Raw genomic sequence first — 70,029 nt, forward strand, 5'->3', positions numbered from 1 at the left:
TCCCCACCACCAGCCTAACTCAGTTACGGGGAAGCTGTAGAATAGGGGAATGCAGATATCTCTGGCTTTGCTGAAGGGAGCCAGGGCTCCAATGGAGCCTCTGGCAATGCATGGCCAGGTGTCAGAAGACAGTCCAGGTTCTGCTGCAAGAACCATGATGGGCCTTTGCGATGCACTACCTTCCAACACCCCTGTGTGCCTGCAGTGATTCTGGGGAAAAGGGCGGCGTGTGATGGAAGGAAACTCTGAACCACATCCTCCCAGCAGAAACACCAGTGGGCAACCCGATTTTATGCCCTCGGTGCGGAATTCGCCACAGTGGTTCTCCAGGATCTCAGGCTGAAGTCTTTCATGTCATAGGCTGCCTGGTCCTTTATAACTGGAGATGCCAGGGATTGAACCTGGACCCCTCTGCATGCAAAGCAGAAGCTCCTCCACTAAGCCACAGTCCCTGGTATATTTTCCAGTACCCATAAGGGCAGTATCGCAGTGCTGGGGTACCTGTCAAAATGCAGTATCTATACTAGAATCTTACTATAATCGTTGCAGGTTTGATTTGTTTAAAGTTAGGTGCACCAGGGCTGCCCAGCCAATCAAAGGGGGGTTGAAATTTCACCTGAAATATCTTCTCTCAAATAACAACTGGGAATCTGACCTTACCATTTGAAGAAATGCAAGTCCCCCTGATTCCAACAGAAGGGGTGGGGCTTCCATCCTCCCCCCACTCATTCTGCAAAGACATCAGATCCTCGTTTCCCTCGGAGGACCAATGCTTGGAAATCACCCTGCTGGGGCTCTTGGCTAGTTGTTCATTTTGGTGTTCAAAGACCTTTGAGAATTCGGTGCTAAGCTCACCAAAGCCATGACTTTCATTACCACTAGGAGAGTCTGATGTAAGATGCTTCTCCTCCAGACTCTTGGCAGTGGAAATAGCCAAATCTGCTCCTTTCTTAGATGCAGGAGACAGAAGTAAATGGCACCCTGAAATCTGGTAATAAGAAAGGAGAATTCTGACACATTACACACATTTGAACGTTTTCCCAAGGACTGCCTTACCGCTGATATTTTTCAAAGGGAGGCTCCCTGAAGGTTGGCCATGGAAATTCGTACAACACAAAAGTGGTAAGGCCGGCTATTAGGTGGTCTCCTCTCCGGAAGAAATTCAAGGGTTCAGGCTCATCCATGGTCCCAGTGAATGGGCATTTGGCACTCACCACCCTGCAGGCTGGAAGAAGCATCAAGAAAAGCCGAAGCAAGACCATTCTTGCCTCTGTGCACCTTTCCCCCTTCCCAGAGATGGCTGTCTGAGACTGACAGGAGTTGACCCTGGTATAACAACAGCTGCTGTCACTGGAGCCGACCTTCTCTGACTTGATCAGATTGAAAGGGATCACAAGCCTCACACTGACATAGTGTCCTCTCCTGCCAGACAACCCCTGAACATACTGGGAGAAAAGTCTTTTATGCCCCAGACTTTCCTGCCTCTTGCAAGACATTACATTACCCTGCTGTTTCTCATGTTTACATTTCTACTTTCAGAGTGAACTTTCGAGAAATCCCTGGAGCTTAGCTGGTCTACAGAATAAATCACCATGATATAGATAATTATAAGGGAAAGAATCTGCCCTGGCCTGGACTCTGTGTTTGACCACCTGTGCAGAGAGGGAGAAAACATGTTTCCAAGAAGAGGCAATTGAGTTAGGCCTAACTTTCAGGGTGAAACAACTTTCAGAAGAGATCGGCATGGAAGAAGCTCTGACCAGGGGAATGGGAGGCTAGGTTAAGACCCAGGTGGTCTTTTGCTTTCCCACTGGCTGCCACGATAACCACACCAGGAAACAGTAGAGTCATGACCCCAGAACCAGAGTTCACCTTGAGCATCCATCAGCCAGAGGAGCTTAGTGCTGCTGGGGAAAGGAGGATCCGTTTAATCACAAGGTCCCACCAGGGATGAGAAGCAGATAAGGCAGATCCAAAGTCCCATCAGACTTAAGTAAAAAGTGTTCCTTAAAGTCATGACGATCATGCTTTCTTTTCTTCCTACAACCCCCTCAATAGTTTATGCATCCAGTCTCAACTGGATTCCTATTGAATTCTATATGTTCTCAAGTTTTCTTTAAGAGATTCAACTTTATTCATTTCTCAACTTTCTTTCCATTGAGATACCCCTGAAACATTCTTCAGGCTTCGAGAAACCCCAAAAGTGGAGCAATCATGCAGAATATGGTTGGGAAGCAGAAATGTCGACATGCCCACCCAGGGCCTCTCTCCCCTCTCACTCCAGGCCTATCATTAGTCATTGGGGGTCATCAATGTTCAATCAATTTTTAAAATATCTTAAAATTTATGTATTTGGGAAACCCTTCCAGTGTCCTCTAGAAACCCAGTGTCCTCTAGAAACCCCTGCTTGAAAAAGCCAGATTCAAACCGATCATCTTTTCGAACCTCTTCAATTTGTCACTCAGTTTCCATTTTCTACTAAACAGCAAACCCTGCTGACTTCATTGAACAGCCCTGTGATTTGTAGCATTTGTCTTGTAGCGGAGTACATCAGTGACTTGCATACCCTCTTTGTAGGTGAGGGCCCTCAATGATGACTCTAAGGTGCAAGCTTTTAAAAGGGGCTGAGATCCAATTATCATGGATGGGATCTACACCTCGGGCCTCCCTTGGAGCAGGACTTGGATGCTTTGTTCCAGAGAGCCGGTCAAGTGGAGGCAGAGCAACTGGATTACAAACTCTGGAAGCAGCAGCAGAGGCTGAGTCCTGCTTCCCAGAGTGAGCACCCAGTCAGTGTCCCATCTTGAAAGGTTTTGAAGCACATTCCTTCAGTGGAGCTGTGATTGGCACCAACTAAGACTCCTTGGAAAGTGGAGGGCATGGCCACTTTGTGGCAGCGTTCCCCAAAAGAGACTAGCTTGAAGTCCACGACTAGGGTGGCTAGTTGCTTGTCCCCCGGCATAGTTCAGCAACCCAAACCAGCCCCTTGCAAGATCCCCATGGGACCCAAGCAATGGGCAATGCTGGCTCTGGTTTGCATGGAAGGCAAGACCAAAAACGTGAGGATGGGGAGGAGCAGACTTTGCCCCCGGAACTGGAAAACTTCTATGACTCGCAAAGCGAGGCACCCTTTGGTGGGTCAGATTAAGAGGGACACCGGCACCACCACAAAGGATTCTTCCCCCCCATCCTGCTACTGGCCCATTAATCAATGAAAAGATGGGTGAGAACTGGACGTTCAAATGTGTGTAGACTATCGTTGCTCCACCACACTGATAAAGCGGGAACTCGTATGCGGGTTGGAGCTTGACTGTTGAACAGGATAAACCCAAGGGACCAAGCCCTATGAAGATAGGTTGAGGGAAGGTTCAACCTGGAGAAAAGGAGGTTGATAGGTTGTCACTTGGAGGAGGGCAGGATGCTGTTTCCGTTGGCTGCAGAGGAGTGGACATGCAGTAATTGGTTTAAACTACAAGTACAACGATATAGGCTAGAGATCAGGGGAAAATTCACAGTCAGAGTAGTTCAGCAGTGGAATAGGCTGCCTAAGGAGGTGGTGAACTCCCCCTCACTGGCAGTCTTCAAGCAGAGGTTGGATACACACTTTTCTTGGATGCTTTAGGATGCTTAGGGCTGATCCTGCGTTGAGCAGGAGGTTGGACTAGATGGCTATGGCCCCTTCCAACTCTATGATTCTATGATTCTATTGTGATGAGGCAAGTAAATTGGGCTTTGATGGGAGGGCAACTAAGCTCCCAGGCAACAACCCCCCTAGTCATGACCTTTGGGGCCCATTGTGGTAGGATCTCCATGGCTATAACCCCATTGCAGGATTCTCAATCCTGCTTGGAACATACTGATTGAACCCCCACAGGCTAGAGATAGACTGGGATGAGAAAATGGTATCGTTCAACCACAGCAACTGCCACCCCCACTTCTGGTTTAACCAAACCACAGACTGTTGTGAGGGGGGTGGCAGTGGGAGAAGGTTGTCACCCAGCCCACCTGAACCCCTGGCTGCAGGCCCTAAGTTTATACTCAAAGCCCCGGGAGTCCCCCCCCCCTCCATATCGAGACTTGGCCAGAGCGTTTTCTAAGGAAGAATGTGAACAACTCCCTTCTTATAGGGCAACCGACTACACCACAGAACTCATCCCTGGGGCTCCCCTCCCAATGGCTAAACTGTATAACACGACCCGGGCCGAACTAGAAGAATTGCGCAAATTTATTGACAAAAACTTGGCATGTGCTTCATTCAGCTGGTGATTTCGCCAAAGCAGCCCCAGTGTTGTTTGCAAAGAAGAAAGATGGCACTTTCCAACTATCATACCATAAACACCATACTGAGGAGAAAAAAACAGCCCCTCCCCCTCATTAAAGACTTGCTGAGAAGTTGGGTAGTGGAAAGATCATTACCAAACTGGATTTGAGGGAGGCGTATTACCAAGTTTGGATTGTGGGAACGGATGAATGGAATACCGTTTTCAACACACCCATAGGAGAATTTGAGTACTTAGTGATGCCGTTTGGGTTATGTGGCTCTCCGGGAATATTCCTTAATGACATTAATGTTGCATGACCTTTTGTACAAGGGGGTTCTGGATGATGTGTTAATATATAGCAAAGTGGAGCGAGAACATGTTCAATTTGTCTGTAAAGTACTGAGGAGGCTTAGGGATCACAAATTGTACGCCAAATTATCCAAATGTGAATTTCACAAGTCGAAAATAGATTATCAGGGATACTGGGTGTCCACTGTGGGGATCCAAATGGATCCTGCTAAAGTGAAAGCTGTGATGTACTGCCAAGCCCTGAACATGCCACCAACTGTAATCCTTCTTAGGATTCACAAACTTCTATCTAGGTTTTTTACCCAAATTCTCAGAGTTAGCCCTCCCCCTCAATGACGTTGAAAATTAAAGGGAAGGGGCAGAAGGCCAAGAAACTGGGGGGGGGGGTGGTATTGGTCTGATGAGTGCTCATGGGCTTTCAAGGAATTGAAGTGAATGTTTATAACCGAACCCATCCTAGCCCATGCAGACATGAACCGCCCCTTTATTGTGCCTCAAATTTAGAGGTGGGGAATAGTTGCTCCATCAGGAGGAAGGGGGTGAGCTGTGGCCATGTCTGTATTTGTCCCGTAATTTCACCCTGGCTGAACGCAATTGTTACATTTGGGGCAAGGAGGTGCCTGTAGTGAAAAACGCCCTTACAGCAGGGAGGCTCTTCCTAGAAGGCTCCAAGGAACATTTTTAAGTCTGCACAACAATTTAGAAGTTCTCCAGAAACCCCAGAAACTAAACAGCAAACAGATCCAGTGGGCAGTTTTTCTACTGATTCAACTTAACCACATTCCGGGGAGATGGCATTTTCTGGCTGATGCTCTTTCCAGGTTGCCACAGCATGAATGTGAAAAAAGGTCAGGATTGACACAGTTTTCAGCCCCCACCATTTTGGACTTGCGGTACAAACTAGAAGCCAGATGCGCGTGGCTAGCCCTGCCTCCACCCCAGACTTGAAAGGGAGCGCTCCAGATGAATTCCACAAGGACTTAGCATCCAACTCTGGGACGATATGAGTTTCATTGGTGGAGCTCGGTGGTCTATGATATCATAAGGATAAGGTATATGTTCCTTCCTCTCTCAGAAAAGAATCTTGGAAGTGTCTCATGATAGTAAAGTGGCAAAGCTTTTTGGGTTCACAAAAAAATTCTTGCTGATGCATAGGCAGTTCTGGTGGCCACGGTTCCATCAGGATGTGGACGATTACATCAAGGGGTGTCCAGTTTAAACAAAAAATGAGTAATGGGAAAGCCGCCGGAGCTTCTAAACTCCCCACCAGCCCTGGGAAGTCATTTCCAAGGACTTTATTATGGACCTCCCCCCCTCCCCCCAGCTTTGGGAGAATGATAATTTGGGTAGTGGTGGACCTGCTCTCATTTTGAACTATGGAAAGTACTCGAGTCCAGTTTCCAGAGAAAGTGCCTACACTACCTAGTTCCGTGGGAATGGTTCCCGGACTCTGCTAACGAATGGGTGGACGGAGAGTATGTTGCAGTACCAGTTCTCGTAAGGAAGTTCCACGAAACATACCCTGACAAACCTCAGTCAGGTTCAAAGGGTGGAAGGTGGCCTTTATGGTGGAAAAATGTCATATGACATACTTTTCGTTCTCCCGAGTTGCCCAGGAGACTTGACTTCAGGGCCAGGTGCCCATTCTCGCTATGCTCAATCGTCTCCCTGCATTTGCATTCTTTTGTCAATTACAATCAGTCGGCTCTCCAACTACCTCCGCTGCACCTCACTGCAGGGAGCTCTGCTTTATCTGCATATGGCCTTGGTTCCCATGGGAACTGTTTGAGGGCCAGCAGGATACTTCATGGCATGTGGGATAGATCAGTCCGGATGTCTCCAGGTTTCATGCCTAAATAGTGCTGTTGATGTGAACCCCTTTTTCCCGCCTGTACTTCCAGCACTATAAAAGGCTATCCTTACTCTGTGTCTCAGTCAATGTTTCATCCTGGTATGCTTTGGGATTTCTATCATACTTTGTGAATACCTTCAACAAAGACTTTCTTCTTTCACCTGGTCTTTGGAGTCATGTGGATGACTAAGGGATGTCTAAGGGATGGTCTTGCCAATGCTACTGAAATCAAAGTCCCTGACTATAACCATCTTCAAATGCATGAGAGGCTGTCAATTAGAAGATGGAGCAGAGTTGTTTACTGTTGCCCCAGAGGGTCGGACCAGAACCAATGGGTTAAAATTAATTTAAAACAATTTTTGGCTAAACATCTGGAAGAACTTCTTGACAGCTATATTATTTCTTCAGTGGAACAGGCTTCCCCGGGAGGTAGTGAGAGCTCCTTGGGAAGTTTTTAAGCTGAGGCTGGATAGTCAGAAATCTGACAGAAATCCTGATTTTTATGAACTTAGGTAGACTGTGAGTGGGTGGGCAGGTAGTTGTGAGTTCCTGCATTGTGCAGCGGATGGGACAAGATGACCCTGGAGGTCCCTCCCAACTTGAGGATTCTCAGATAAGAGGCCGAGTTTTTGAGCTTGGCTGGATTGGAAGAAGCCTTTTTAAAAACTCCTTTAAGTTGCTTCGCCAGCAATAATGCTGGGTCCCATATAACATGAAACTAGAGCCAGTTTTGTGTAGTGGTTAGGAGTGCGGACTTCTAATCTGGCATGCCAGGTTCCATTCTGTGCTCCCTCACATGCAACCAGCTGGGTGACCTTCTGCTTGTCACAGCACTGATAAAACTGTTCTGACCAGGCAGTGATATCAGTGCTCTTTCAGCCTCACCCACTCCACAGGGTGTCTGCTGTGGGGAGAGGAAAGGGAAGGCGACTGTAAGCCGCTTTGAGCCTCCTTTGGGTAAGGAAAAAGCGGCATATAAGAACCAACTCTTCTTCTTGGCTATGAAAGCAATAAAAAGAAGTTGATTTGTCACCCCCAATGCATCCACTAGCTTGCAGCATGTTCAATGAGTCAGATTTGTTAAATAGTTAAGGTTTCTCACTGAAAAAGCAAGCATAAGATTATTTTATTTCTATTTCATCTTCTAGACAACCACTCTCAAGTGGCTCATGGCGGTTTACAAGAATCACCTGCACCACAAACCCCCGTAAAAGAACAATTCAACCCCAATGACATTCATTAAAACCCCAGTACAAACCACCCCATGACAGCAACCACTCTCTCCTGCCGCCTGGGCTCAACAGAGCTTCTGATACCAATGCCTCAGTGGGACCATCTGAACAGGAGCCTGATCACACACAACACAGGTTTAAAATGCAAAATGAACAGTTATGATATCTCCATGTTCATGGCTTTGAGGAACCCGAGCAAGTGGAAAAGTCTTAATAAACCTGTTCTAAATAAACAAATCAATGAGACAGCAGGTAATCTTTCCCTCTATTGATGCAAAAACTCATATTAGACAAGATGTTCTACAGTATTGAATAAGTATAGAGGAACACAAGTTAACTGGGAACCAGGTTGAGCTCAAAAACCATTATTACAGAAATTAGGTGTTTCCATAACTGTATTGTAAAATATTTGAGGTCATGATTTGTGATTCTCAAGTTGGATGTAAAGAAAATTTCCATCAGTAATATACCAGAGAGTTAATTTGAAGAGTCCATTTTATGGACAACACTGGTTTAAAATGAAAAATATCAGCAGAGATTCAACTTCCATCTGGAACTTTCCTCCTGAGATGTTCCTTGATATTCAGACCAGACCTCATTACAATGATGTAACATTTTGGGATGAAGATGCAGCCCAACAGTCCAGCACTGGAGGCCAAAATGGAGAAGACCTGCACGGCGACCATGTATTTCCCCTTGGTGCTCAGGTAGGTGGGCACAAAGGATACCCAAACACTGCAGAAGACCAGCATGCTGAACGTGATCAGCTTGGCTTCATTGAAGGCCCCAGGAAGCTTCCTAGCTAGGAAAGCAACTATGAAGGAGATGGCAGCCAGCAAGCCCATGTAGCCCAGGGCACCATAAAACATGGCCACAGAACCTTCATTGCATTGCAATATGATCTGTCCATGCTGGGAGTGCATGTCAGACTCTGGGAAAGGGGGAGAGATGCCCAGCCAGAGGGCACAGAAGCCAATTTGAACAGTGGAACAAGAAAGGACAATGGACTTTGCCAGAGTCTTCCCCACCCATTTCCTCATCCTGTTCCCTGGTTGGGTGACCATGAATGCTACCACCACAGTGATTGTTTTAGCCAACACAGAAGAGACAGCGACTGAGAAGATGGTGCTGAAAGCTGTTTGTCGGAGAAGGCAGGTCACCCTCCTTGGCTGACCAATGAATAGAAGGCAGGACAGAAAGGAAAGCAGGAGTGAGATGAGAAGAATGAAGGTGAGGTCTCGGTTGTTGGCTTTGACTATCGGCGTGTTCATATTTCTAATGAAGACTCTTAGAATTAGAAGTGTGGCTATGGACAAGAACAGGACCAAAGTGATGAAGGTAACCCCCAAAGGCTCCTCATAAGAAAGGAAAGTCACCTCTTTGGGAATGCACTGAGTGTGGTCAGGGTTGGGATATCGATCTTCTGGGCATTTGGTGCAAAGATTTGCATCTGGAAGGGAAAAAAGAGACTTCAGCATCATATTTATCTAATTCATGTCCACCTCAAAATGGATTCCTTTCATTCCAGAGAGCCAAATTCCATCAGGGTGAGATTGTTTTATTTATTTATTTATATTTAATATAATTTTATAGTACTAACTGTTGGCTCTGTCTTTGGGTTTCGTTATCAATGGGGTGGAATGTCACCAAGAGGACTTGAAGGATCAACTGGGAGGTGGTCCCTATGTCACTCACCCAATCAGGATCATCATTTAGGATGGCCAACGTTTTTTTGGCTTCAGACAGACTTCTGTTCAAAAGTCACCGAAATCAAAAAGAGGACTGAGTGAAAGAACCAGTTACGCAGGAGAAAAACAGGTGCTCATGGGGAGATGGACATCTTTGCAAGGCAGCATTGCTGGTTCAACCTGGATATCCCCACCACAAGGGGTTCCTGGGGGATCAAAACAAACCTCCCTCAGATTGGGAGAACTGCTGACAACTCCTGTTACCTTGATAGGCCTCAGCTTTGATATAGGGCTGAGAGCTCTAGTAGAAACAAATAGCTGAAATTATGCCAATGAGAAAACCATGACTTGAGGATTGTGTGTGGAGGGTCCCTTTCAGTGAGAAATATATGGAATTCTCCCACTATATCCTCACACTAAACCAGTAAATGCACAGGTGGCCCAAAATCATTCAGCTACCATCTTGATGATATCAACGGGTCGAAGGATCCAAGGAGACATATAACAATGCTTACAGTTGTGTCCTCAAACTCCAATGAAGCTGGATTTGACTGACAGAACTGACCCTGCAGGTGACGGACCGCCGTGTACAGCTTTGCACTAACAAAATCACCCATCTATCACTTGTGTGACATCAACAGATTGCAGGATCCAATGAGACTACAGAACATTTGAGGGATACGTGACATTGCTTATAGTTGTGTCCTCTAAGACTCCAATGAAGCCTGATTTGCCTGACAGAACTGACCCTGCAGATGAAGGACCACCATGTGTGGCATTGCACCAACAACTGTACGCTACTCCCCTATCCTTTCCTCTTCACCTCTTTGATAATTGGGGGAGGGATGGGATTTTTAGCCGTCATGTTAGTAGATTGATGTTTTAATGGGAATTTTAATGGGATAAGTTGTTGTGACCCGCCTCGAGCCTGTTGGGAGAGGCGGGAAATAAATCTAATAATAATAATAATAATAATAACAACAACAACAACAACAACAACAACTGGGAATACCACTGAAAACAACAAGATCTGATGGACCTGACCTCGTCACACTCGCCAGGAATTACCCAGAAAACCCTCCCCAGGAGATCTTTCCCTTGAAAACTGGAAAAGAACGATTCATCCACAAAATTCTAGAACAATGCTGAGATTCTTTCCTCCATAGCCAGGAGGACGTCCTTTTGTCCCGTCACCCACCTTCCTGATAGGAGATGGTTCCTTCCCCACACAGAGAACAGTCAAAGCAGCAAATGGGCTTCCCTTCCAGGGCCACCTTCACATATCCAGGGAGGCAGCTTTTGGTACACCTGGAATCAGGCAGCGTCTGCAGACAGAGACAAGGAGTGTTATCCGGGGAAAGGAGGACTGGTTCACTGGAAAATCAGAGTCCAGAAGCACCTTTAAGACCAACAAAGATTAATTCCAGGCGTGAGCTTTCGAGTGCAGGCACTATTCCTCGGACTATGAACTACCATCATGATAGTGGGAATATAAAGCAAAAGTTAATTCTGTTAAATTACTCACAGTGTCACAACACTTTGATAACTATTGCTTAAAATGAAAGGCTCAGAAGTCTCCCAAGGAGGTCTTATGGATGACACTATATCGATTTTGGTTATTGGTTATACAACCAATCTCCCCACCTGCTTGTACCAGGGGGGCCACACAATAGCTCCCTGATCCAGGATCAACTTCACCTCCCCCGAGGCTTGTTTTTCGATGCTCCCAACTTTGATGCTCCGGAAGGAAAGGTTGGTCAACATGATCATGTTCACAATGTCCAAGTTGGCTTCCAGGGCCCCGTTTTCACCCACATCGATTCCACCCACAGAAGAGTTTTGAAACTGGTAGCGCCTCAGGAAAGGATGAAGCTGGAATTACAGGAAAATGCAATGTTGACAAGACAGAAGACTCTTGTACAAACTCATTGCAACTGTGCTTTTCTTCCTACTCGTCAGTTTGATACATTTGGAGCTTCATAGTAAGCTTTCCTCTGCATAAGCAACGTGGAAGATATCTAGTAGAATATGAACCGGCTTTGCCAGTTGTGAAGATCTTTTCTGTAAAGAGGTGGGAATGCGAGGTCCCAAATGTGATTGTGGTGCAGCCTGCCACACTATTTTCCTTCTTTCAAAGGAAAATATCATGCTTTTCAGGGCGATAAAATCATAGAATCATAGAGTTGGAAGGGACCTCCTGGGTCATCTAGACCGACCCTGTGCACTGTGCAGGACACTCACAACCCTATCGCTCATCCACTGTAACCTGCCACCCCTTGAATCTTCACAGAATAAGCCTCTCTGTCAGATGACTATCCAGCCTCTGTTTAAAAATGTCCAAATATGGAGAACCCACCACCTCCCGAGGAAGCCAGTTCCACTGAGAAACTGTTCTAACTGTCAGGAACTTCTTCCGGGTGCTTAGGCGGAATTTCTTTCCAATTAATTTCATGCCATTTGTTCTGATCCATCCCTCTGGGGCAAAAGAGAACAACTCTGCTCCATCCTCTACATGGCAGCCTTTTAAATACTTGAAGATCAGATCACCTCTCAGTCATTTCCTCTCTAGGCTAAACAGACCAAGCTCCCCCAACCTTTCCTCATTCATCTTGGTCTCCAAACCCCTCACCATCTTTGTTGCCCTCCCCAGGACATGTTCCAGTTGGGCTACATCCTTCTTCAACTGTGGTGGCCAAAGCTGAACACAGGACCCCAAGTGAGGCCGAATCAGAGCAGCGTAAAGCGGACGTGACGGAGTTTTTGTACTATCCCCAGGTGCTATGGAGTAGATATTAGTATTTAGGAGGGCCCAATCTGTGTGTATGAGCCTCTTGTGGCGCAGAGTGGTAAGGCAGCTGTCTGAAAGCTTTGCTAATAAGGCTGGGAGTTCAATCCCAGCAGCCGGCTCAAGGTTGACTCAGCCTTCCATCCTTCCGAGGTCGGTAAAATGAGTACCCAGCTTGCTGGGGGGTAAACGGTAACGACTGGGGAAGGCACTGGCAAACCACCCCGTATTGAGTCTGCCATGAAAACGCTAGAGGGCGTCACCCCAAGGGTCAGACATGACTCGGTGCTTGCACAGGGGATACCTTTACCTTTTTAATCAGTGTGTATAACCATCCTGCCTACCTGACTACATATATTGCAGTATTACATACTTCCTGTGTGTAATCTTGGTATATGAGAAATACGGGAAATAAAGAATAACAAAAAATGATTAACAGGAGCACATCTCCACCTAACAACAACTGAAGCACATTCAGTTCAGAGGGAATAAGTAGCTGAAGGCTCCATGGTAGACTAAGGGCCCAAATGTGCATCTCCCCAGTCCCAGGCGAATATACGAACCACTCAGCTGTGTTGGCCCTCCATGAAATGTTGCACAGCCAGGCCTCACCCTCAGATCTAGAGGGACATCCCTGCACATCGTGGATCATAATTTATGCTGGTTAATATAAAAAATCAACCACCAGAGACCCTGGACCACCCAAGAATTTCTCCAATCATGATGTCTATTCCGAATTCCTCACTATTTGGGCAAAATAATTAAACTGAGCATAAATGTGTTTTTGAAAAAATTGTGTTGTGAGTTTCCTGCGTTGTGCAGGGGCTTGAACTAGATGACCCTGAAGAAGAAGAGTTGGTTCTTATATTCCACTTTTCTCAACGCGAAGGAGTCTCAAAGCAGCTTACAGTCACCTTCCCTTTCCTCTCCCCACAACAGACACCCTGTGAGGGAGGTAGGCTAATAGAATCTTGATATTCCTGGTTGGTCAGGATAGATTTATCAGTGCTGTGGCGAGCCCAAGGTCACCCAGCTGGTTGCACACGGAGAAGTGCGGAATCAGACCTAGCACACCAGATTAGAAGTCCGCACTCCTAACCACTACACCAAACTGGCTCTCTGGAGATCCCTTCCAGCTGTATGATTCTATAATTGTCTTTATGATCATTTAATTTGTGCACCACCATTCTCATTTGGAGTCGCGATGGTTCATAGAAATAAAACCACATAAACAGTCAAATACAATAACATAATAAGAATACAATAAAATATAGTACTAAAGCGCAGTGAAAGGAATGGATGGTGTAGTGGGTAATACAAGATGGCAAACTCTCAATATGGCAAACTGCGGATACTATGATTCTATGAGGGTATTCCCCAAGAGAGTCAGATGCTAGACGTGCCTCAGACAACCATCTTAGACTAGATGCACAATAATCCTTTCAAAGAGAAACTGCTGATTGGTATTCTTCATTCACAGGGTAATGGATACCTGCCAAGGCTGGATTCGCTCATGTTCTCCTGTTCTTCTTCCAGCCCTCATTGTCCTCTCAGACCTGGAGGAGTAGGCAGCATGTAAGGCACGTGCCACTGCCTGGATGGAGGAGTAAATATTGTACGCCCTGGGAGGAAGGAGTTCTTTGAGGACCTTCCAGGCACTGTCTTGCAGCCCCTCTTGCTCCCTGTATCTCACGTGGCTTCTCCTAGAAATAATGGGCTTTGAGTAGACACGATCAAATCCTCTATCCAGAAAATCTATCAAAAGGGGGTGACATGCCTGTGAATAGAGAGACATCCCTCTTTTCTTTGCCTGGATCTTGATGGAGAGAGATCCATGCATAGGGAACTTAAAAAGGAAGGAGTCACACAGCAAGCTGAACAGGTTGTCCAGCAAAAGTGTTGTGATCCAAATTTTACTTTCTCTGACTAGCATGGCATCGTCAGTAAGAGATGAAATCTTCAAGATATATTATAGAGATATATGTTCCATAAAACACGTACACGTTGACTTGGTTGTGACTGAGGAATGACCTCAAGCGCTGCCTTCTTTCTGTTGACCAAGTATGGGCATAAAAGCCCTCAATGGATACCCTCTCTTCAAAGGCAATGCAGATCCCGCTCTTGAGCATGAGAGGGGTCAAGGTGCTCTTGAACTTCTCCCCACTGTCATTGTCTGAAGCAAGGAGACCAACCCACGTCCATCGGAAATGCAGGAGCAACCTGACAATTCCCCGGTATTGGACTTCTTCCGGTGGAACCAGTTGGTAGAAAAAAGGAAACTGACTTTTATCCTTAAAAACAAGCAGATCTGAGTCATGACTGACCTAGTGGGGAAAAGGACACATTCGGATTTCATCACATTCAATAAGTGTCAGTGAAAAGCAAAGTACCTCATACAGTTCTATGATGATGATCCCAAAAAGAACCCCTCAAAGGCAGGGATCTGTTTCAGCCCAGACCTTTTCTAAGAGAGATTTCACCCTCTGTTGGGGGCCATTTCATTGGGGGTGAGGGTCTGACATTGCAGCATCCCAAGTGGAGGGGGGGATTGTGTCCTATGATTGAACTCATCCCCTAACAACCCAAGACCTGTAACCACCACTAGATAATTGGTTAAGAATCCCTGGAAACAACATTGAAGTTTTAATTCGGAAAAAAACGCTAATGTAAACTTAGACTCAAACTAAAGCACATTGATATGTGTATTGATATATGCTTTAGGATGCTTAGGGCTGATCCTGCGTTGAGCAGGGGGTTGGACTAGATGGCCTGTATGGCCCCTTCCAACTCTATGATTCTATGATATACAAATTTCTTCTTCACAAAATATCTTTTGTTCCAAAGGGTTCTTCTGAAGACTGTCCATTTTTGTAGAGATAGTTTATTTTTTCTCTCCCTGCTGCTCCCCAAGTCCACAAAGTCTGTTGTAAAATCTTGTAAAATCATCTACAGAGGGATGCAGATGACCACAAGATGACCTGAATCCTCTCTCAATTCCCTCTCAACTCTCCTGAAAGCTAGTTCTATACCAGAAACTTTTTGATGTCCACCCAGGTATCTTTAGAGATATGGCCCCATCCTAGATTCCTACCTGAGGGATTTTGTAGGTGCTCAGGAGTGTTGGAATGTGAGTGGAGGAGACAGAATAAGACGCTTCAAGAACAGCCAACAGATTATTCTGTCTGCCACATTGGTAGTTTGGAACAGTCTCCTCGGCAGAGGATAGCAGGTCTATCAAAGCACCATATGTCAGCCTGGGATGGACCATGTTCTCGTAGGTGGTGTATCCCAGGGTGATATTTTTCGGTAACAGCCTGGGATTCTGGTTGACCTCTTGAATGGCTAATGAGAAGGCAAGGAGGTGCCATTTTGTCGAGAATTCCCTGCCAAAAAACACATATCCAAATCTACACATTGTCTAGGGATGCCATAAACGTGGGCCTTACTGAGGCCTTACCTAGTATGGGCAGAATCTGTTGTGATGGTTTGCAGTGATGATCACACAAAGTGGGTTAATTGACGGCAGCTAAGAGAGGGAGTATATATGAGCAGAGTTGACGCTATCCTTTAGTGAACCAGACCTCTGCTGTATCAAAGTCAGGACTGTCTACAAGTATTGACAGGCGGATTCCGCACGGAGACAATACCCCGACTCATCAACCGTTCCTGCCACTCCCAATGCTGGAGTACCTGTACAAATGCAGTATCCTCTTTCTAAAGTTTGAGTAACTTTGATTTGTTTAAAGTCAGGCACGCCAGGGACACCCAGCCAGTTAAAGGGGGGGGGGTTGAAATTTCACCTGAAACATCTTCTCTCAAATAACAACTCGCAATCTGACCTTGCGCTTTGAAGTCCCTCTGATTCCAACAGAAGGGATGTGGCTTTCCTCCTCCCCCACTCACTCCTCAAGGACAGTCATCAGGTCCTCGGTTTGTCTTGGAAGAACAATGCTTACAATTCATCCTGATGGGGCTCTTGGCTGGTTGTTCATTTTGGTGTTCAAAGACCTATGACAATTCGGTACTGAGCTCACCAAAGCCATGGCTTTCATTGGAGAGGCCCATGTAGGATGCTTCATCCCCAGACTGTTGACAGTGGAAAACAGCCAAATTTGCCTACTTCATAGATGCAGGACAAAGAGGCAAACAGCATACTGAAATCTGGTATTAAGAAAGAACCCAGAATTCTGTCCCATCACATACATTTGGAAGTTTCCCCAAGGACTGACTTACCATGTCTTACTTAGAAAGGGAGGTTCCCTGAAGGTTGTTGATTCAAGTTTCGTATTCACAAAAGTGAGAAGCCCGGCAATGACGTGGTCTCCTGTCCGGAAGACATTAAAGGGATCAATCTCATCCATGGTCCCATTGAATGGGCATTCGGGACTCACCACCCTGGAGGCTGGAAGAAGGAGCAAGAAAAGCCAAAGCAAGACCATTCTCTGCCCGTGTGCACCTTTCCCCTTTTCCCTCCCAGGAGCCGGCTCTCAGAGACTGCCAGAAGAGGCTTCCCCTGGCTTGATCAGACTGGAAGGGAAGGATAACTAGCATCACACGGACACATTGTCCTCTCTCCCCAGACTACCCCTGAACACCTTGGGATAAAAGTCTTTTATGCACCAGACTTTCCTGCCTGTTGCAAGATATTACATCACCCTGCAGTTGGTCCTCCTGTTTACATTACTGGTTTCAGAGTGAACTTTCGAGAAATCCCAGGAGATTGCTGATCTACAGAATAAATCACCATGATATTGATAATTATAAGGGAAAGAATCTGCCCTGCCCTGGACTCTGTGATTGACCACATGTGCATCCAGAGAGAAAAGATGTTTCCAAGAAGAGACAATTGAATTAGGCCAAACTTTCCAGGAAAACAACTTTCAGAAGAGGTCGGCATGGAAGAAGCTCTGACCAGGGGGATGGGAGGCTGGGTTAAGACCCAGGGGTCATTTGCTTTCCCACTGGCTGCCATGAGAACCACACCAGGCAACAGTAGAGTCATGACCCCAGAACCAGAGTTCACCTTGAGCATCCATCAGCAAGAGGAGCTTAGTTCTGCTGGGAGAAGGGAGGTCCTTTTATCCACAAGGTTCCACCAGGAATGGCCAGTTGCCACCTTGAGGAGCAGATGAGACAGATCCGAAGTCCAATTAGACTTTAGTACTAGCACTAGTCCCTTGGAATGCAGGGCGAACAAACCAGTCAGTCCTAGAGCTCAGCCCTGCCTGCTCCTTAGAAGGCCGGATCCTGAAGATGAAACTTAAATACTTTGGCCACCTCATGAGAAGGAAGGACTCCCTGGAGAAGAGCCTAATGCTGGGAGCGATCGAGGGCAAAAGAAGAAGGGGACGACAGAGAATGAGGTGGCTGGATGGAGTCACTGAAGCAGTCGGTGCAAACTTAAATGGACTCCGGGGAATAGTAGAGGACAGGAAGGCCTGGAGGATCATTGTCCATGGGGTCAACATGGGTCGGACACGACTTCACACTGAACAACCTCCTCATCTGCTGCTTGAAATGGCAGAAGAGAGCAATACACCTTATATGTATTGCGCTTCTGCCTGTCATTCAATTCAGGCAACCAATCCTCTATTCCCATATATTAAAGGTCCTGTGATGCCCACTATTTTGTTTTTAAATTCATATTTCTCCGTTGCTATGCCTATGCTTCTAATCATAGGTTACATGAACAGGTTACATGAACAGAACCCCTTATTGGATTTTTTAAAAGAAATGCTTAGGGGATCATGAGTCCTGATATCTTTAAATATTAATCTCATTCCTGATAGGGGGGGGGGCTTTAGGGAGGCACGCGTTATGTTACAACTATGGAAAAAATTCTTCTATTTCTATCATCACCTGCACACTTTTACACCTATTAGTTGCTCCCTCGAGTCAGCTATTTTTAAAAAGACGTTCCTGTTCCCAGGAACAAGGGAGAGGGAGCAGTGGGTGAGCGCGTGATGAGGCAGGAGCATTTAGGGCGTTTGAGTCTCCACACCTTCCCTCTGATGGTTGCCTACTGGTTACTGTCCTGTACAATGTGCTGAATAGGTTGGTGAATCCACTTTATATGATTCCCCAACTCATAAATGGAGGATGTAGAGAGCCGGTTACTGCCCAGATGCTGGATGTTGCCCTCCCCTGACTGGTGGAAGTGCTCGTTATAAGATTAAAGAACCATTTCAGTGGTTCCTCGGTGGAATAGGCTTCCTCAGGAGGTAGTGAGTTCAACTTCTTGGGAAGTTTTTAAGTAGTGCTTCCGATACCAATGCCTCAGGGGAACCATCTGAGGGGAAGCCGGATCTTCACGCACAACACAAGTTTAAAATGAAAAATATCTCAAGAGAATCAACTTCCCTCTTGACCTTTCACCCTGAGATGGTCCTTGATATTCAGACCAGACCTGATTACAATGATGTAACATTTGGGGAAGAAGATGCAGCCCAGCAGCCCAGCACTGGAGGCCAAGATGGAGAAGACCTGCACGGCGACCATGTATTTCCCCTTGGTGCTCAGGTAGGTGGGCACAAAGGACACCCAAACACTGCAGAAGACCAGCATGCTGAAGGTGATCAGCTTGGCTTCGTTGAAGGCCCCAGGAAGCTTCCTGGCCAGGAAGGCCACTGTGAAGGAGATGGCAGCCAGGAAGCCCATGTAGCCCAAGGCACCATAAAACATGGCCACAGAACCTTCATTGCATTGCAATATGATCTGTCCATGCTGGGAGTGCATGTCAGACTCTGGGAAAGGGGGAGAGATGCCCATCCAGAGGGCACAGAAGCCAATCTGAACAGTGGAACAAGAAAGGACAATGGACTTTGCCAGAGTCTTCCCCACCCATTTCCTCATTCTGTTCCCTGGCTGGGTGGCCATGAAGGCCACCACCACAGTGATTGTTTTAGCCAACACAGAAGAGACGGCAACTGAGAAGATGGTGCAGAAGGCTGTTTGTCGGAGAAGGCAAGTCACCCTCCTTGGCTGGCCGATGAATAGAAGGCAGGACAGGAAGGAAAGCAGGAGGGAGATGAGAAGAATGTAGGTAAGGTCTCGGTTGTTGGCTTTCACTATCGGTGTGTCCATATATTGAATGAATATTCCTAGAATTAGAAGTGTGGCTATGGACAAGAACAGGACCAAAACGATGAAAGTAACCCCCAAATTCTCCTCATAAGAAAGGAAAGTCACTTCTTTGGGAATGCACTGAGTGTGTTCTGGATTGGGGTACTGATCTTCTGGGCATCTGGTGCAACTCTTTGCATCTGGAAGGAAAATGAGAGACTTCAGCATCATATTGATATAATTCATATCCACGACATAGTGGACTCCTTTGCAATCCATAGAGCGAAATTCCATCAGGGTGAGATCTGGGGGTTTTGTACCTTTGTAGTAATAACTGTCCATTCTCTTTTTGGATTTCATAGTTACTGGGGTGGAATGTTACCAAGAGGACCTGAAAGATCTACAGGTAACAGGATCCAAGGGGACATGTAACAATGCTTACAGTTTTGTCCTCAAACACCAATGAAGCCTCATTTGCCTGAGAGAACTGACTGTCATGGATGCCTTCCTGGTACCGCCAGGTGCTCTTCACTTGACTCCTCTGATCCCCACCCTCGGATCCTAGGCCAGTGGGTATTTCTGTGCTTCCCCCTCCCACCTGCTCATCCCACAGTTTATAGCCTACACCAGGGGTAGTCAAACTGCGTTCCTCCAGATGTCCATGGACTACAATTCCCATGAGCCCATGCCAGCATTCACTGGCAGGGGCTCATGGGAATTGTAGTCCATGGACATCTGGAGGTCCGCAGTTTGACTACCCCTGGCCTACACAGATGGCTTTCCCGTTGTGGGGAGAATTCCTTATCGCTCTCCAGCCTTGGTTCCCCCTGATTGTCTTCCTTCAAGGCTGTCCTTCTCGGAACCCAAAACAAGAGATGGGGAAATTGCTTTAACACCTCTGCATATCAAAGGACGCTCTGATCCTACTTTCCTGTGTGAATGCCCGATTCCTACCTATGCTTGTCTCTTGCCTTGCCCCATTTCCATGGCCCAGGTATATAGGTCTTGCCGCCCCCTACCACGGTGTCTCCGTCAAAGTTTCCTGTCTGTGAACATGTGAAGAGAATAGCTGAACTTATCCAATAAAGACTTTATACTTAAAGCTTCGTCCTGAAGCCCGAGAATGATGTCTGCGGAGTGAGTTTGCTGGAGTTCAACCACTTGGTTCCTGACAGTGCCCCCTTCTATATATAGGCCCCGGGGGGCTATTCCTTCTTATCACTTCCAATGCTCTTCTGTACCTGCCATGCTTGATCTCTGAGCTGCTTTAATGAATCCTTCAAAAAAGACCATTCCTTGTGTGTGGATCTAGCCCGTGGTTCTTGACACTGACCCTGCAAATGAAGGACCACCTTGTGCGGCATGGCAAACACAACCATGAATGCCACTGAAAGCCACAAAGGCTGATGGAGATGAAGTGCTCTTCACACTCACCAGCAATTACCCAGAAACCCCTCCCCAGGTCTGTTAGAGAGAGTAGGGTGCAGACTTCTAATCTTGCAAGCTGAGTTCAGTTCTTCGCTCCCCCAAATGCAGACAGTTGGGTGACCTCGGGCTTGACACAGCACTGATAAAGCTGTTCTGACCGAGCAGGAATATCAGGGCTCTCTCAGCCTCACCTCCCTTCACAGGGTGCCTGTTGTGGGGAGAGGAAAGGGAATGCGACTGTAAGCCGTTTTGAGACTCCTTTGGTTAGAGAAAAGTGGCACATAAGAACCAACGCCTCTTCTTCTTCAGCTTTCCTCTAAAAACTGGAAAAGCAAGGTTAGTGCATGAAATTCTAGAACAATGCTGAGAAAATTTTTAAAAAAACTGACCCTTGGCTCCGTAGCCAGGAGAACATCCTTTTCCCCCCTCACCCACCTTCCTGAGAGGAGATGGTTCCTTCCCCACACAGAGAACAGTCAAAGCAGCAAATGGGCTTCCCTTCCAGGGCCACCTTCACATATCCAGGGAGGCAGCTTTTGGCGCACCTGGAATCAGGCATCCTCTGCAGACAGAGACAAGGAGCGTTATCCGGGGAAAGGAGGTCTCATTCACTGGGGAAGGGCAATTTTGTAAGATTTATAAAGGCGGATATGATGAAATGGCCCATTCCACGCACTTATCACTGGCAACTGTTGATAACTTTTGTCTATAATGAAAGGCTAAGAAGACTCTCAAGCAGGTTTCATGGATTATAATAAATAGATTATTAGACCTTACACAACCAATCTCCCCACCTCCTTATACCAGGGGGGCCACACAATAGCAGCCTGATCCATGGACAGCTTCATCTCCCCCGAGGCCTCTCTTTCGATGCTCCCAACTTTGATGCTCCGGAAGGAAAGGTTGCGCAAGATGATCATGTTCACAATGTCCAAGTTGGCTTCCAGGGCCCCATTTTCACCCACATCCATTCCGCCCACAGAAGAGTTTTGAAACTGGTAGCGTCTCAGGAAAGAATGAAGCTAGAATCACAGGGAGAATAGCAGTGTTTAGAAGACAGAAGACTCTTCTACGTACTCGTTAAGCTTAATCCATTTGCAGCTTGATAGTACCCACACAAACACACACACACACACACTTGTTCTTAGCCATTCTGCGTGCTTCACTGCATATTTTGTAGTATGACGTGCTTCCCATGAGAAATAAGTGGTAGCAAAAAATGGTTAACAAGAGCACAATTATCTCTACCTCCCAACGACTGAGGCATGTTAGGCTCAGAGGGAATAAGTAACCAAAGGCTCCCTGGTAGATTGAGGACCCAAATGTGCATCTCCCCAATCCCTTGTGAGCCCATGAACCACTCAACTGGTTGGCCCTCTATGAAATGTTCCACAGCCAGGCCTCACTCTCAAATCTAGAGTGACTTCCCTGCCCATCGTGGGTCACCGTTTATGCTGGTTAAAAGAAACCCACCACCAGAGACCCTGGACCAACCAAGACTTTTTCCAATCATGATGTCTATTCTGAAGGCCTTACTTTTTGGGAAGAATAATTAAATTGAGCATAGATGTGCTTCTGAAATTTAGTTTTAAGTTTTCTGCATTGTGCAGGGGGATGAAGATGACTCAGAAGAAGAAGGAAAGGAATAAGATGATGACGAGTTGGATATAATATGCTGTTTTTCTCTACCCAAAGTAGTCACAAATTGGCTTACAGTTACCATCCTTTTCCTCTCCCCACAACAGACACCCTGTGAGGGAGGTGAGGCTGACAGAGCCCTGAGATTCCTGCTCGGTCAGAACAGCTTTATCAGTGCCGTGGGGAGCCCAAGGTCACCCAGCTGGCTGTATGTGGGGGAAGAACAGGGAATCATACCTGACTTTCCAGATTAGAAGTCAGTGTTCCTAACCACTACCCGCAGCTGGCTTGATGGAGATCCCTTCCAGCTCTATGGAGTCAGGTCAGTTCATAGCAATAAAAACACAATCTTTGGATCTGGAAACTGGGTTTGATTCTCTCCCAACCACTTACAAGCAGTCAGGTGAGCTGGAGCTGGTCACAGCCCTGTTAGAAGCTGTTCTCAAAGAGCAGAAATATCAGGGCTTCTCCTGCCTGCCGTAGGAGGAGGAAAGGAAGGCGATTGTAAGCTGCTTTGAGACTCAGAGTAAGGTATGAAAACCAATTCTTCTTATTATTTATTTATTTATCATACTTCTATACCGTCCTCCCCGGAGGCTCTTAATAATAATCTCTTAATAATCTCTGTGATCAGCTTCCTTCAAACGATGGATTTCTTAACCTATGATCAGATCCTGTTTTTTATTTGGCAGATGCTAGTCTAGCAGCACCGGAGAACCAAGAAGATTGGGGAGGTATCAGCAATTGAGAGTCAAAGTTCCCTTATCAAGTAGGTTAAGCGATCCTTGAATCCTCCGATCCCCCTCTGGCCTCTTCTGCTGAAGACCCTATGAAAATATTTTACATTGGGGTGTTGTTATCCTACCGTCTTGTCTTATTATCCATGCCCGTCACTCCAACCCAGACAAAATAGAATATGGTAAGGAAGATGGTTACAATTCAGTTAAAAAGATGAGGAATAGGGCCCCCAATGGGAACTACAGGAGAAATTTTCTCTTAAATTCACCAGAGAAAAAACATTTCTACAGTCCGAGATCAGCAGTGGAACTGACTGTCCAAGGAGGTCGTGTGCTCCCCCTCACTGGGAGTCTCAAAGCAGCGGCTGGACGGATACCTATCTTGGATGCTTATGGCTGGTCCTCCACTGAGCAGGGGGTGGGACTAGATGGCCCATATGGCACACAGTAGGGTTCAACGATTCTATGAGGGAGTTTCCCAAGAGAGACAGATACGGGACAGGACTGAGACCTTTGCTAAAGTCTGTGTGACAGCCATCTTAGACTAGATGCACAATAATCCTTTCAAAGAGAAACTGCTGGTTGGCATTCTTCATTCATGGGGTTAGTGGATACCTGCCAAGGCTGGATTCGCTCATGTTCTCGTCTTCTTCCTCCAGCCCTCGTTGTCCTCTCAGACCTGGAGGAGTAGGCATCATGTAATGCTTGTGCCACCGCCTGGATGGAGGAGTAAATATTGCAGGCCCTGGGGGGCAGAAGTTCTTTGAGGACCTCCCAGGGCCTGTCTTGCAGCCCCTCTTTCTCTCTGTATCTCCGGCAGCCTCCTTGACACAAAATGGGCTTTGAGTAGACAGGATCAAATTCTTTTTCCACAAACTCCTCAACAAGCGGGTGACATACTTGTGAATAGAGAGACATCCTTCTTTTCTTTGTCTGGGTCTTGACAGAGAGAGATCCATGCATAAGGAACAGCTCAGGGCGGGAGTCACACGCCAAGCTAAACAGATTGTCCAGTAGAAGAGCTGTGATCCAAATTTTACCTAGTCTGACATCCATGGCATTTTCAATATCTATAATTCGTTTTTCAAGATACATTAAGAGGAAAAAATTTCCATAGAACACAAATACCTTAACTTGGTCTTGACTCAGGAATGACCTCAAGCGTTGCCTTCTTTCTGTTGACCAAGAATTTGAATAAAGGCCCTCAATGGATACCCTCTCTTCAAAGGCAACGCAGATGCCGCTCTTGAGCATGAGAGGGGTCAAGGTGACCTTGAACTTTTCCCCACTGTCAGTGTCTGAAGCAAGGAGACCAACCCACGTCCATCGGAAGTGCAGGAGCAGCCTGACAATTCCCCGGTATTGGACTTCTTCCATGGGAACCAGTTGGTAGAAAAAAGGAAACTGAGTTTTATCCTTTAAAACAATCAAATCCGAATCATGATTGACCTAATGGGGAAAAAGACACATTCTGAATTCATCACATTCAATAAATGTCAATCAATAGCAAAGTACCTCATACAGTTTTTTAATTCTGATCCGGGGAAAAACCTTTAACGGCAGGGATCCGTTTCAGCCCAGAGCTTTTCTGGGATAGATTTCTCCGTTTGTACAGATCCATTTCGGTGGGGGGAGGGATATGACCTTCCAGCATCCAAAGTGGAGGTGGGATTCGGTCCTATGGTTGAACTCATCCCCTAACAATCCAAGACTTGCAACCCTCACTAGATCAAAGGTCAAGAGGTTCTTGGGGCCTTTGGAGCTCCAGAATAGATTTCAGGCCCTTGCAGAGGAGGTGCAAGTGTCAACGAGGGAAGAGGTCCCAAAACAAAGTCTAAAACAAGGTGAAGAGGACACGGGGATAGAAGGAAATGGAGATTAGAAGAAAAAAAACAGAGAGTACTGGTAATTGGGGACTCCCTATTAAGAGGAATGTATCGTCATGTGGCTGGGCCCGACCCCGTAACCTGAGAGGTGTGTTGCTTGCCAGGGGTGAAAATTTCAAAACGGATGCCCAAACTCCTCAAATCTACAGATCACTACCCATTTCTGATGGTCCCCATGGGAACGAATGACATGCCCATGAATACCATCGCTCCTATTAAAACAGACTATCAAGATCTAGGGAGGAAGCTGAAGCAAATGGGGATAGTGTCTGGGTGGCAGGTTGACATGGACAGAGAGGTTGTGAAAGGCATTTAGCTGCACTGGATGAGTTCAAATCCCCTGGGTCGGATGAAATGCACCCGAGAGTACTCAAAGAACTTTCCAGAGAACTTGCACAATCCTTGTCCATCATCTTTGGGACCTCTTTAAGGACTGGAGATGTCCTGGAGGACTGGAAGAGAGCAAATGTTATTCCAATCTTCATAAAGGAGAGGAAGGAAACAACAATCAGTCTTGTGGGGAAGATAATGGACCAATGGTCTTGTGGGGAAGATAATGGACCAATCAGTCTTGTGGGAAAGATAATAGAGCAGATATTAAAGGGAGCGATCTGCAAATATCTGGAGGACAATTTGGTGATCCAAGGAAGTCAGCATGGGTTTGTCTCCAACAGGTCCTGTCAGACCAACCTGGTTTCCTTTTTTGACCAAGTAACTGGTTTGCTGGATCATGGAAATTCGGTTGATGTCGTTTTCTTGGATATTAGTAAAGCTTCTGATAAGGTTCCCCATGATGTCTGATGGATAAATTGAAGGACTGCAATCTGGATTTTCAGATAGTTAGGTGGATAGGGAATTGGTTAGAGAACCGCACTCAAAGAGTTGTTGTCAATGGTGTTTCATCAGACTGGAGGGAGGTGAGTAGCGGGATACCTCAGGGCTCGGTGCTCGGCCCGGTACTTTTTAACATATTTATTAATGATCTAGATGAGGGGGTGGAGGGACTACTCATCAAGTTTGCAGATGACACCAAATTGGGAGGACTGGCAAATACTCCGGAAGATAGAGACAGAGTTCAATGAGATCTGAACACAATGGGAAAATGGGCAAATGAGAACAAGATGCAATTTAATAAAGATAAGTGTAAAGTTCTGCATCTGGGTCAGAAAAATGAAAAGCATGCCTACTGGATGGGGGATACGCTTCTAGGTAGCACTGTGTGTGAACGAGACCTTGGGGTACTTGTGGATTGTAAGCAATACATGAGCAGGCAGTGTGATGCAGTGGTAAAAAAGGCAAATGCTATTTTTGACTGTATCAACAGGGGAATCACATCAAAATCACGAGATGTCATAGTCCCTTTGTATACGGCAGTGGTCCCCAACCCCCCGTCTGGAGACCGGTACCGGTTCGTGGATCAGTCGGAACAGGGCCGTGGCTCCTCCTCGTCTCCTCCCCGGCTGCTGCCTTGGGGGCTGCCCTGACACTCTGCCGCCAGCTCACCTTTGGTGCTCTCCAGCGGCCGCCATGGCTGGGGCTCCCCCTTGGCGTGGCACTGTGTGGCTGCTGCTGGTAGCGCCCCCCAGTGGGTGCTGGGAAGTCAGGGGCGCTGGCAGGAAAGCAAGTGGTGCAGGGGCTCAGGTGGCAGCAACATCCCTCAGCAAAAGACTATCCCCCCCCCCCAGGCCTCAGTAAAATTGTCAAACGTTGACTGGTCCCCGGTGATAAAAAGGTTGGGGACCATTGGTATACGGCACTGGAGTACTGTGTGCAGTTCTGGAGGCCTCACTTCAAGAAGGATGTAGATAAAATTGAAAGGGTACAGAGGAGAGCGACGAGGATGATCTGGGGCCAAGGGACCAAGCCCTATGAAGATAGGCTGAGGGACTTGGGAATGTTCAGCCTGGAGAAAAGGAGGTTGAGAGGGGACATGATAGCCCTCTTTAAGTATTTGAAAGGTTGTCACTTGCAGGAGGGCAGGATGCTGTTTCTGTTGGCTGCAGAAGAGAGGACACGCAGTAATGAGTTTAAACTTCAAGTACAACGATATAGGCTAGATATCAGGGGGGGAAATTCACAGTCAGAGTAGTTCAGCAGTGGAATAGGCTGCCTAAGGAGGTGGTGAGCTCCCCCTCACTGGCAGTCTTCAAGCAAAGGTTGGATACACACTTTACATGGATACTTTAGGATGCTTTGGGCTGATCCTGCGTTGAGCAGGGGATTGGACTAGATGGCCTGTATGGCCCCTTCTGATTCTGTGATTCCGTGAAGAATCGCTGGAAACAACATTAATTAGAAAAGATCCCTTCTGTGTACTTAGAATCAATCCAAATTACATTGATATACAAATTTCTTCCTCACAAACTAGCTTTTGCTCCAAAGGGCTCTTACAAAGACTGTCCCTTCCTGCAGAGAGAGTTTCACTTTGTCTCCCTGCTGTTTCCTAAGTAAAAAAAGTATGTTCCAAAATCTTGTAAAATCATCTACAGAGGGATGCAGATGGAACACCAGAGGATCTGAATCTTCTCTCACATCCCTCTCAACTCTCAAGAAAGTTAGTTTTGATCTATACCAGAAACATTTTGATGTCTACCCATGTTTCTTCCGAGACACTGCCCCATCCTTCATTCCTACCTCAGGGATTTTGTAGGTGCTCAAGAGTGTTGAAATGTAATTGGAGATGACAGAATGAGATGATTCGAGAACAGCCAAGATATTATTCTGTCTGCCACATTTGTAGTTTGGAATAGTCTTCTGGGCAGAGTTTAGCATGTCTATCAAAGCCACATAACTCAGACTGGTATGCACAGTGTTCTCATAGATGGTGTAGCCCAGGGTTAAATTTTTCGGTAAGAGCCTGGGATTTTGGTTGACCTCTTGAATGGCTAAAGAGAAGGCAAGGAGGTGCCATTGCAATGATAATTTCCTGCCAAAAAACACATATAAATGTCACATAAAAGTGGGCCTTGCTGAGGCCTTACCTGGCATGTTCTGATGGTTTGCAGTGATGATCACAGTAACTGGGTTAATAGGTGGCAGCCAGGAAAGAGAATATGTATGAGCAAAGTTGAAGCTGCCGTTTAGTGAAGCAGACCTTTGCCCCATCAAAGTCAGGACTGTCTACAAATACTGAGAAGCCAATTCCGCACGGGGACAATGACATACTGCTCATCCAGAGAAATTCCTGACCCCACATGACTTCGACACCGGCCAGGAGCTTCCCTGCCACTAACCTGACTTACGGGGAAGCTGTAGAACAGGGCTTTCCTGTAGGGAGCCAGGGCTCCAAAGGGGCCTCTGCCAACAGATGGCCTGGTGTCATAAGACAGTCCACGTTCTAAGACAATTCACGTTCTGATGGGCCTTTGAGATGCACTACCTTCCAGCACCCTTGTGTGTCTGCAGTGCTTCTGGCCACATGGGGAAAACGGCAGCAGGTGATGGAAGGAAACTCTGAACCACTTCCTCCCAGTGGAAACGCCGGTAGGCAGCCCGATGTTATGCCCTCGGTGCAGAATTCGCCACAGTGGTTCTCCATGATCTCAGGCTGAAGTCTTTCATGTCATAGGCTGCCTGGTCCTTGATATCTGGAGATGCCAGGGATTGAACCTGGGCCCTTCTGCATGCAAGGCAGAGGCTCCTCCACTAAGCCATAGTCCCTGCCTGTTCTGGTACCTGGATGATATATTTTCCAGTACCCTTAGGGGCAGTATCGCAGTGCTGGGGTACCTGTTGAAATGCAGTATCTATACTATAATCTGACTATAATCATTGCAGCTTTGATTTGTTTAAAATTAGGTACACCAGGGCTGCCCGGCTAATCAAAGGGGGGTTGAAATTTCACCTGAAAGATCTTCTCTCAAATAACAACTGGGAATCTGACCTTACCCTTTGAAAAAATGCAAGTCCCCCTGATTCGAACCGAAGGGATGGGGCTTCCATCCTCCCCTCACTCATTCTGCGAGGACACTCATCGGATCCTCGTTTTCTCTTGGAGCAAAAATGCTTGGAAATCATTCTGCTGGGGCTCTTGGCTAGTTGTTCATTTTGGTGTTCAAAGACCTATGAGAATTCGGTGCTGAGCTCACCAAAGCCATGACTTTCATTGCCACTTGGAGAGTCTGAAGTAAGATGCTTCTCCTCCAGACTCTTGGCAGTGGAAAGAGCCAAATCTGCTCCTTTCTTAGATGCAGGAGACAGAAGTAAATGGCACCCTGAAATCCGGTAATAAGAAAGGAGAATTCTGACACATTACACACATTTCATTGTTTCCCCAAGGACTGCCTTACCGCTGATATTTTTCAAAGGGAGGCTCCCTGAAGGTTGGCCATGGAAGTTCCCTAACCACAAAAGTGGTAAGGCCAGCAATGAGGTGGTCTCCTCTGCGGAAGTAATTCAAGGGTTCAGGCTCATCCATGGTCCCAGTGAATGGGCATTTGGCACTCACCAACCTGCAGGCTGGAAGAAGCATCAAGAAAAGGCGAAGCAAGACCATTCTTGCCTATGTGCACCTTTCCCCCTTCCCAGAGATGGCTGTCTGAGACTGACAGTAGTTGCACCTGGTAAGACAACGGCTGCTGTCACTGGAGGGGATCACAAGCCTCACACTGACATAGTGTCCCCTCCTGCCAGACAACCCCTGAACACACTGGGAGAAAAGTCTTTTGTGCACCAGACTTTCCTGGCCTGTTGCAAGACATTGCATCACCCTGCTCTTGGTCCTCCTGTTTACATTACTGGTTTCACTGTGAACTTTCGAGAAATCCCAGGAGCTTTGCTGGTCTACAGAATAAATCACCATGATATTGATAATTATAAGGGAACGAATCTGCCCTGGCCTGGACTCTGTGTTTGACCACCTGTGCAGAGAGTGAGAAAACATGTTTCCAAGAAGAGGCAATTGAGTTAGGCCTAACTTTCAGGGCAAAACAACCTTCAGAAGAGGTCACCACGGAAGAAGCTCTGACGAGGGGGATGGGAGGCTTGGTTAAGACCCAGGGGGTCGTTTGCTTTTCCACTGGGTGCCACAACAACCATACCAGGCAACAGTAGGAGCTTAGTGCTGCTGGGAAAAGGAGGACCTTTTTAGCCACAAGGTCCCACCAGGGATGGCCGGTTGCCACCTTGAGAAGCAGTTCAGGCAGATCCGAAGTCCAGTGAGACTTAAGCACAAACTGTTCCTTAAGTGTTCCTTAAAGTCATGATGATCACGCTTTCTTCCTACAACCCACTGAATAGTTTATACATCTAGACTCAACAAAGTCACACTTCCTATTAAATTCTATATTTTCTCAAGTTTTCGTTATGAGATTCAACTTTATTCATTTCTCAACTTTCTTTCCATTGATAAACCCCTGAAATATTCTTTAGGCTTCGAAAAATCCCAGATAAATAGTTTCATCACCCAACCAGCTGTATGTGAGGCAGTGCAGAATCGAACCCAGTTCACTAGATTAGAAGTCCGCACTCCTAGCCACTACACCAAGCTGGCTCGGAGACAGTCTTGCAGGTACGATGACTCACTAGATTGCAGCCTGCTCAGTGATTTTGCTGGGGATACCATAGGTGGGGGAGAAGTCGGGCCTAGAAGGGCCAGCTCTTCCCTACACGCACAGGCTTGTCCCAACATGGCAGTCAATGGCGCCCACAGGGTAAAAGGGAAGGAGGAAGCTATCTGCATTCCTTTGCAGCAGGGCATCAGAGGCCCTAAACTGAACAAGGCCCAGGAAAGGGACGGAACGATGGTAACATCACACCTAAGCGGGGATTAGCCCCACTGCCATGTGAGCACCAACCTGGCCTACCCCCCTGTGGCGGAACCGGCCGCCTGCTTGCCAGATGCCAAGTCTGTGGGCCCTGTTCCAGCCCCCCACCCCTTCCCTGGGTGGGGCCCATCTCTTCTGGCCTGTCACTGCCACCACTCACTGACTGCAATACCCCTTCTCGAGGAACACTGAGACCCCTCGGCTGGGTTCTTGGGTCAAAACCATCAATCTTCGGGTCCCCCCCTGGAGAGTTGGCAACAACACTAACAAGCTTATTACACTAATTACTGGGGGGATTGTGTTTATATCAATTGTCTGTCATTCCGGATTTTGATTGTTGTTGGGATTATTTTAAATCAATGTTATATGCAAATAACCCCCAAAGGATTGTGGGCCTGAGAAGCTGCAGGGAGAAGCTCTCTCCTCTCAGAAGCACTCCTTGGTATCTATTTACCTCTCTGTCCGTTAATGTTTTAGGTTGGGAATCCTGCCTTCCATCTGAATGAAAAGATACCAGAGAGCCAGTTTGGTGTAGTGGTTAGGAGTGAGGGCTTCTAATCTGGCATGCTGGGTTCGTTTCTGCGCTCCCCCACATGCAATCAGCTGGGTGACCTTGGGCTCGCCACGGCACTGATAAAACTGTTCTGACTGAGCAGTGATATCAGGGCTCTCTCAGCCTCACCCACCCCACAGGGTGTCTGTTGTGGGGAGAGGAATGGGAAAGCGACTGTAAGCCGCTTTGAGCCTCCTTCGGGTAGGGAAAAGCGGCATATAAGAACCTTCTTCTTCTTCTTCTTCTTCTTCTTCTTCTTCTTCTTCTTCTTCTTCTTCTTCTTCTTCTTCTGTGAAGGACAGATCTTCCAAGACCGCACAGCTGCAAGTTGGTGCTTCTTGAAAAGACTGCCTGGACAGAAGTCAGAAAGACCGAGGCCCTGGTCTGCCCAAATACAACAGGCCTGAATTGTGAAGCCTTGGTTGCTTTTAGATGTGTTGAATATGGTTCCAAAGATTATATCTGTTGAACTTGGGTTAAAGGTAAAGGTAAAGGTATCCCCTGTGCAAGCACCGAGTCATGTCTGACCCTTGGGGTGACGCCCTCTAGCGTTTTCATGGCAGACTCAATACGGGGTGGTTTGCCAGTGCCTTCCCCAGTCATTACCGTTTACCCCCCAGCAAGCTGGGTACTCGTTTTACCGACCCCGGAAGGATGGAAGGCTGAGTCAACCTTGAGCCGGCTGCTGGGATTGAACTCCCAGCCTCATGGGCAAAGCTTTCAGACGGCTGCCTTACCACTCTGCGCCACAAGAGGCTCTTGTGGCTCTCCGCCACAAGAGGAACTTGGGTTACAGCTTGACATAAAGTCAAGTGTCACAAGGTGGAAATCACACTGTCATAGATGTGAACTCTCTCCCTTCTTCAATTAAAATAAATATTTTTGACATTATTAAAACGAAATAGGTTACATGAGCATGGCTCTTTATCGTTCACTCATGCCCAGAACTAACTGAAAGAAACGATAGATTACAGAACTGATAGTCCCATCTGGGAGTGATGGGAGACAATGACACCCAAAGTGTGTTGTAAAGGGCTGGGGGGGGGGATGAAGTAAAGGGGGGGGAGAAGGCGTCCTTCAGTGCCCACCTTCAATTAGTCGAAGGACCACATGTGGTCCACAGCCCACAGTTTGGGGATCGCTAGCTTAGAGAAAACATCGAGTGAGTTTCACTTAACTGGCCCCACAGAAGGGAATTGTGCCCAAAATACCCCAGAGCTCTTCAGTGGAGGTTGTGAGAGACTCTCTAGTATTCCTAAAAGCTCTTTGTTGGGGATCTGATACATGTCATTTTTCTGATTTTAAGTTTAAGGAACAATCTCTAACATGACTTTTCCTCCTGATTTGAGGTGACTTCTCTGTGTCTGATACAATTCAGACATGCAAATAATTGGTGCATCTTTCTTTAATATCCAATCCTTTCTAGAATTCTTCTGTTGATTGTCCTCAAATTTAAAACCATAACCTGAATATGCTTGCCTGGGATACAAAGGCAAATTCTGCACATATGTAAAAATAACATTAGGCCAGCTCAGTGTAGTAGCACTCAATGGTATTGCGCCTCCCCATCTTTGCTGTCTTCACACTTTTGCTGTCTTGCCTTTGTCTGCCTCCTTTTCATACATCTTACCCTCCACATCAGCTTCTTGAAATGGCAGAAGAGAGCAACATGCCTTATATGCCTGTCAATCCATTCAGGCAACCAATCCCCTTTTCCCATATATTAAAGGTCCTGCGATGCCCACTATTTTTTTTTATTCATATTTCTCCATTGCTATGCCTATGCACCTAATCACAATTTAGATGAACAGAAATCCTTATGGGATCATGAGTCCTGATACCTTTAAAATTAATCTCATTCCTGATTGGAAGGTGGGGGGGGGGGCTTTAGAGAGGCCCACTTTGTGTTACAACTATGGGAAAAAATTCTTCCATTTCTATCTACCTGCACACTTGTCCACCTATTCGTTGCTCCCTCGAGTCAGCCATTTTTAAAAAGACGTTCCTGTTCCCAGGAACAAGGGAGAGGGAGCAATAGGCGAGGGTGTGATCAGGCAGGTGCATTTAGGGCATTTGAGTCTCCACTCCTTCCCTCTGATGGTTGCCTACTGGTTGCTGTCCTGTAGAATGTGCTGAATAGGTTGGTGAATCCACTTTATGTGATTCCCCAACTCCCACTTTAAATAGGGAGATGTAGGGAGCCGGTTACTGCTCAGATGTTGGCGATGTCATATGGAGGTGCCGGAATATAACTATTTCGTAAGGTAAGCATTCCACTAAATATAATGAGTGCGGAAAAGCCTAAAGTGTTCATTTCGTACCTGGAATAAACAGACCTCACTGTCATTCATTCATTCATTCATTCATTCATTCATTCATTCCATTTGTGTGGGCCCTTCCCTGATGGGCGGAAGAGCTCGTTATAAGATTAAAGAACCATTTCAGTGCTGCCAGAGCGATTCCTCAGTGGAATAGGCTTCCACAGGAGGTACTGAGTTCTCTTAACTTGCTTCTCCAGCAATAATGTTGGGTCCCATATGACATGAAACGCTTAACTGAGCAGGCCGTTGAGAATCATAAAAAGGAGTTGTTTTGCTCCCCTCCAACTGCATCCGCTAGTTAGAAGCCTTTTCAATGATTGGGATTGGTTCTATGGTTAAGGTATCTTACTAAAAAGAACAGCATGAGCCTGATTATTTTATTTTTATTATTATTATTATTATTATTATTATTATTATTATTATTATTATTATTATTATTATTATATTTATATTTATATTTATATTTATATTTATACCCCGCCTCCCCCCGAAGGCTCGAGGCATATTTATTTATTTATATATTTATTTATACTTCAGTTTCCTCTCCCAAGTGGTTTGCAAGAATTCACCCCACCATAAACCCCCATAAAACAACAATTAAAACCCAAATGACATTCGTTAAAACCCCAGTAAAAACTAGCCCAACTACTCTCTCCCGCCTCCCTGGCTCAACAGACCTTCCATACCAAGGCCAGTGGTCCCCAACCTTTTTATCACCAACGACCGTTCAAGGCTTGACAATTTTACTGAGGCCTAAGGTGGGTATTCTTTTGCTGAAGGACATCTCTGCTGCCTCCTGATCCCCTGCTCCACTTGCTTTCCGACCGGTGCCTCTGTCTTCCCACCGCACACTGGGGGGCGCTTCCAGCAGCAGCTGCACAGTGCCATGCCGAGGGGGAGCCCCAGCCATGGCCGCCGCTGGAGAGCACCCAAGGTGAACTGGTGGCAGAGTGGCAGGGCAGTCCCCGAGGCAGCAGCCAGGAAGGAGGATGAGGAGCTGCAGCCCGGTACCGACTGATCTACAGACTGGTCCCGGTCCCCAAACCGGGGGTTGGAGACTGCTGCCTCAGGGGGACCATCTAAGGGAGAGCCGGGTCTTTACACACAACACAGGTTTAAAATGAAAAATATCTGCAGAGAATCAACTTCCATCTTGACCTTTCATCCTGAGATGGTCCTTCATATTCAGACCAGACCTCATTACGATGATGTAACATTTGGGGAGGAAGATGCAGCCCAGCAGCCCAGCACTGGAGGCCAAGATGGAGAAGATCTGCACGGCGACCATGTATTTCCCCTTGGTGCTCAGGTAGGTGGGCACAAAGGACACCCAAACACTGCAGAAGACCAGCATGCTGAAGGTGATCAGCTTGGCTTCGTTGAAGGCCCCAGGGAGCTTCCTGGCCAGGAAGGCCACTGTGAAGGAGATGGCAGCCAGGAAGCCCATGTAGCCCAGGGCACCATAAAACATGGCCACAGACCCTTCATTGCATTGCAATATGATCTGTCCATGAATCGAGTGCTTGTCTGACTCTGGGAAAGGAGGAGAGATGCCCAGCCAGAGAGCACAGAAGCCAATCTGTACAGTAGAACAAGAAAGGACAATGTATTTTGCAAGAGTCATCCCCACCCATTTCCTCATCCTGTTCCCTGGCTGGGTGGCCATGAAGGCCACCACCACAGTGACCGTTTTAGCCAATACGGAAGAGATGGCAACTGAGAAGATGGTGCAGAAGGCTGTTTGTCGGAGAAGGCAGGTCACCCTCCTTGGCTGGCCAATGAAGAGAAGGCAGGACAGGAAGGAAAGCAGGAGTGAGATGAGAAGAATGTAGGTAAGGTCTCGGTTGTTGGCTTTGACTATTGGGGTATCCATATTTTTAATGAAGATTCCTAGAATGAGAACTGTGGCTATGGAGAAGGAGAGGACCAAAACAATGAGCATCATCCCTAAAGTCTCTTCATAAGAAAGGAAAGTCACCTCTTTGGGAAGGCACTGAGTGTGCTCTGGGTTGGGGTACTGATCTTCTGGGCATTTGGTGCAACTCTTTGCATCTGAAAGGAAAAGGAGGGACTTCAGCATCATATTGATCTAATTCATATCCACCACAAAGTGACCTCCTTTGCAATCCATAGAGCCAAATTTCATCAGGGTGAGAATTGGATTTTTGTACCTTTATAGTAATAACTGTCCGTTCTGTCTTTGGGTTTCATTGTTACAGATGCTGAAGGGTAGATGAAAGACATTGCAAGTCAGCATTGCTGGTTCAGCCTGAATATCCCCACCAAAAGGGGTTCCTGGGAGATCAAAACATCCCTCAAATATAGGAGAGCTTCTGTAACGTCCTGTTACCTCTATAGGCCTCAGCTTTAATATAGGGATGAGTGCTCTAGTACAGGCGTAGTCAACCTGTGATCCTCCAGATGTTCATGGACTACAATTCCCATGAGCCTCTGCCAGCAAATGCAAATGCCAGCAAATTGTAGTCCATGGACATCTGGAGGACCACAGGTTGACTACCCCTGCTCTAGTAGAAATAAATAGCTGAAATTATGCCAAGGAGAAAACCATGGGGAAGGCACTGGCAAACCACCCCGTATTGAGTCTGCCATGAAAACGCTAGAGGGCGTCACCCCAAGGGTCAGACATGATTCGGTGCTTGCACAAGGGATACCTTTACCTTTAGTGCATGAAATTCTGAGAAAATTTTAAAAACTGACCCTTGGCTCCGTAGCCAGGAGGATGACCTTTTCCCCATCACCCACCTTCCTGAGAGGAGACAGTTCCTTCCCCACACAGAGAACAGTCTAAGCAGCAAATGGGCTTCCCTTCCAGGGCCACCTTCACATATCCAGGGAGGCAGCTGTTGGCACACCTGGAATCAGGCATCCTCTGCAGACAGAGACAAGGAGCGTTATCCGGGGGAAGGAGGTCTCATTCACTGGGGAAGGGCAATTTTGTAAGATTTATGAAGGCGGATATGATGAAATGGTCCATTCCACGCACTTATCGCTGGCAACTGTTGATAACTCTTGTCTAAAATAAAGGCTCAGAAGATTCTCAAGCAGGTTTCATGGATTAGACTAAATAGATATTTAGACCTTACACAACCAATCTCCCCACCTTCTTAAAACAGGGGGGCCACACAATAGCAGCCTGATCCAGGGTCAGCTTCATCTCCCCCGAGGCCTGTCTTTCGATGCTCCCAACTTTGACGCTCCGGAAGGAAAGGTTGCGCAACATGATCATGTTCACAATGTCCAAGTTGGCTTCCAAGGCCCCATTTTCACCCACATCCATTCCACCCACAGAAGAGTTTTGAAACTGGTAGCGTCTCAGGAAAGGATGAAGCTGGAACCACAGAGAGAATAACCATATTTAGAAAACGGAAGACTCTTCTACGTACTCGTTGCAGCTTGATACATTTGCAACTTGTGGCGTGAGTTTTCGAGTGCAAGCACTCTTCCTCAGACTTGCACTCGAAAGCTCACGCGCTGAATAAATCTTTGTTGGTCTTAAAGGTTGCTACTGGACTCTGATATTACTGTGCTTCTTCAGACCAACACGGCTACGCATTTGCAGCCAGACAGTAAGCTTTTCTTGAAGATGGCTAATTGAAGAACAGGCTTTGGCAGTTGTGCAGATGTGTTGTGTAAATAGGGGGGAAGGCCGGGTCCCTCCTGTGATTGAGACGCAGCCTGCCACACTCTCCCTTCCGGGAGAGAAGAGCAAGGTATAAAAACGAACTTTTCTTTTTCTTAATACTCTCTGTGATTTAAAATTCTGTACATTTTAAAAGCATCAACTTCCTTCAAACGATGGATTTCTCAACCTATGATTGGAGCCCTGTTTTTTATTTGGCAGATTCTAGTCTAGCAGCACCTGGGAACCAAGGAGATTGGGGAGGTATCAGCATTTGAGAGTCAAAGTTCCCTTCCTGATACACAAGTAGGACGAGCCATCCTTGAGTCCTCCCATCCCTCTCTGGACTCCTCTGCTGAAGACCAGCACGGACACCCTCTGAAAATATTTTACGTTGGGGAGTTGTTATCCTACCATCAGGTCTTTTTCTAAAGGCCCGTCACTCCAGCCCAGACAAAATTGAATGTGGTAAGGAGGAGGGTTACAATTCAGTTCAAAGGATGAGCAATAGGGCTCCCAAGGGGAACTACAGGAGATGTTTTCTCTTAAATTCACCAGAGAAAAACCATTTCCGAGATCAGCAGTGGAGTTGACTGTCTAAAGAGGTGGTGCCCTCCCCCTCACTGATAGTCTCAAAGCAGTGGCTGGACATCTTGGATGCTTATGGCTGATCCTCCATTGAGCAGGGCATGGGACCAGATGGCCCTATGGCCCCCTCCCACAGTAGGGTTCTACGATTCTATAAGAGAGTTCGCCAAGAGAGGCAGATGCTGGATGTGCCTGAGACATTTCCTAAAGTTTGTGTGACAACCATCTTAGAATAAATACACAATAATCCTTTCAAAGAGAAATTGCTGATTGGTATTCTTCATTTACAGGTAATGGATACCTGCCAAGGCTGTATTCGCTCATGTTCTCGTCTCCTTCCTCCAGCCCTCGTTGTCCTCTCAGATCTGGAGGAGTAGGCAGCATGCAAGGCACGTGCCACTGCCTGGATGGAGGAGTAAACATTCCAGGCCCTGGGAGGCAGGAGTTCTTTGAGGTCCTCCAAGGGCGTGTCTTGCAGCCCCTCTCTCTCCCTGTATCTCTGGTAGCCTCTCCCAGACAAAACAGGCTTTGAGTGGACAGGATCAAATCTTTTTCCCAGAAACTCTTCAAAAAGAGGGTGACAAGCTTGGAAATAGAGAGACATCCTTCTTTTCTTTGTCTGGGTCTTGACGGAGAGAGATCCAAGCATAGGGAACTTAGCAGGGAAGGCGTCACACGCTAAGGTGGACAGGTTGTCTAGTAAAAGAGCTGTGATCCAAATTTTACCTAGTCTGGCTAGCATGGCATTTTCAGTAAGTAGTCTTAAACCATAAAGATATATTATGGGGAAAATATATCCATAGAACACATATACTTTGACTTGGGTTTGACTGAGGAATGACCTCAAACGTTGCCTTCTTTCTGCTGACCAAACGTCGGAAGTAATGCTCTCAATGGATATCCCCTCTTCAAAGGCAACGCAGATGCCGCTCCTGAGCATGAGAGGGGTCAAGGTGACCTTGAACTTCTCCCCGCTGTCAGTGTCTTCAGCAAAGAGACCAACCCACGTCCATCGGAAATGCAGGAGCAGCCTGACAATTCCCCGGTATTGGACTTCTTCCATTGGAAGCAGATGGTAGAAAAATGGAAACTGACTTTTATCCTTAAAAACAATCAAATCCGAATCATGACTGACCTAATGGAGAAAAGGACATATTCGGATTTCATCACAATCAAAGCATCAGTCAAAAGCAAAATACCTTATACAACTCTATGATGATAATCCAAAAGAAATCCTTCAATGGCAGGGACCAGTTTCAGCCGAGACCTTTCCTGAGAGAGATTTCACCCTCTGTGGGGTCCATTTCAGTGGGGTGGGGGATCTGACCTTCCAGCATCAGAAGTGGAGGGGAGATTCTGTCCTACAGTTGAACTCATCCACTAACAACCCAAGACTTCCAACCCTCACCAGATCATTGGTCAAGAATGGACCTGGAAACAACATTGAAGTTTTAATTTGGAAAAGATCCTTTACGTGTCCTTAGAATCAATACAAATTACATTGATACACAAATTTATTCCTTATAAAATATGTTTTGCTCCAAAGGGCTCTGCAAAAGACTGTCCCTTTTTGCAAAGAGAGTTTCTTATTGATCTCCTTGCAGCTTCCCAAGTCAACAAAGTCTTTCCCAAAATCTTGTAAAATCATCTACAGAGGGATGCAGATGAACCACCAGAAGACCTGAATCCTCTCTCACATCCCTCTCAAGTCTCCTGAAAGCTGTTTTTGATCTCTACCAGAAACATTTTTATATCCACCCATGTTTCTTCAGAGACATTGACCCGTCCTTGATTCCTACCTCAGGGATTTTGTAGGTGCTCAAGAGTGTTGAAATGTCACTGGAGATGACAGAATGAGATGCTTCAAGAACAGCCAATAGATTATTCTGTCTGCCACATTTGTAGTTTGGAACAGACTTCTTGGCAGAGTGTTGCAGGTCTATCAAAGCACCATAGCTCAGCCTGGGATGGACAAGATTCTCGTAGATGGTGTAGCCCAGGGTGATATTTTCCGGTAAGAGCCTGGGATTCCGGTTGACCTCTTGAATGGCTAAAGAGAAGGCAAGGAGGTGCCACTGCATCGCTAGTTTCCTGCCAAAAACACATGTACATGTCTCATTGTCCAGAGATTTGAAAAACTTGGGCCTTGCTGAGGCCTTACCTGGTATGGGCAGAAGTCCTTATGATGGTTTACAGTGATGATCACAAAAACTGGGTTAATAGGTGGCTGCCAACAAAGAGAATATACATGAGCACACTTGAAGCTGCCTTTTAGTAAAGCAGACCTCTGCTCTATCAAAATCAGGACTGTCGACAAATATTGAAAGGCCGATTCCGCACTGGGACAACGCCCCGACATACCGCTCATCCGGAGATGGAAATCCCTGACCCCTCATGATGTCAACACTGGCAAGGGACTTCCCCACCGCTGTCCTGACTCAGGGACCTGGAACCTTAAGAACAAGGAAACACCAATATCTCTGGCTTTCCGATAGGGAACAAGGGCTCCAGCGAGGCCTCTTCCAACCCATGGCCATGTGTGAGCAAATAGACCTGGTTCTGCGGCAGCCCTCCTGATGTACCACCATCCAGCAACCTCCTGTGCCTGCAGTGCTTCTGGCCACATGGGGAAAATGGTGGTGGGACATTACCATGTGTGACAGTATGAAACTCTGAACCACTTCCTCCCGGTGGAAACGCCAGTGGGCAGCCCTATGCTGTGCCCTCCATGCGGAATTGGCCACAGTGGTTCTCCAGGATCTCAGGCTGAATTCTTTCACGTCGTTGACTGATTGATACTTCTTCATTGGAGATGCCAAGGATGGAACCCGTGTCCTTCTGCATGAAAAGCAGAGGCTCCTCCACTAAGCCACCGTCCCTGCCTGTCCTGGTGCCTGGATGGCGTACTTCCCAGTAGCCTTTGAGGCAGCATCTCAGTGCTGGGGATACTGTCTGAATGCCGTATCTTCTTACTAAGATCAGAGCAGCTTTAATTCATTTACAGTGAGGCATACCAGGGCTGCCCATCTAGTCAAAGAAGAATTGAAATTTCACCTGTAAGATCTTGTCTCAAATTATAACTGGCAATCTGACCTTACCCTTTGAAGCAATGCAAGTCCCCCTGATTCCAACAGAAGGAAGCCTCCCTGGGGTGGGGCTTCGATCCTCCCCCCCCCCACTCATTCTGCAAGGACTGTCATCGGGTCCTCTTTTCAGAGGAACAATGCTTACAAATCACCATGCTGGGGCGCTTGGCTGGTTGTTCATTTTGGTGTTCAATGGCCTATGATAGTCAGATGGTGAGCTCACCATAGCCACTTGGAGAGTCCGGTATAAGATGCCTTGCCCTCAGACTCTTGGCAGTGGAAAAAAGCCAAATTGGTTCAGCTCAAAGACGCAGAAGCAAACAGCACCCTGAAATCTGATAATAAGAAAGAACCCAGGATTCTGTCCCATCACATACATTGGAAAGTTCCACCAAGGACTGACTTACCACGTCACACTGAGAAAGGGAGGCTCCCTGAAGGTTGGCGATGGACGTTTCTCAGTCACAAAAGTGAGAAGCCCAGCAATGAGGTGGTCCCCTGTCCGGAAGACATTAAAGGGTTCAAGTTCATCCATGGTCCGAGTGAATAGGCATTTGGCACCCTCCACCCTGCAGGCTGGAAGAAGGAGCAAGAAAAGCCGAAGCAAGACCATTCTCTGCCAATGTGCGCCTTTTCCCTTTTCCCTCCCAGGAGCTGGCTCTCAGAGACTGACAGAAGGAATTGCGCCTGGTAAGACCGGGGCAGTAGACACCTGAGCAGTCCTGCCCTGGCTTGATCAGACTGAAAGGGAAGGATCGCAAGCCTCACACTGACACAGGGTTCCTTTCCCCCAGACAAGCCCTGAACACATTGAGAGAAAAGTCTTTTATGCACCAGACTTTCCCAGCCAGTTGCAAGATATTACACAACCTTGATCTTGGTCCACATGTTTACATTTCTCATTTCAGAGTGAACTTTCGAGAAATCCCCGGAGCTTTGCTGATCTACGGAATAAATCACCATGATATTGATAATTAGAAGGGAAGGAATCTGCTGTTCCCTGGACTCTGTGTTTCACCATCTGTGCGGAAAAGGAGAAAAGATGTTTGCAAAAAGAGGCTATTAAGTTAGACCTAACTTTCAGGGCAAAACAACTTTCAGAAGAGGTCGGCATGGAAGAAGCTCTGACCAGGGGCATGGGAGGCTGGATTAAGACCCAGGGATTCTTTGCTTTCCCACTGGCTGCCACAATAACCACACCAGGCAACAGTAGAGTCATGACCCCAGAACCAGAGTTCACCTTGAGCATCCATCAGCCAGAGGAGCTTGGTGCTGCTGGGAGAAGGGGGGTCCTTTTATCCACAAGGTTCCACCAGGGATGGCCAGTTGCCATTTTGAGGAGCTGATCATGCAGGTCCAAAGTCCAATCAGACTTAAGCACAGAGTGTTCACGATTTCTTGTCCTCCTACAACCAACTGAATAGTTTATACATCCCGTCTCAACACAGTCACACTTCCTATTGATTCCATGTTCGCAAGTTTTCTTTAAGAGATTGAACTTTATTCATTTAAGCCAGCCTAATTTCTAATCATTGAGAAACCCCTGAAACATTCTTCAGGCTTCGAGAAACCCCAGGAGTGGAGGATCAAGCAAAATATGGTGGTCATCATAGCTGCGGACACCCCCACCCAAGGGCCCTCCCTCTCCCTCCCACTCCAGGCCCATCATTAGTCATGGGGGGGGGTTCAATATTAGCCTATATGGTCATCTCACTTGATAAATGTTTAACTGATATTAAAAATATATTTAAAATAATATATTTGGGAAACCCTTCATGGGGCATCAAGAAACCCAATGGTTTCAAGCAGATCATCTTATCAAATCTCCCCAATTTGTCTCTCAATTTCCATTTGCTACTAAAGAGCAAGCCCTGCTGACTTCACTGACCAACCCTGTGGCTTGCGGTATTCGTCATACGAATTGGGAAGGGCTCTGTTTTACCCAACTGGCCTCACTAACCAGGTTAGGAGGAGTCTCAGTCTCCTGACCTTTGGAGAAGTAGGCAAAGTCTCATTATGCCCAAGGGCTGTTCTGCCTCAATCCATAGAACTGTGCTGTAGTGGAGTGGGCAGGAAGACATTTTGATAAAGGGATTCTGATCTACACCACTGTATTACTCTCCACCCCTGTCAGCACCCTCCAGACCAAGTAGCTTCTGCTCTTCTTGATGAATCATGTTCAAAAGCTCCGCCCCCTTTCATCTCTGGCTGAGATTTCCATTGATTTTTATCTCCTTACTAGTAATCAAGCCCGCTGTAATAAAAATACAGCAGGCGCTAGGTAAGGGAGCCCCCAGCAGTCGAGCGTAGCATAGTGCAGGGGGTTAGACTAGAAGACCCAGGAGGTCCCTTCCAACTCTATGATTCTAATAGGGATATTAAGGTGGGAGTCAGGTAGAGCACGGATGAGATGCTCCTAGACCTGGTTACAAAGTTCTCAGAGAGACAGGACAATAGTGGTCATGGGATATTTCAATCGTTGGAAAACCAGCTGCATTAAAAATGAAAAATCCCCCAAATTCTTGATTTGTCTTGTTGACTTCATTTCCCAGAGAGTGGAACGGGCAATCAGGGGGTCTGCTATTTTAGACTTGAGTCTTACCAATACAGAAGAACTGGTTGATGAGATAAAAGTTGTCAGTGTGCTTGACTGTAGTAACAATGTGATTTTAGAGTTTATCATCTTGGGGTAGAGAAAGGCTGTACTTAGTATCACTTTTTGGCTGGACTTCAAGACAGCAGATTTTAACAAACCTATATTGCGTGGAATCCCATGGTCTGAAAAACTTAAGAAGATGGAAGTCCAAGAAGGTTCGGAGTTTCTCAAAAGGGAAATACTGAAGGCACAATCACAGACAATTCCCTTGAGAAGGAAAACGGGGAGGAACCTCAAGAAACCAGGATGGCTCCATAAACAGCTTTCAAAATTGAATAATAAAAAAGACTCATTTAGGAAATGGGACGAGGACCTTATAACCAAGGAATGCTAAACACAACAAGAAAGGGTTCTTATAATCAAAGTTCCGGGGACCAGAAAGTGACATTGTAGCAGATGATGAAGAGAGGGCTGAATTGCTCAATTCCTACTTCTCCTCAGTCTTCTCTTGCAAGGGGAATCGTGCTCAATATGGTGAAATCATTTTATGGGATCAGGGATGGGGATTGTGGCCTAGGATCACTGAAGGGTGTTACTTGAATTGTGCTTATGCATGTGTCTTGTGACATGGGTGTATTAAGCTATGGGGAAATAGGAGAGCAAGCAGACAATAACAAAAGCGTTTAAGGATGGATTTCCCAATGTATACGAGGTGATTGTACCCTTAAGAACTCAAGGCAAACAACAGGTAGTTATAATAAAATAATAACAATATTTATTGGAAAGGAAATAATCAAAGAAATGGGCAATCATATCTAGCACAGTAGCAATCTAACGGATAGGAAAATGAAGTGGGGAAACAGGGTTCTAAGTATATTTACCGTCCTTGAAGAGTAGTGAGGCAGAGATACGACACAACCAGCCAGCGGTGTGAAGGGTGTTCTGAATAGGTCCCCATCAGATGCACAGTTTGGGCCTGGCAAAGCCACTGTTTATATATGTTTTTTGGGAGACGGGGTACATGAGTGAGACCAGATGAACACAGGGTACAATTTTCCATGGGGCAGGATATTAGAAAAATGTCTCCTCTTGGTCAGGAGATAGCGTTTTAATGTGTAGCCTATCTTGTCTAGCTGCTTCTAGATGTTTGAGAAGCAATTTCCCTTGGCACGGAGGTGCAGACTGGTTTCTAGATGGAAGATTGAGAATCTAGCCCAGGAAGTTTTTAGGCAAACAGAACTCTGCCTAGCAAATACAGTGGGGTAGTGGGACAATGAGAGGTAAGCTGAACATGTCTTGGATTGAACCTGCTACTTTGAACCTGTAACAGGGAAGATGGAGTCTGGTTCAGTGCTTGGCTTGGTATAAGCTGATCCTGACAACTATAGATGAGCACTGCTGCTTGTTCATAACACCATGCAAACCTGTAGGTCAAGGTCCTGCCATCCGTTACATGGGTTAGTAAAAAAACCCCTAGTTCCGTTAAATGAAACCAGATCTTCTGGGCCAGATGATTTGATTTCATTGAAATAAATTAGGTGTTTTTTTACTAACCCACTCCCTGGCTCAACAGACTTTCCGATACCAATGTCTCATGGGGACCACCTGAGGCATTGCAAGAGCTTTACAGACAACGCAGGTTTAAAATGAAAAATATCTCCAGAGAATCAACTTCCATCTTGACCTTTCATCCTGAGATGGTCCTTGATATTCAGACCAGGCCTCACTACAATGATGTAACACTTGGGGAGGAAAATGCAGCCCAGCAGCCCAGCACTGGAGGCCAAGATGGAGAAGATCTGCACGGCGACCATGTATTTCCCCTTGGTGCTCAGGTAGGTGGGCACAAAGGACACCCAAACACTGCAGAAGACCAGCATGCTGAAGGTGATCAGCTTGGCTTCGTTGAAGGCCCCAGGAAGCTTCCTGGCCAGGAAGGCCACTGTGAAGGAGATGGCAGCCAGGAAGCCCATGTAGCCCAGGGCACCATAAAACATGGCCACAGACCCTTCATTGCATTGCAATATGATCTGTCCATGCTGGGAGTGCATGTCAGACTCTGGGAAAGGGGGAGAGATGCCCAGCCAGAGGGCACAGAAGCCAATTTGAATAGTGGAACAAGAAAGGACAATGGACTTTGCCAGACTCTTCCCCACCCATTTCCTCATCCGGTTCCCTGGCTGAGTGGCCATGAAGGCCACGACCACAGTGACTGTTTTAGCCAACACAGAGGAGACGGCAACTGAGAAGATGGTGCAGAAGGCTGTTTGTCGGAGAAGGCAGGTCACCCTCCTTGGCTGGCCAATGAATAGAAGGCAGGACAGGAAGGAAAGCAGGAGTGAGATGAGAAGAATGAAGCTGAGGTCTCGGTTGTTGGCTTTGACTATTGGCGTGTCTATATTTTTAATGAAGATTCGTAGAATGAGAAGTGTAGCTATGGACAAGAACAGGACCAAAACAATGAAGATAACCCCCAAAGTCTCCTCATAAGTAAGGAAAGTCACCTCTTTGGGAATGCACCGAGTGTGGTCTGGGTTGGGATACTGATCTTCTGGGCATTTGGTGCAACGATTTGCATCTGGAAGGGAAAAGAGAGTATTCAGCATCATATATCTACCGTTTTTGCTGGCGTATAAGACGACTCGACGTATAAGACGACTCCCCCAACATTTCCACTCAAAATATAGAGTTTGTTACGTTACATTACAGTACCTGTCATTGTCACCATTGTATGGCTGCAGCACGACCGCAGTGCCTCCAGCCCACCCCTGCATCTCCCTATGACCGGCACTAGTGTGCAAGTGCGCATATGCGAGCTCTGCGTAGACAAGGGACGGGACGGAGCACCGCTGCTTTCCACCGAGCAGAACGGGCCAGTCAACCTGAAAAGGCCGGCAACCCTTGTCTCGCTGACGATGCTCGCCGCAGCCACGCTGATGGGCCGCCGCAGCCACGCTAGATACCGTGCAATACTGGATAGTATGTAGAATGAGGTGGGCGGGCATCAGGAGGCCACTATGGCAGCTATGTCACTAAGAGGACCTGAAGGCTGACCAGGGCTGTGCTCTCCATGTCACTCACCCAATCAGGATCATCAATTAGGATGGTCAAAAGTGTTTGGCTTCAGACAGACTTCTGTTCAAAAGTCACCGAAATAGGACTGAGTGAAAGCATCAATTATGAAGAACAACAGTTGTTCACGGGGAGATGAAAAACAATGCAAGGGAGCATGGTTGGATCAGCCTGGATATCCCCACCACAAGGGGGTTCTGGGGGATCAAAACATAACTTCCTCAGATACGGGAGAGCGGCTGTAAACTCCTGTGGCCTTGCTAGACCTCAGCTTTAATATAGTGCTGAATGATCTAGGCGCAATAAATGTTAAAAATTATGCCAAGGAGAAAACCATGACTTGAGCATTGTGTGTAGACGTTAGAAGTTAGAAGTACATGGAATTCTCCCACTAGATCCTCACACCAACCCAGTTGAAGCACAAAATCACTCATCTTCCACTTGGGTGATATCAACGGGTCACAAGATCCAAGGGGATTGCAGAACATTTGGGGGACACATGACAATGCTTACAGTTGTGTCCTCAAAAACTCCATTGAAGCCTGATCCTCCTGAGAGAACTGACCCTGCAAAGAAGGACCACCATGTATGGCTTTGCACCAACAAACATGAAAGCCACTGAAAGCAACAACAGCTGATGGAGCTTCACACTCACCAGCAATGGCCCAGAAGCCTCTCCTCGAAAGGTCTTTCCTTTGAAAACTGGAAAAGAACTATTAGTCCACAAAACTCTAGTACAATGCTGAGAATACAACAAGCAGATTCTTTGCTCCATAGCTGGGATGACGTCCTTTTCTCCCATCACCCACCTTCCCGAGAGGAGATGGTTCCTTCCCCACACAGAGAACAGTCAAAGCAGCAAATGGGCTTCCCTTCCAGGGCCACCTTCACATATCCAGGATGGCAAACTTTGGTACATCTGGAATCAGGCATCCTCTGCAGACAAAAACAAGGATTGTTATTCAGGGATAGGAGAACTGATTCACTGGGGAAGGGCATTTTTATATAAGATTTATGAAATCCTCATATGATGAAATGTTACGTTCCACACACTTATCGCTAGCCACTTTGATAACTATTGTCCAAAATGAAAGGGTCAGAAGACTCTCGGGGAGGTTTCATGCATGATACTAAATAAATGTTAAGACCTCTCATAATCAATTTCCCCACCTGCTTAAACCAGGGGGGCCACACAATAGCAGCCTGATCCAGGGTCAGCTTGATCTCCCCCGAGGGCTCTCTTTCGATGCTCCCAACTTTCAAGCTCAAGATAGAAAGGTTGCGCAAGATGATCATGTTCACAATGTCCAGGTTGGCTTCCACGGCCCCGTTTTCACCCAAATCCATTCCACCCACAGAAGAGTTTTGAAACTGGTAGCGTCTCAGGAAAGGATGAAGCTGGAATCACAGAGAGGACAACAGTCTTTAGAAGACAGAAGACTCATCTCCAAAATCATTGCAGCTCCACTTTCTTCTTATCCATCAGTTTGATACGTTTGGAGCTTTATTGTAAGCTGTCCTCTACATCAGCAACCTGGAAGATGGGTAATGAAATAAGAACAGGCTTAGACAGTTGTTAAGATCTGATGCCATTTTGGGCTGTATCAACAGGGGCATCACATCAAAATCACAAGATGTCATAGTCCCATTGTATACGGCACTGGTCAGACCACACCTGGAGTACTGTGTGCAGTTCTGGAAGTCTCACTTCAAGAAGGACGTAGATAAAATTGAAAGGGTACAGAGGAGAGCGATGAGGATGATCTGGGGCCAAGGGACCAAGGGACCAAGCCCTATGAAGATAGGTTGAGGGACTTGGGAATGTTCAGCCTGGAGAAAAGGAGGTTGAGAGGGGACATGATAGCCCTCTTTAAGTATTTGAAAGGTTGTCATTTGGAGGAGGGCAGGATGCTGTTCCCATTGGCTGCAGAGGAAAGGACACGCAGTAATGGGTTTAAACTACAAGTACAACGATATAGGCTAGATAGGGAAAAAATTTCACAGTCAGAGTAGTTCAGCAGTGGAACAGGCTGCCTAAGGAGGTGGTGAGCTCCCCCTCACTGGCAGTCTTCAAGCAAAGGTTGGATACACACTTTTCTTGGATGCTTTAGGATGCTTAGGGCTGATCCTGCGTTGAGCAGGGGGTTGGACTAGATGGCCTGCATGGCCCCTTCCAACTCTATGATTCTATGATTCTATGATTCTATATGTAAATACGTGGGAGGGCTAGGTTCCTAATGTGAGCATGATGCAGCCTGGCACACAATTGTACATCTTTCACAGGAATGGGAGCATCATGTTTTTCAAAAAGATGTGACAGAGCTTTTTGTATCATTCCCAGCTGCTATGGAGTAGAGATAATTATTTAGGGTGCCTAATCTGGATGCGTAACCATTCTCCTTACTTGACTACATATTTTGTAGTATTACATGATTCCTGTGTGTAACCCTGCTATACGAGAAACACAGGAAATACATAGTAATAAAAAATGATTAACAGGAGAAGAAGAAGGAGTTGGTTCTTATATGCCACTTTTCTCTACCTGAAGGAGTCTCAAAGTGGCTTACATTCATCTTTCCTTTCCCCACAAGAGACACCTTGTGAGGGAGGTGAGGCTGAAGGAGCCCTGATATTAATGAAGAAGAAGAGTTGGTTCTTATATACCAATTTTCTCTACCTGAAGTGGCCTCAAAGCAGCTTACATTCGCCTTCCCTTTCCTCTCCCCACAACAGACACCCTGTGAGGAAGGTGAGGCAGTCAGAACAGCTTTATCAGTGCCGTGGCGAGCCCAAGGTCAGCCAGCTGGCTGCATGTGGGGGAGCGCAGAATCGAACCCAGATCGCCAGGTTAGAAGTCCGCACTCCTAACCACTACACCAAGCAGGTTCTCTGAAGATCCCTTCCATCTCTATGATTCCATAATTATTGTCTTTATTTCGTAGCAATAAAACCATCCACATAGTCCAGTACAATAACATAATAAGAATACAATAAGATACAGTACTAAAACACAGGAAAATGAATGGATGGTGTAGTGGGTAGGAGCAGCAGCTTCTAATCTGGCAAAGCGGGTTTGATCCTCCTCATGCAGCCAGTCAATGCCCTGTTCATAGCTGTTCCCACAGAGCAGTGACATCAGGGCTCCCTCCGACCCACCTACCTCACTTAGTGTCTGTTGTGGGTAGAAGACGGGAAGGAGATTGTAAGCTGCTTTGAACTCCTTCTGGGAGAGGAAAGCAAGGTATAAAAAACCAAGCCTTCTTCTTCTTAATGCTCTCTGTGATTAAATATTCTGTATGTTTCAAAAACATCAACTTTCTTCAAATGGCGGGTTTCTTAACCTACGATCTGGGCACGTTTTTTCCCCCATTTTGCAGATTCTAGTCCAGCAGCACCTGGGGACCAAAGAGATTTGGGAGATATCAGCATTTGAGAGTCAAGTAGGACGAGGGATCCTCGAGTCCTCCCGTCCCCCTCTGGGCTCTTCTACTGCAGACCAGCACGGACACCCTCTCAAAATATTTTATGTTGGGGTGTTGTTATCCTACTGTCAGGTCTTGCTTTCCATGCTAGTCATTCCAGCCCAGTTAAATAGAATGTGGTAAGGAGGAGGGTTACAATCCAGGTAAATGGATGAGCAATAGGGCACCCAGGGGGAACTACAGGAGATGTTTTCTCTTTAATCCACCAGAGAAAAAAACGTTTTTACTGTCCGAGGAGGTCAGCAGTGGAATTGAATGTCTAAGGAGGGGGGTGTGCTCCTGCTCACCGGTAGTCCCAGAGCAGCAGCTGGAAAGATACCTATCTTGGATGCTTACGGCTGATCCTCCATTAATCAGGGGCCTGGACTAGATGGCCTATATGACCCCCTCCGACACTAGGGTTCTATGATTCTATGAGGCTGTTCCCCATCAGGGAAAGATACTGGATGTGCCGGAGACATTTGCTAAAATCTGTGTGACAACCTTCTTAGGCTAGATGCACCATAATCCTTTCCAAGAGATATTGCTGATTGGGATTCTGAATTCACAGGGGAATGGATACCTGCCAAGGCTGGATTCGCTCATGTTCTCCTCTCCTTCCTCCAGCCCTCGTTGTCCTCTCAGACCTGGAGGAGTAGGCAGCATGTAATGCTTTTGCCACCGCCTGGATGGAGGAGTAAATATTGTAGGCCCTGGGGGGAAGGAGTTCTTTGATGGCCTCCCAGTATGTAGCTTGCAGACCCTCTTTCTCCTTGTATCTCAGGTGGCCTCTCCCAGACAAAACGGGCTTTGAGTAGACATGAACAAATCCCCCTCTTAGAAACTCGTGCAAAAGAGGGTGACATGCTTGTGAGTAGAGAGACGTCCTTGTTTTCTTTGTCCGGGACTTGAGGGAGAGAGATCCATGCATGGGGTACTTATCAAGGAACGGGTTGCACAGCAAACTAAGCAGGTTGTCCAGCAAAAGGGTTGTGATCCAAATTTTACCTAGTCTGACGAGCATGGTATCTTCAATATCCATGACTAAATTTTGAAGATGTATTATATGTAAAAGATTTCCGTAGAACACATATACATTGACTTGGTCTTGACTGAGGAATGACCTCAAGCGCAGCCTTCTTTCTATTGCCCAAACATCCGAATTTATACCCTGAATGGACATTCTCTCTTCAAAGGCAACGCAGATGCCACTCCTGAGCATGAGAGATGTCAAGGTGACCTTGAACTTCTCCCCGCTCTCAGTGTCTGCAGCAAAGAGACCAACCCACGTCCATCGGAAGTGCAGGAGCAGCCTGACAATTCCCCGGTATTCAGCTTCTTCCGTAGGAACCATTTGGTAGAAAAAAGGAAACTGAGCTTGATCCTTAAAAACAGTCAAATCCGAATCATGACTGACCTGATGAGGAAAAGGACATATTTGAAATTCAACACCTTCAACGAGTGTCAATCAAAAGTGAAGTATCTCATATAGCTCTATGATGGTGATGCCCAAAACCCTTCAACAACAGGGATCCGTTTCAGGACAGACCTTTTCCGAGAGTTTCACCCTCTGTGGGGTCTATTTCGGTGGGGGTGGGGATCTGACCTTCCAGCATCAGAAGTGGAGGGGGGGATTTTGTCCTAGGGATCAACTCATCCCAACAACCCCAGGCCTGTTAACCCCACCAGATCATTGGGAAAGCATCCCTGGAAACAACATTGAGGTTCTGATTAAGAAAAAAACCCCTAATGTACACTTAGAATATATCCATATTGCATTGATATAAACATTTTCTTGCTCACAAAATCATTTTTTTCTCCAAAAAAGGGTCTTTCAGAATGTCTCTCGCAGAAGACTGTCCTTGTTTACAGCGAGTTTCTTTGTTGTCTCCCTGCTGCTCCCCAACTCAAAACCTCGTAATATCATCTACAGAGGGATGCAGATGAACCACCAGAGGACCTGGATTCTCTCTCAACTCCCTCTCAACTCTCCTGAAAGCTGGTTTTGATCTGTACCGGAAACATTGAGATGCCCACCCATCTTTCGTCAGAGACATTGCCCTGTCCTTGGTTCGTACCTGAGGGACTTTGTAGGTGCTCAAGAGTACTGAAATGTCAGCAGTGAAAGAAGAAGATGCTTCAAGAACAGCCAGGAGATGATTCTGTCTGCCACATTTGTAGTTTGGAACAGTCTCCCGGGCAGAGGGTAGCAGGTCTATCAAAGCATCATAGGTCAGTCTGGGATGCACAGTGTTCTCATAGATGGTGTAGCCCAGGGTGATATTTTTCGGTAAGAGCCCGGGATTCTGGTTGACCTCTTGAATGGCTAATGAGAAGGCTAGGAGGTGCCACTGCATCTCTAATACCCTGCCAAAAAATACGTATACATATCACATTGTCGAGGGATGCTATAAATTTGGGCCTTGCTGAGGCCTTACCTAGTATGGGCAGAAGCTGTCCTGATGGTTTGCAATGATGATTTTAAAAAACTGGTGTCAGCCAAGAAAGAGAATATACAAGAGTACAGTTGAAAGTGCCTTTTAGTGAAGCAGAACTCTGCTCCATCAAAGTCGGGACTGTCTACACAGCCTCTCCAGGATCTCAGGCTATAGTCTTTCACATCATCAACAGCCTGGGCCTTTTTCATAGGACATGCCAGGGATTGAACCGGGGCCCTTCTGCATGCAAAGCAGAGGCTCCTCCGCTAAGCCGCAGTCCCTGCCAGTCCCGGCACTTGGATGGTTTACTGTATTGTAGCCTTAGGGGCTGTATCCCAGTGCTGGGGTACCTGTCAAAAATATAGTATCATCTTACTAAAATTGGAGCAGCTTTGATTCAGTCCAGTTCCCCCTGGGTGCCCTATTGCTCATCCTTTTAACTATCCAGGCCAATAACAACTGACATTCTGACCTTTCCCTTGGAAGAAATGCAAGCCCCCTTGATTTCAACAGATATAAGGCTCCCTGGGAGGGGCTTTCCTCCTCTCACCACTCATTCCTCAAGGTCAGTCATCAAGTCCTCTGTTTCTCTCGCAGCAGCAATGCTTAGAAATCACCCGACTGGAGGCTCTTTGCTGGTTGTTCATTTTGGTGTTCAAAGACCTATGAGCCAGTTTGGTGTCGTGGTTAGGAGTGTGGACTTCTAATCTGGCATGCCGGGTTTGATTCCGTACTCCCCCACATGCAGCCAGCTAGGTGACCTTGGGCTCGTCACAGCACTGATAAAACTGTTCTGACCAAGCAGTGATATCAGGGCTCTCTCAGCCTCACCCACCCCACAGGGTGTCTGTTGTGGGGAGAGGAATGGGAAGGCGACTGTAAGCCGCTTTGAGCCTCCTTCAGGTAGGGAAAAGTGGCATATAAGAACCAACTCTTCTTCTTCTTCTTCTTCTTCTTCTTCTTCTTCTTCTTCTTCTTCTTCTTCTTCTTCTCCTTCTCCTCCTTCTCCTTCTCCTTCTCCTTCTCCTTCTCCTTCTCCTCCTTCTCCTTCTCCTTCTCCTCCTTCTTCTCCTTCTCCTTCTCCTTCTCCTTCTTCTTCTTCTATGGTAGTCAGTGGTGAGCTCACCAGATCCATGACTTTGTTGCTAGTTGGGAGAGTCCATTGTAAGATGCTTTACCGCCAGCCTCTGGAAATGGAAAACACTGTGCCAAATTTGCTCACTTATTAGATGCAGGAGATGGAAGCAAAGTGGAACGCTGAAGTCTGGCACTAAGAAAGAACCCAGAATTCTATGACATAAATTTAGAAGGTCTACCAAAGACTGACTTACCTCTGTTTATTTACAAAGGGAGGCTCCCCAAAGGTTGATGATGGATGTTTCACATTCACAAAAGTGAGAAGCCCAGCAATGAGGTGGTCTCCTGTCCGGAAGATATTAAAGAGTTCAAATTCACCCATGGTCCTAGCGAATGGGCATTTGGCACCCTCCACCCTGCAGGCTGGAAGAAGTAGCAGCAGAAGCAAGACCATTCTCTGCCTGGGTGCACCTTTTCCCCTCCCAGGAGCCAGCTCTCAGTCTCTGAGACTGAAGTAGCTGCAAGATCCCCTGCTAAGACCAGGGCTGTAGTCACTTGAGCAGTCCTCCCCTGGCTTGATCAGACTGAAAGGGAAGGATCACTAGCATCACACCGACGCAGTGTCCTCACTCCCCCAGACAACCCCTGAACACATTGGGAGAAAACTCTGTTATGCACCAGACTTTCCTGGCCTGTTTCAAGACATTGCATCACCCTGCGCTTGGTCCTCATGTTTACATTACTGGTTTCAGAGTGAAATTTCGAGAAATCCCAGGAGCTTTGCTGATCTACAGAAGAAATAACCATGATATTGATAATTATAAGGGAAAGGTTCAGCACTGCTCTGGACTCTCTCTTTGGATTTGACCACAGGTGCAGAGCAAAAGAAAACATGTTTGTCAGAACTCACCAACATGGCTAGAGCCTCTTGTGGCGCAGAGTGGAAAGGCAGCAGACGTGCAGTTTGAAAGCTCTGCCCATGAGGCTGGGAGTTCAGTTGGGTGTAGTGGTTAGGAGTGCGGACTTCTAATCTGGCATGCCGGGTTCGATTCTGCGCTCCCCCACAGGGAAAAGCGGCATATAAGAACCAACTCTTCTTCTTCTTCTTCTTCTAAAGTAGCAGGATGAAAGCACATCATAATGCAGCATGGCAGAAGCACAGCACCAGGACCATGTAGCAAACGCATGGCATGATGTTGACGCGCCAAACATGGTCGATTTGGTCTATTTGCAAGGTGGCACCTGCCAACACCTTACTCAGATGAGCAAAATTGATGCAGTGAGCACAGGGGGAGAGACCGTCTCACCCATACAAGGGTCCAAGGCCATGAAGGGCTTTATATGTGGGCCTTACTGTCACGTAGCCCCACCACACTCATACACTTTATTCTGATGGCATGTCCAGGGTGGTCTACATGCCTGGTTTTTCTCCGGGATTTGGACACTTTGGTTTTGCGATGGCCCCCTTATCTTGCTTCTCCAGTAATAATGTTGGGTCCTACATGACATCAACCTTTTCACTGAGTTGGCCGTGAAAGCAATAGAAAGGGATGGTCTCATTGCCTCCACTGCATTTGCCAAATTGCAGCCTGCTCAGTGATTGGGATTGGTTCAGTGGTTTAGGTTTCTCACACTGAAAAAGCAAGCACAAGCTTATTGGTTTGCATTTTAATTTTATTATTTATATTTCAGTTTTTATACCACCGCTCCCAAGTGGCTTACGGCGGTTTACAAGAATTCCCCCCACCTATAATTCATACGTACAAATGTTTGACGCATCTTTCTTTAATATTGAATCATTTCAAGAATTCTTTGATCCAGTGACCTTTTTATCACCGGGGACCGGTCAACACTTGATAGTTTTACCGAGGCCCGGGGAAGGGGAAGTCTTTGGCCAAGGGATGTCACTGCTGCTGCCTGAGCCCCTGCTCCACTTTCCTCCCTGTGCCCCTGACTTCCCGCCACCCACTGGGGGGCATTGCCAGCAGCAGCTGCGCAGTGCCACACTGAGGCGGAGCCCCAGCCATGGTGGCTGCTGGAGAGCACCAAAGGTGAGCCGGTGGCAGAGGAGGTGCGGCTCAGTACTGACTGATCCACGGACCGGGACCGGTCCCCGGACCGGGGGTTGGGGACCACTGCTCTGATTGATTGTCCACAAATTTAACCATAACCTGAAAGGTCCTTGCCTGGGATTCAAAATGTTCATTTCATACCAGGAATGAATAGACTTCTGTTCAGACAGAGGGCTGATTCACTGTTATTCGTTCGTTCATTGGTTCATGACATTTGTGCTCCGCCCTCCCGAGGCTTAGGGTGGTTCGCACGGAACGTAAAAGAACAATACATCGAACTCAGCATGTAACATTTGGGGATGAAGATGCAGCCCAACAGCCAACAGTATTTGGGTCAAATAGACATACAGCAATTGTAATAATGACAGCAATAAAAGAGGATAACAATCAAAGAGGTCCATGGTTCAGTTCAGGGACATGGAGTCTTTCATCCTATGGGAGGGAAGTTCAGGGGCCCAGCAGGTGTTGTTGGTTCCTGCTGACCACAACTGAATGCCTGGTGGAAGAGCTTGTTATAAGATGAAAGAACCATTTCAGTGCTGTCAGTACAGTCCTGTAGCGTAGAGGTGAGGATAAAGCGTTGCTTTCAAAGAGACAAAAAGACTCTTGGTTTCAGACAGGTTGGTCCTAAAGGGGATATAAAGCCAGTGGAGGTGGTCTCAAGGGGGATGCAGGTCACAGTAGAGGAACGATAGGGATGTGAGTGTCCTGTATAGTGCAGGGGGTTGGACTGGATGACCCAGGAGGTCCCTTCCAACTCTTTTATTCTATGATTATGGTTGTCTGTAAAGAAAGAAAATTACCCTTGATGCGGTGATTCAGAATCAGATGCCTCTGCCCTTTTTCTCTCTTGCGTGACTGAGCTCCATCCAAATGGTACAATCTCTTCATGTTCATGGCCTTGAGGAATCCGGCCAGGTGGAAAAGACTTAATAAAGATGTTATAAAAAAACAAATCAATGTGACAGCAGGTATTCTTCCCCAAATAGCCTTTATCCTACACACAAACGTACACAAGACTAGATGTTCATACGACTGAATAAGGATAAAGAAACACAAGTCAACTGGGAAGCAGGTTGAGCTCAAAAACCAACAGAAATTGGGTGTTGCCATAGTTGTACTGTAAAGAACTTGAAAGCTCACGACTTGAATAAATCTTTGTTGGTCTTAAAGATGCTACTGGACTCTGATTTTGTTGTGCTACTACAGACCAACATGGCTACCCACTTGAATCTATCTTCATGATTTGTGACCCTCAAGATGGATATGAAGAAAATTTCCCTCAGTAGTATAGCAGAGAGTTAACTTGTGAGTCCATTTCACAGATAACACTGATTTACAATGAAAAATATCATCAGAGAATCAACTTCCATCTTGACCTTTCCTCCTGAGAAGGTCCTTGATATTCAGATCCGATTTCATTACAATGATATAACATTTGGGGACGAAGATGCAGCCCAACAGCCCAGCACTGGAGGCCAAGATGGAGAAGATCTGCACAGCGACCATGTATTTCCCCTTGGTGCTCAGGTAGGTGGGCACAAAGGACACCCACACACTGCAGAAGACCAGCATGCTGAAGGTGATCAGCTTGGCTTCATTGAAGGCCCCAGGAAGCTTCCTGGCCAGGAAGGCCACTGTGAAGGAGATGGCAGCCAGGAAGCCCATGTAGCCCAGGACAACGTAAAACATGACCACAGAACCTTCATTGCATTGCAATATGATCTGTCCATGCTGGGAATGCATGTCAAAATCTGGGAAAGGGGGAGAGATACCCAGCCAGAGGGCACAGAAGCCAATCTGAACAGAGGAACAAGAAAGGACAATAGACTTTGCCAGACTCTTCCCCATCCATTTCCTCATCCTGTTCCCTGGCTGGGTGGCCATGAAGGCCACCACCACAGTGATTGTTTTAGCCAACACAGAGGAGACAGCAACTGAAAAGATGGTGCTGAAAGCTGTTTGTCGGAGAAGGCAGGTCACCCTCCTTGGCTGACCAATGAATAGAAGGCAGGACAGGAAGGAAAGCAGGAGTGAGATGAGAAGAATGAAGGTGAGGTCTCGGTTGTTAGCTTTGACTATTGGCGTGTCCATATTTCTAATGAAGATTCTCAGAATGAGAAGTGTGGCTATGGACAAGAACAGGACCAAAGTGATGAAGGTAACCCCCAAAGTCTCTTCATAAGAAAGGAAAGTCACTTCTTTGGGAATGCACTGAGTGTGGTCAGGGTTGGGATACTGATCTTCTGGGCATTTGGTGCAACGATTTGCATCTGGAAGGAAAAAGGAGAGACTAAAGCATCATATTTATCTAATTCATATCCACCTCAAAATGGATTCATTTGCATTCCATAGAGTCAAATTCCATGAGGGAGAGCTTTTTTTTGGGGGGGGGTACTTTTACAATGCTAAATGTCCATTGTGTCTTTGGGTGTTGTGGCTACTGGTGTGGACTGTCACCAAGAGGACCTGAAAGATCAACAGGGAGGTGCTCCCTATGTAAAGTTAGGCTGGCCAAAGCTGTTTCGGATGACTTCTGTTCAAATGTCACCGAAATCAAAAAGAGGACTGAGTGAAAGCACCAATTATGTGGAAGAACAACCGATGCTCACGGGGAGATGAAAAACATTGCAAACCAGCATTGCTGGTTTAACATGCATTTTTCCACCTCAAGGGTTCCTGGGTGATAAAAATATAACTCAGATATAGGAGAGCTGCTGAGAGCCAGCTTGGTGTAGTGGTTAGGAATGCCGTCTTCTAATCTGGTGAGCCGGGTTGGATTCTGCACTCCCCCACATGTAACCAAGCAGTAATATAAGCTCTCTCTCAGCCTCCCCTCCCTCGCAGGTTGTCTGTTGTGGGGAGAGGAAAGGGAAGGGGATTGTAAGCCGCTTTGAGACTCCTTTGAATAGAGAAAAGCGGCATATAAGAACCAACTCTCCTTCTTCTAAACTTCTTTAGTACAGCATTCCCTCCCCTCTGCAAACACTGCCCAGCCTTGAAGCCTCGGTCCCAACTGGGAGAAACGCCATTGGTCCTTTGAAGGTCAGCTGACGGGAGGCTGAGTCAGCAGTTTGGCGGTGGAGGTAGATCAAGTGGTGCTCAAGAGCAGCATTTCACGTTCCGTCCACTGGAGGCTTAGCAGAGATAGACCTCAGCGTTAGTATAGGGGGGAGTGCTCTACTAGAAATAAATGGCTGAAACTAAGCCAAAGAAACAATCATGACTTAAACATTGTGTGTGGAGATTCTCATTCAGTTAGAAATAAATTGAACGATCCCACTGTATTCTCAAACCAGCCCAGTAGAAGCACAAGTGGCCCCAAATCACTGCTCTGCCCTGAGTGATATCAATGGGTCACAGGATCCAATGGGATTGCGGAACATTTGGGGGACACATAACAATGCTTACAGTTACGTCCTCAAAGACTCCAATGAAGCCTGATTCTCCTGAGAGAACTGACCCTGCAAATGAAGGACCACCATGGATGGCGTTGCATCACAAGATGTCATAGTCCCATTGTATACGGCACTGGTCAGACCACACCTGGAGTATTGTGTGCAGTTCTGGAGGCCTCACTTCAAGAAGGATGTAGATAAAATTGAAAGGGTACAGAGGAGAGCGACGAAGATGATCTGGGGCCAAGGGACCAAGCCCTATGAAGATAGGTTGAGGGACTTGGGAATGTTCAGCCTGGAGAAAAGGAGGTTGAGAGGGGACATAATAGCCCTCTTTAAGTATTTGAAATGTTGTCACTTGGAGGAGGGCTGCAGAGGAAAGGACGCGCAGTAATGGGTTTAAACTACAAGTACAACGATATAGGTTAGATATCAGGGGGAAAAATTTCACAGTCAGAGTAGTTCAGCAGTGGAATAGGCTGCCTAAGGAGGTGGTGAGCTCCCCCTCACTGGCAGTCTTCAAGCAAAGGTTGGATACACACTTTTCTTGGATGCTTAGGGCTGATCCTGCGTTGAGCAGGGGGTTGGACTAGATGGCCTGTATGGCCCCTTCCAACTCTATGATTCTATCAACAACCATGAATGGCACTGAAAGCAACAATGCCTGATGGAGCTGAACTTCTCTCCACACTCACCAGCAATTACCCAGAAGCCTCTCCCCAGGAGGTCTCTCCTTTGAAAACTGGAAAAGAACAATTTGTCCGCAAAATTCTAGAACAATGCTGAGAAAAACACAAATGGATTCTTAGCTCCATAGCCAGGAGAACATCCTTTTCCCCCGTCACCCACCTTCCTGAGAGGAGATGGTTCCTTCCCCACACAGAGAACAGTCAAAGCAGCAAATGGGCTTCCCTTCCAGGGCCACCTTCACATATCCAGGGAGGCAGCTGTTGGCACACCTGGAATCAGGCATCCTCTGCAGACAAAGACAAGGAGCTTTATTTGAGGAAAGGAGATCTCATTCACTGGGGAAGGGCATTTTTAATATAAGATTTATAAAAGGCAGATATGATGAAAGTTACATTCCACGTGCTTATTGCTAGCCAATTTAACTATTATTTAAACTGAAAAGCTCAGAAATCTCACATGGATGACACTGAATAGATGTTTAGACCTTACACAACCAATCTCCCCACCTGCTTGTACCAGGGGGGCCACACAATAGCAGCCTGATCCAGGGTCAGCTTCATCTCCCCCGAGGCCTGTCTTTCAATGCTCCCAACTTTGACGCTCTGGAAGGAAAGGTTGGTCAACATGATCATGTTCACAATGTCCAAGTTGGCTTCCAGGGCCCCATTTTCACCCAAATCGATTCCACCCACAGAAGTGTTTTGATGCTGGTAGCGTCTCAGGAAAGGATGAAGCTGGAATCACAGGGAGAAATAACAGAGTTTAGAAGACCAAAGACAAGAACAAATTTTCTACGCAGCACAGGAACTGACTGTCTAAGGAGATGGTGAGCTTCCCCTCAATGGTGGTCTTCAAACAGCGGCTGGACAGATTCTTATCCTGGAGGCTTAAAGCTGATCCTCCATTGAGCAGGGGGTGAGATTAGATGGTTCATATGGCCCCCTCCAACTCTAGGATAGTATGATTCTATGAGGGAGTTCCCAAAGAGAGTCCAACATTGGATGTGCCTCAGACATTTGCTAATGGCTATGTGACAACCATCCTAGACTGGATGCACAATAATCCTTTCAAAGAGAAACTGCTGATTAGTATTCTTCATTCACAGGGGAATGGATACCTGCCAAGGCTGGATTCGCTCATGTTCTCGTCTCCTTCCTCCAGCCCTTGTTGTCCTTTCAGACCTGGAGGAGTAGGCATCATGTAATGCACGGGCCACCGCCAGGATGGAGGAGTAAACATTGCAGGCCCTGGGAGGCAGGAGTTCTTTGAGGACCTCCCAGGGTCTGTCTTGCAGCCCCTCTTTCTCCCTGTATCTCAGATGGCCTCTCCAAGACAAAAGGGGCTTTGAGTAGACCGGATCAAATCCTGTTCTCCGAAACTCCTCAAACAGAGGGTGACATGCTTGTGAATAGAGAGACATCCTTCTTTTCTTTGTCTGGGTCTTGACGGAGAGAGATCCATGCATGGGGAGCTTAACAAGGAAGGGATCACACACCAAGCTGAAGAGGGTGTCCAGCAAAAGGGTTGTGAGCCAAATTTTACCGCGTCTGACATCCATGGCATCTTCCACCTTCTTTATTAAACTTTCAAGATATATTATAGATACAAATGTTCCATAGAACACAAATACATTGACTTGGTCTTGACTGAAGAATGACCTCAAGTTCTGCATTCTTTCTGCTGGCCAAACATTGGATTTAATACCCTGAATGGACATCCTTTCTTCAAAGGCAACGCAGATGCCGCTCCTGAGCATGAGAGGGGTCAAGGTGCCCTTGACCTTCTCCCCGCTCTCAGTGTCTGAAACGAAGAGACCAACCCACGTCCATCGGAAATGCAGGAGCAGCCTGACAATTCCCCGGTATTCGGCTTCTTCCGGTGGAACCAGTTGGTAGAAAAAAGGAAACTGACTTTGATCCTTAAGTACAATCAAATCCGAATCATGACTGACCTGATGGGGGAAAGGACATATTCGGATTTCATCACAATCAAAGCATCAGTCAAAAGCAAAACACCTTATACAACTCTATGATGATAATCCAAAAAAAATCCTTCAATGGCAGGGACCAGTTTCAGCCGAGACCTTTCCTGAGAGAGATTTCACCCTCTGTGGGTCCATTTCAGTGGGGTGGGGGATCTGACCTTCCAGCATCAGAAGTGGAGAGGGGATTTTGTCCTAGGGGTAAACTCATCCCCTAACATCCCAATGACCAGGTGATTGAGAAAGTATCCCTGGACACAACATTGAAGTTTTAATGAGGAAAAAACCCTGATGTAAAACTTATAATAAATCCAAATTACATGGATATACAAATTTCTTCCTCATGAAGTATGTTTTGCAACAAAGAGTCTCTATTAGATGTGCTCTTCCAAAGACTGTTCCTTTCGGCAGAGAGAAGATTTTTTTCCCTCTCCCTGCTGCTCCCCAAGTCAACAAACTGTTCCAAAATCTTGTAAAATCAGCTACAGGGGGATGCAGTTGAACATCCAGAGGACTTGAATCCACTCTCAAATCCCTTTCAATTCTCCCGAAAGCTGTTTTTGATCTGTACCAGAAACATTTTTATGTCCACCCATGTTTCTCCAGAGCCATTGCCCCGTCCCTGATTCATACCTGAGGGATTTTGTAGGTGTCCAAGAGTGTTGAACTGTCAGCGGAGATGACAGAATAAGATGCTTCAAGAACAGCCAAGAGACTGTTCTGTTTGCCACATTTGTAGTTTGGAACTGTCTCCTGGGCAGAGGGTAGCAGGTCTATCAAAGCATCGTAGCTCAGTCTGGGAAGGACAAGGTTCTCATAGATGGTGTAGCCCAGGGTGATATTTTGCGGTAAGAGCCTGGGGTTCTGGTTGACCTCCTGAATGGCTAATGAGAAGGCAAGGAGGTGCCATTTCATTTGTACTGCCCTGCCAAAAAATATGTATACATGTCACATTGTCCAGGGATGCCATAAACTTGCGCCTTACTGAGGCATTACCAAGTATGAGCAGAAGCCGCTCTGATGGTTTGCAGTGATGATCACACAAACTGGATTAATGGGTGGCAGCCAGGAAAGGGAATAAACATGAACACATTTGAAGCTCCCTTTCAGCAAAGCAGACGTCTGCTCTATCCAAGTCAGGAATGTCTACAAATAATGACAGACCGATTCTGCACGGGGAGAAAACCCTGACATGCCTCTCATCTGGATGCGACAGAAACCTCTGAAGCCACATGACATCGACACCGGCCAGGGGCTACCCTTCCACCATCCTGACTCAGGCATCTAGGAGCCGCAGAGCAAGAAAAGGGGGATATCTCCGGTATTACCGCAGACAGCCAGAGCATTAATCTGTATCGGCTGACAATCCAGTGTCTGCAGCAGGAACTGTGATGGGCCCTCCCAATGTACCACCACCCAGCACCATCATGTGGCTGCAGTGCTCTGGGCCACATGGGGGAAATGTCAGTGGGACGGTACCCCGTTTTACAGTACAAAACTCCGGCTCGTGTCTTCCGAGCGGAAAAGCCGGGGGTCCACCCGACACTATGCCTTCCGTGCAGAATCAAAAGGCCAAAATAATGAGTCTCTCATCCAGTCTTATTAGGTATACTAGGTAGATTAATCATTCAACTTCTGATACTTCCTCAATGATTGCCACTCAAAATCTATGTTCCATTTAACAGTTATAAATCAAATAAGGCGTATCTCTTGGCTGTGAGTCTTACCACTTGGAGAGTCTGATGTAAGATGTTTAACCCCCCAGACTCTTGGAAGTGGAAAACATCCAATTTCGCTCACTTCTTAGATGCAGGGGATTGAAGCAAACAGCGCCCTGAAATCTAGTAATACGAACCCAGAAATCTGTCCCATCACATACATTTAAACGTTTCCCCAAGGACTGACTTACCATTTCTCATTTAAAAAGGGAGACACCCTGAAGGTTGGCGACGGACGTTTATTACCCACAAAAGTGAGAAGCCCAGCAATGAGGTGGTCTCCTGTCCGGAAGATGTTAAAGGGTTTCAGCTCATCCATGATCCCAGTGAATGGGCATTTGGCACTCACCACCCTGCAGGCAGAAAGAAGAAGCAGCAGGAGAAGAAGCAATGCCATTCTTTCCTGTGTGCACCTTTTCCCCACCCAGGAGAGGGCTCTCAGAGATTGATAAAAAGAACTGTCCCTGGTAAGAACGTGGCTGCTGTCACGTGAGCAGTCCTGCCCTTGGTTAGACTGAAAGGGAAGGATCACTAGCATCACGGTGATACAGTGTCCCCTCCCCCCCAGGCTACCCCTGAATACATTAGGAGAAAAGTCTTTTATACACCAGATTTTCCAGGCCTGTTTCAAGATATTACATCACCCTGCTGTTGGTCCTCATGTTTACATGACTGGTTTCAGAGTGAACTTTTGAGAAATCCCAGGAGCTTTGCTGATCTGCAGAATAAATCACCATGATATGGATAATTATAAGGGGGGAAACCTGCCGTGCTCTGGACTCTGTGATTGACCACCTGTGCAGAGAGGGTGAAAAGGGCAACTGAGTTAGGCCTAACTTTACGGGGAAAACAAACTTCAGAGTAGGTCATCATGGCAGAAGATTTGACCAGGGGGATGGGAGACTGGGTTCAAACCCAGGGGTCATTTGCTTTCCCACTGGCTGCCATGACAATCACACCAGGCAACAGTAGTCTTGACCCCTGAACCAGAGTTCACTTTTGAGCATCCATCAGCCAGAGGAGCTTGGTGCTGCTGGGGGAAGGAGGGCCACAAGCACAAAATGTTCATTAAGGTTGCAACGATCCCACTTTCTTTTCTTCCTACAGTCCACTCACGATTGTTCACATCCAGTCTCAACAGAGTCACACTTCCTATTGAATTCTAAATGTTCTCCAGTTTTCTTTAAGAGATTGAAGGTTATTCATTTAAGCCAATGCTTCTCAACTTTTTTACCATTGAGGAACCCCTGAAACATTCTTCAGACTTTCAGAAACCCCAGAAGTGGAGCCATCATCCGGAATATGGTTGGGAAGCAGAGCTGTGGACACGCCCACTCAGGGCCCCTCCCCTTCCCTTCCCCCTACAGACCTATAACTAGTCATTGGGGGGGGGGTAAACATACATGACCATATATGGTCATATCACCTCATAAATGTTCAACCAGTTTTAAAAATATGTATTTGGGAAACCCTTCCAGTGTCCTCTACTAACCGGGGGGTAGGGGGGGGTCGTAAAAATCCAGATTTCAAGCCGATTACCTTGTCGAACCTCTTCAATTTGTCACTCAGTTTCCATTTGCTACTATATAGCAAGCCCTGCTGACTTCATTGACCAGCCCTGTGTCTTGCAGTATTCGTCTTACAACACTGTCGGCAGAAGGGAAGGCCTGTAGCACAGTACGTCGGTGACTTGCATACCCTGTTTGTAGGGTGAAGGCCCTCAATGATTACCCTCAGATGCAAGCTTTTATAGAATCATAGAATCATAGAGTTGGAAGGGGCCATAAAGGCCATCTAGTCCAACCCCCTGCTCAACGCAGGATCAGCCCTAAGCATCCTAAAGCAAAGGGTCTTACATCTTATGATTGTGGATGGGATCTACACCCACGGGGCACCCTTGGAGCAGGACTTGGATGCTTGCCAGTTTGGTGTAGTGGTTTGGAGTGTGGACTTCTAATCTGGTGAGCCGGGTTCGATTCTGCACTCCCCCATATGCAGCCAGCTGGGTGACCTTGGGCTTGCCATGGCACTGATAAAATTGTTCTGACTGAGCAGGAATATCAGGGCTCTCTCAGCCTCATCCACCCCACAGGGTGTCTGTTGTGGGGAGAGGAATGGGAAGGCGACTGTAAGCCGCTTTGAGCCTCCTTTGGGTAGGGAAAAGCGGCATATAAGAACCAACTCTTCTTCTTCTTCTTGCTTCCAGAGAGCCAGTCCACTGGAGGCAGACCAAGTGGAGTACAAACTTTGGAAGCAGCAACAGAGGCTGGGTCCTGCTTCCCAGAGTGGGTGCCCAGGAAGCACCCCGACTTGAAAGGTTTTGAAGTGCATTCCTGCAGCGGAGCTGTGATAGGCACCACCAACTCGGACTGCTTGGAATGTGGAAGGCATGGCCACTTTGTGGCAGAGTCCCCCAAAAGAAAGACTAGCTTGAAGCCCACAACCCGGGTGGCCAGTTGCCCGGCCCCCAGCACAGTTCAGCAACTCAAAACAGCCCCTCGCGAGACCCCCGCAAATCCCCATCCATGCTCCATGCTGGCTCCAGTTTGCACGGAAGGCAAGACTGAAGACACACGTGTGGATGGGAAGGAGCAGACTTCACCCCCGGAAAACTTCTATGATCCACAAAGCGAGGTGCCCTTCGGTGGGTCAGATTAAGAGGGGCACAAGCACCACCAGAAAAGGTTCTTCCCCCGCATCCTGCTACTGGCCTGGTTAATCAATGAAAAGATGGGTCAGAACTGGACATTGAAGTGTGTGTTGACTCTGGTTGCTCCACCACACTGATAAAGCCGGAACTGGTGTGCGGGTTGGAGCTTGACTGTTGAACAGGATAAACCCATTGTGATGAGGCACATCAATGGGGCCCTGGTGGGAGGAAAACTAATCTCCCGTGTGACAACACCCCTAGCCTTGACCTTTGGGGCCCGTTGTGAGGGGATCTCCATGACTATAGCCCCATTGCAGGATACTCAATCCTGCTTGGAATAGACTGGTTGGACACCCACAGGCCAGAGGAAGACTGGGATGAGAAAATGGTATTGTTCAACTATCACAGCTGCCATCTCCACTTCTGGTTTAATCAAACAGGGGAGGAGCCACAGACTGTGGAGACGGGGATAGCAGTGGGAGAAGGTAGCCACCCAGCCCACCTGAACCACTGGCTGCGGACCTTAGGTTTACACTCAAAGCCCCAGGAGTCCTCCCCCCCATATCAAGACATGGCTAGAGCGTTTTCTGAGGAAGAATGTGACCAACTCCCTCGCCATAGGGCAACAGACTGTGCCATAGAACTCACCCCTGGGGCTCCCTTCCCAAAGGCTAAACTGTATTACATGAGCCCAGCCGAACTAGAGTAATTGTACAAGTTTATCGTCCGAAACTTGGCACAAGGCTTCATTCGGCCAGTGATTTCGCCGCCGGCAGCCCCAGTGTTGTTTGCAAAGCAGAAAGATTGGACGTTCTGCCTGTGTACTGAGTATCGTGCCATAAACACTGTCTCGAAGACAAATGCCTACCCCCTCCCCCTCATAAAAGACTTGCTGGGAAGTTTTGGCCTCACAGTACAAACTAGAAGCCAGACACATGTGGTTCGGTTGATGTTGTTTACTTGGATAAGTAAAGCTTTTGACAAGGTTCCCCATGATGTTCTGATGGATAAATTGAAGGACTGCAATCTGGATTTTCAGACAGTTAGGTGGATAGGGAAATGGTTAGAGAACCGCACTCAAAGAGTTGTTGTCAGTGGTGTTTCATCAGACTGGAGGGAGGTGAGTAGCGAGGGCTCGGTGCTCGGCCCGGTACTTTTTAACATATTTATTAATGATCTAGATGAGGGGGTGGAGGGACTACTCATCAAGTTTGCAGATGACACCAAATTGGGAGGACTGGCAAATACTCCGGAAGATAGAGACAGAGTTCAACGAGATCTGAACACAATGGAAAAATGGGCAAATGAGAACAAGATGCAATTTAATAAAGATAAGTGTAAAGTTCTGCATCTGGGTCAGAAAAATGAAAAGCATGCCTACTGGATGGGGGATACGCTTCTAGGTAGCACTGTGTGTGAACGAGACCTTGGGGTACTTGTGGATTGTAAGCTAAACATGAGCAGGCAGTGTGATGCAGCGGTAAAAAAGGCAAATGCCATTTTGGGCTGTATCAACAGGGGCATCACATAAAAATCACAAGATGTCATAGTCCCATTGTATACGGCACTGGTCAGACCCCACCTGGAGTCCTGTGTGCAGTTCTGGAGGCCTCACTTCAAGAAGGACGTCGATAAAATTGAAAAGGTACAGAGGAGAGCGACAAGGATGATCTGGGGCTAAGGGGCCAAGCCCTTTGAAGATAGGTTGAGGGACTTGGGAATGTTCAGCCTGGAGAAAAGGAGGTTGAGAGGGGGGACATGATAGCCCTCTTTAAGTATTTGAAAGGTTGTCACTTGGAGGAGGGCAGGATGCTGTTTCCGATGGCTGCAAAGGAAAGGACGTGCAGTAATGGGTTTAAACTTCAAGTACAACTATATAGGCTAGAGATCAGGGGGGGAAATTTCACAGTCAGAGTAGTTCAGCAGTGGAATAGGCTGCCTAAGGAGGTGGTGAGCTCCCCCTCACTGGCAGTCTTCAAGCAAAGGTTGGATACACACTTTTCTTGGATGCTTTAGGATGCTTAGGGCTGATCCTGCGTTGAGCAGGGGGTTGGACTAGATGGCCTGCATGGCCCCTTCCAACTCTATGATTCTGTGATTCTGTGATTAGCCCTGCCTCCACCACAGACTTGAAAGAGAGGGCTCCAGATGAATTCCACAAGGCCTATCATGGTGGGGGATGAGACCCATTATCGAAAGTACTTGACTCCAGTCTCCAGAGAAAGTGCCCACAGTACCTTGTTCCGTGGAAAGGGTTCCCGGACTCTGCTAACAAATGGGTGGACGGAGAGGATGTTGGAGCACCCATTCCCGTTAGGAAGTGCCACAAAACATACCCAAACAAATCCCAACCAAGTTCAAAGGGTACAATAATGTTGGGTCCCATATAACATGAAACTCTTAACTGAGTTGGTTGTGAAAGCAATAAAAAGGAGTTGATTTGCCACCCCCGATGCATCCACTAGCTTGTACCCTGTTCAATGATTCAGATTTGTTAAATAGTTAAGGTTTCTCACTGAAAAAGCAAGCGCGAGCTAATTTTATTTCTATTTCATCTTCTAGACTAGCGATCCCCAACCTGTGGGCTGCGGACCACATGTGGTCCTTCGACTAATTGGAGGTGGGCCCCGAAGGACGCCTTCTCCCCCCCCCCCCGGCCCTTTTCGTCACCCCCCCCCCGGCCCTTTACAACACACTTCGGGTGTCATTGTCTCCCATCACTCCCAGATGGGACTATCTCGTTGCACAGAAACAAGCTCAGGGTTCCCATTGATTTGTCATTGTCATGAGCTAAAATTTCCATGAAAATAAAATGTTCCTTATGTTCATTGCTGTGGCGTGTCTGTATCTTATTTTGAAGGGATGTTTAAACATTACCAGAGCGACCAGAGAGTGTTAGGGCAGTGGTTGAGAGTAGAGGAGTAAACTACCCCCCCACCGGGCCTCAGTAAAAGGCGTTGAGTGGTCCCTGGTGATAAAAAGGTTGGGGACCACTGTTCTAGACCACCACTCCCAAGTGGTTCATGGCAGTTTACAAGAATGACCCGCACCATAAACCCCCATGAAACAACAATTAAAAACCCAATGACATCCATAGAAAACCCCAGTACAAACCACCCCATGACAACAACCACTCTCTCCTGCCGCCTGGGCTCAACAGAGCTTCCGATACCAATGCCTCAGGGGGACCATCTGAGTGGGAGCCTGATCTTCACACACAACACAGGTTTAAAATGCAAAACGTTATATTTATGTTCACGGCCTTGAGGAACCTGAGTAGGTGGAAATGTCTTAATAAACCTGTTCTAAATGAACAAATCAATGAGACAGCGGGTAATCTTCCCCTCTATCGATGCAAAAACTCATACTAGATAAGATGTTCAGTAAGTATGTTGAATTAGAGGAACAAATGTTAACAGGTTGAGCTCAAAAATCATTATTATGGAAATCAGGTGCTTCCATAGCTGTATTGTAAAATATTTGACTTCATTATTTGTGGCTCTCAAGATGGATGTAAAGAACATTTTCATCATTAATATACCAGAGAGTTAACTTGGAGAGTCCATTTTATGGACAACACTGGTTTAAAATGAAAAATATCTCCAGAGAATTAACTTCCATCTTGACCTTTCCTCCTGAGATGGTCCTTGATATTCAGACCAGACTTCTTTACAATGATGTAACATTTTGGGATGAAGATGCAGCCCAACAGCCCAGCACTGGAGGCCAAGATGGAGAAGACCTGCACGGTGACCATGTATTTCCCCTTGGTGCTCAGGTAGGTGGGCACAAAGGACACCCAAACACTGCAGAAGACCAGCATGCTGAAGGTGATCAGCTTGGCTTCGTTGAAGGCCCCTGGAAGGTTCCTAGCTAGGAATGCGACTATGAAGGAGATGGCAGCCAGGAAGCCCATGTAGCCCAGGGCACCATAAAACATGGCCACAGACCCCTCATTGCATTGCAATATGATCTGTCCATGCTGGGAGTGCATGTCAAACTCTGGGAAAGGTGGAGAGATGCCCAGCCAGAAGGCACAGAAAC

The 70,029-nt window shown here is 46.9% G+C and overlaps 5 protein-coding genes and 1 long non-coding RNA gene across 10 annotated transcripts in view; all 6 read right to left on the reverse strand.

The window, feature by feature from the left end:
* Positions 1 to 7,601: 7,601 nt before the first annotated feature.
* Positions 7,602 to 18,461, reverse strand: LOC143834034 (vomeronasal type-2 receptor 26-like). 5 transcript variants are annotated; one of them, XM_077330556.1, is made up of 5 exons: positions 16,362 to 18,461; positions 13,621 to 15,511; positions 10,988 to 11,215; positions 10,542 to 10,668; positions 7,602 to 9,105 (listed from the first exon to the last, which is right to left on the reverse strand). In XM_077330556.1, exons 2-5 carry the CDS (start codon positions 14,059 to 14,061, stop codon positions 8,195 to 8,197), a joined length of 1,707 nt encoding a protein of 568 aa, XP_077186671.1. In that variant the 5' UTR covers positions 14,062 to 15,511; positions 16,362 to 18,461; the 3' UTR covers positions 7,602 to 8,194. The 5 variants fall into 5 exon arrangements, with proteins under 5 accessions (XP_077186671.1, XP_077186672.1, XP_077186670.1 ...); XM_077330557.1 differs by having other exon boundaries at positions 13,621 to 14,419; positions 15,220 to 18,461; XM_077330555.1 differs by having other exon boundaries at positions 13,621 to 14,452; positions 15,220 to 18,461.
* A 16-nt stretch (positions 18,462 to 18,477) lies between these two features.
* LOC143834090 (vomeronasal type-2 receptor 26-like) lies at positions 18,478 to 21,171 on the reverse strand. Its single transcript, XM_077330678.1, has one exon. It carries the CDS (start codon positions 19,548 to 19,550, stop codon positions 18,480 to 18,482), a length of 1,071 nt encoding a protein of 356 aa, XP_077186793.1. The 5' UTR covers positions 19,551 to 21,171; the 3' UTR covers positions 18,478 to 18,479.
* Positions 21,172 to 21,181: 10 nt separating this feature from the next.
* LOC143834191 (uncharacterized) lies at positions 21,182 to 27,973 on the reverse strand. Its single transcript, XR_013229747.1, has 3 exons — positions 27,861 to 27,973; positions 23,609 to 24,442; positions 21,182 to 21,640 (listed from the first exon to the last, which is right to left on the reverse strand). It is a non-coding gene; the product is annotated as an uncharacterized LOC143834191 (long non-coding RNA).
* Positions 27,974 to 45,095: 17,122 nt separating this feature from the next.
* Positions 45,096 to 53,858, reverse strand: LOC143833866 (vomeronasal type-2 receptor 26-like). Its single transcript, XM_077330092.1, has 5 exons — positions 53,731 to 53,858; positions 52,040 to 52,328; positions 47,671 to 47,898; positions 47,310 to 47,436; positions 45,096 to 46,006 (listed from the first exon to the last, which is right to left on the reverse strand). The coding sequence occupies exons 1-5, from the start codon at positions 53,856 to 53,858 to the stop codon at positions 45,096 to 45,098; spliced, it is 1,683 nt and encodes a 560-aa protein (XP_077186207.1).
* Positions 53,859 to 56,910: 3,052 nt separating this feature from the next.
* LOC143833867 (vomeronasal type-2 receptor 26-like) lies at positions 56,911 to 68,293 on the reverse strand. Its single transcript, XM_077330093.1, has 6 exons — positions 68,223 to 68,293; positions 63,582 to 63,688; positions 62,251 to 62,501; positions 60,143 to 60,370; positions 59,796 to 59,922; positions 56,911 to 57,821 (listed from the first exon to the last, which is right to left on the reverse strand). Exons 1-6 carry the CDS (start codon positions 68,291 to 68,293, stop codon positions 56,911 to 56,913), a joined length of 1,695 nt encoding a protein of 564 aa, XP_077186208.1.
* Positions 68,294 to 69,276: 983 nt separating this feature from the next.
* Positions 69,277 to 70,029, reverse strand: part of LOC143833868 (vomeronasal type-2 receptor 26-like) — a 1,124-nt gene continuing 371 nt past the window's right edge. The window contains exons 1-2 of the mRNA XM_077330094.1: positions 69,791 to 70,029; positions 69,277 to 69,285 (exon numbers count right to left, since the gene is read on the reverse strand). The exon at positions 69,791 to 70,029 is cut by the window's right edge and continues 371 nt beyond it. Coding sequence (XP_077186209.1) covers positions 69,277 to 69,285; positions 69,791 to 70,029 — 248 coding nt within the window. The remainder of the gene's footprint in view (positions 69,286 to 69,790) is intronic.

This window comes from Paroedura picta, chromosome 3, assembly GCF_049243985.1.
Source record: "Paroedura picta isolate Pp20150507F chromosome 3, Ppicta_v3.0, whole genome shotgun sequence".
NCBI lineage: Eukaryota > Metazoa > Chordata > Lepidosauria > Squamata > Gekkonidae > Paroedura > Paroedura picta.

Coding starts and splice junctions, on each gene's coding strand:
- LOC143834034 (XM_077330556.1), bottom strand. CDS start 14,061: ATGCTAGTCAGAGAAAGTAAAATTTGGATCACAACACTTTTGCTGGAC. Junction 11,216..13,620: donor AGCGAATCCAGCCTTGGCAG/GTATCCATTACC, acceptor CTGTAATTCCAG/CTTCATCCTTTCCTGAGGCG. Junction 9,106..10,541: donor AACCATCTCCTATCAGGAAG/GTGGGTGACGGG, acceptor TTTCCCTTCCAG/ATGCAAATCTTTGCACCAAA.
- LOC143834090 (XM_077330678.1), bottom strand. CDS start 19,550: ATGAAATCCAAAAAGAGAATGGACAGTTATTACTACAAAGGTACAAAA.
- LOC143833866 (XM_077330092.1), bottom strand. CDS start 53,858: ATGGGTGAATTTGAACTCTTTAATATCTTCCGGACAGGAGACCACCTC. Junction 47,437..47,670: donor GGCCCCCCTGGTTTAAGCAG/GTGGGGAAATTG, acceptor TTTTGTCTGCAG/AGGATGCCTGATTCCAGATG. Junction 46,007..47,309: donor AACCATCTCCTCTCGGGAAG/GTGGGTGATGGG, acceptor TTTCCCTTCCAG/ATGCAAATCGTTGCACCAAA.
- LOC143833867 (XM_077330093.1), bottom strand. CDS start 68,293: ATGGGTGCTCCAACATCCTCTCCGTCCACCCATTTGTTAGCAGAGTCC. Junction 63,689..68,222: donor AACCCTTTCCACGGAACAAG/GTACTGTGGGCA, acceptor TTCTGCCTGCAG/GGTGGTGAGTGCCAAATGCC. Junction 60,371..62,250: donor ACACCTACAAAATCCCTCAG/GTATGAATCAGG, acceptor CTGTGATTCCAG/CTTCATCCTTTCCTGAGACG.